This window comes from Heteronotia binoei, chromosome 1 (genome assembly GCF_032191835.1).
Source record: "Heteronotia binoei isolate CCM8104 ecotype False Entrance Well chromosome 1, APGP_CSIRO_Hbin_v1, whole genome shotgun sequence".
Taxonomy (NCBI): Eukaryota; Metazoa; Chordata; class Lepidosauria; order Squamata; family Gekkonidae; genus Heteronotia; species Heteronotia binoei.
In genome coordinates this window covers 86152561-86224649 of record NC_083223.1, presented here as the reverse complement: position 1 = coordinate 86224649, position 72089 = coordinate 86152561, and the positions used below count along the sequence as shown (strand labels likewise).

At 42.1% G+C, this 72089-nt stretch overlaps 1 long non-coding RNA gene across 1 annotated transcript; it reads right to left on the bottom strand.

Moving 5' to 3' along the window:
- Positions 1-15750: 15750 nt before the first annotated feature.
- Positions 15751-71499, bottom strand: LOC132586449 (uncharacterized). The gene is made up of 4 exons (XR_009556361.1): positions 71260-71499; positions 27271-27328; positions 24708-24946; positions 15751-17011 (listed from the first exon to the last, which is right to left on the bottom strand). It is a non-coding gene; the product is annotated as an uncharacterized LOC132586449 (long non-coding RNA).
- Positions 71500-72089: the final 590 nt, after the last annotated feature.

The following is a 72089-nucleotide window of genomic DNA, read 5'->3' as shown; positions in this document are numbered from 1 at the left end:
TGGACTGGATGGGCCATTGGCCTGATCTAACATGGCTTCTCTTATGTTCTTATGTTCTTATGGTCATGGTGCCCTGACCCAGATAGCCCAGGCTAGCCCAGTCTCATTTTAGAAGTTAAGTGGAGTCAACCCTGGTCAGTATTTGGAAGGGTGACCAACAGTGTTCCCTCTAAGCTGAGTTAGTGTGAGCTAGCTCACAATTCTTTTAGCCTCTGGCTCAGGAAGGGTAGCCCCAGAGCAAACTAATTTATGCAGTAGCTCACAACTTTAATGCCAGCAGTTCATGAAATACAATTTTTGCTCACAAGACTCCACAGCTTAGAGGGAATATTGAAGACCACCAAGGACTACCAGGATTGCTATGCAGAGGAGGCAATGGCAAACTGTCTCTTGCCTTCAAAACCCCATGGGGGTCACCATAAAGCAGCTGTGACTTGTTGGCAAAAGAAAAAAAAATCATGGTGCACCCTGGCAAAAATCCACTGCCAAAAATAGGAATGACAGCACCACAAAGGACGACCAGAATTCCAAAGCATGGTGCTTTCTATTTCTAGGAAGGTTATAGTCTCTTTGTCTTTCAAGGGTATCTATTTGGTCACTGAAAAATTGGATGCTGGAGGCAATCAAGCAGCCCTACTAAATGCTGGAACATACTTTATATTCTACACTTTTGCACTAGACAGGTCATTGGTCTGATGTAGCAGGGTTCTTTCTGTGGTCTCATGTAAGACAACTGGATTCCATAGTGAAATTCTTCTCAAAGAATCCTTTCATCATATATCCTTAGTTTTTGATTACTTCAGGACAGAGAATAGATGACCCTATTTTTGCTTTGGGAGTATCAAAGTCTTTAACATTGAAAAGTAAAGAAAGGTCACATCAACTTGTGAAACTGGTTATAAAATGGTTTTAGAGATTAGCCTGTAGGTATCCTTTCCCTTACAAGAATTTAAGAGGCTAATTGTTAATTATAAAATATTATTTTGTGCACATTAAAAATAGTGTATGATTTATAGTATTGTACTATTGGTATAGAACCAAAAAGTAATAAATCTGCAAGAACATTTCAATATACCAGATTCAAAGTTAAAGGCATATTTTGTGGTAGATGGAAATATTTAACTATTCACTGCAGTTAGGAGAATAAAAGTTGGTATCCACTGAAAGGGAAACAGAAAGACAGAAATGATTTTACATTTCTTTTAAAAAGTAATGTCTAATTATTAATCAAAAGACAGCTTTATCCACAAACAAAGTTTTAGCCAAGTATTAAGTGAATTCTGTCCAATGGTTTCCATCTGCCATGAGATTTTAAAATTTTATTTTATTTTATTTGTATCCCGCTCTCCCCGCTGAAGCAGGCTCAGATTCACCAGATAAAGTGAATGTTCCATGAGACTCAACCCATTAATTTTGTTACATTTTCCCACCAGGGTACTGAAATGTTCAAAAGTGCTAATTTAGCCACACTTTTAATTCTTGGTCTTGTGAAGGAGTATTCTATGGTTGAATGAGAAGGATACATGTGAGGATAGAGGAGGACAGAGGGCAGTGCTACAGTTTCCTTCAACTTGGTACTGGATCTAAACCTTCAGGTTGCTGCTAGATCTGGAGCACTTGAAGTGTGTGCAGTGAAGTACTGTTTGCTCAGATGTAAATTTAATTTTATTTATGTATTTATCTATCTCACAGTCCATGTTTCTCACTGAGACTCAAAGTGGATTTATTTATTTATCATATGGCAGAGTTACACACAGGAAGTATATAGTAATATAAAATATGTAATCAACACGGTGTAAAACAATGCAGTGAAATAGCAAGAGGGATCTAATAAGGAATGCAATAGAACTAGGACTACAAAAATTAGAAACAGCATAACAATATCAGACAAGATATATCAAGCCATGCAGAAAATAGAACTAGAAAAACAGAAAACAATGCAGTAAAAGCAGGATAATACATACATATATAGCAGGGGTGGCCAATGGTAGCTCTCCAGATGTTTTTTGCCTACAAATCCCATCAGCCCCAGCCATTGGCCATGCTGGCTGGGGGTGGTGGGAGTTGTAGGCAAAAAGCATCTGGAGAGTTGCCGTTGGCCACCCCTGATTTATAGCACACACAGTGGCATACACTGCAGTACTGTTCAGCATTACAACTTTACGAGTTAATTCGATGAAGAGTCATTCCATTAAAAATGTATTTATTCCAATTAATTTTGGCTGGGCTGACTCTGAATAAGATTGCACCTAAGCATAGTTACACCCTTTTAAATTCCTTGGAGTCAGTACTTTGAACTGCACTGTTTGTATAATTTCTACTAACGTTCCAAGGCGGAATGATTCTTTCCCTCATTTCTTTTTGTATGCAGCAAAGTACACTATTTTCTGTTTAAGTTCATCAATATAGTTTTTTGAGTCCAACATTTTTAAATCACCATGAAAAACCTTTTAAGATGGTGCTTGGGAATTTAAGCTTTCTTTTGGAAAATAGTAGATATATAGGGTTTGTTTTTTTTTTTTTTAAAGTATTAACACTGAGAGTACATATTAATGTTATGTTTGAGGTTAGATCTGCTTTCCAGTTTCTAATGGACTTTTTCTCAGTTGGAATCCTTCCCTGTTACTGGTCCCAAACCACAGCGTAACAAACTATTAAAACAAAAGATGAAATTCAGAACTATTGAAACTGACAATATGGTTGCTACTGATGTTAATGACACATGTCTGGCACTTAAAGTACTCATAAATTAATTACATCCTCTCATGTTTCTGTCTTATATTATCCAAACAAATTATTTTGGCATATTGTGTTTGGAATAAATCCGCTCTGTAGTGCACATATTTAAAATGTATATTCTAAGACCACTGAACTAATCACTGCAAGCAGGTTATTGCAGTTAGAGTAAGCTGTGAACTGGGAGGTTCTTGATTCAGCATGGGCACAAACTGGGAAAATGGTGATTAGTATCTGTTCATGGTTCATTTGGTCACCTGATTTGTTGGTTCATTTCAGTTCATTTTTTTTCAGTTTCCCCAACTAATTAATGGTGTGTTGGTTTGTTTGGTTCAGGAAGGGTAGAATGGCTTCCAAGTGGGCTATAGACACCAAACTTGTGGCAAACACTCCAGTGGACTTTCCTTTACCTGCTCTCCAAGTTTGATGATAATTGGAGTTTTTGGGTGGGAATTACAGCCCCCCCCCCAAAAAAAAGCAGTTGCCCCTAGGTGGTTTGCTAATTTGGGAGGTGGTAGAGCAGCTCCCAAGTGGGCTAGAGACACCAAACTGGCATCAAGTTCTTCAGTGGGCTCTCCTCTATCTGCCAAACTGTCTTGAAAAATGAACCAAAAATGACCCAAATGAACCACCTAGGAAAACAGCTAGTTTGTTTTCCAGTTTGGGCACAACATGATCAAATGGACCAGTTTAGAACAAAACACAAATCGGCCCGTTTTGAGCATGAATCACAATTCATGGTTCATTTTGTGCCTGTGCCTGTTCCTGATTCAAAAGTGACTTCTGCTACATGGAGACAACATGGCCTAGGACAAGACACTGTTTCTCAGCTCCCGATATGCATCATGGGGAAAATAAAGGTACAGTCCTACCTCATAGGATACAAGATAATGTATTGAAAGCATTTTGAATAAAGCACTATATAAGTGCAGTGTTGTTATCCTTGAAAATAAAAGATTGCTTCTAGATCTATACAGTGCTGATTTAGTATTAACTAAATGCATTGTTCTGGGTACAACATATTTTGCTTTTTGGAAATAAAATGCATTAAAAAAAAAAAGTTTTACTGATGTTGATTGGTTCATGAGTTACCAATAGCTTACTAGCTTGCTGCAGAGTAGCTCATTCATCCTCAGAATGACCCAGGAAAATGTCACCAAAAATCTTTTTTAGGTTTTTGGGAGGTTCTAAAGCCTTTATATCATAGCTTGATTTTTGGTGCTCTTCCTAGTTCATATTCTGTTTCTAGGCATCAATAAAATTGGTGCATGCTGGGCAGGTCTGTAACTCAGGCTATTTCTTTTCATTACTCAGAAGCAGATCTCATTGAAGAAATGGTTGCCAACATCCAGCACAGATAGAACAGTGGACAAGAGTGATCGTTTACACCCCTACATACGTATGAAGTGTATTATATGGTCTTGGGGTAGGTGTGACTGCTCTGGGTTGGGAAATTTCTGGAGTGGATAGAAATGAGAAGGAACTCAGAAAGGTATAATGCCAGAGTCTGTCCTCCAAAACTGCCATTTCCTCAGGGAAACTGATCTCAGTAGCCTGGAGATCAGCTGTAATCCTGGGAGATCTTAAGGTCCAACCTAGAGGTTGGCAACCTTACGTTGGGACAGTTGTAGTCTCTCTGCTTGACCCATCTGTGAAAGAAGTCCAAGTTCCTTGCACTAAATAGTGAATTGGACAGAAATATGGAACCTCTAGTATACTCATAAGTGGTCTGAAATCATATTCTTGTTTTTCTCCACCTCACAGTCTTCTTTTGGAGGACAGTGAGATGTGATTCCAGTAACTGTCTCGGTCAGAAAAGTACAAACTGGAGGGTTTTTTAAATAGAAAAAGCCCAGCAGGAACTCATTTGCATATTAGGCCATACCCTCTGGCATCACCATTGTTTCGCACAGGGCTTTTTCCACAAAAAAGCCAAGCAGTAACTAATTTTTATATTAGGCCACACCCCCTGATGCCAAGCCAGCCGGAACGGCATTCCTGTGTGTTTCTGCTAAAAAAAAAAGCCCTGATAATTACTATGGGCTCTATCCTATAAAACTATAAATAGAAAGCAGATCTTCCTATTTATCCAGTGTTCTGGATCAAATGAAAGTGTAGGCTCTTATGTTCTACATAATGTAATATGTGTCACACTATGTTGATTTTTAATAAATATGTGACATTGCTTTAGCTTTTAGTTCTTAACAGTCCTGCTAGAAGAAATGAATTGGCAGAAAGACAATTAAGCAACTGGTATGAAAGATAAGTACAGCACATCCTCTGGAAAGACAACTCCCACACATTGGAGTCCCCCCCCCATTCAGTGATACAATCAGACTCCCTTGTTCCACTCCCCTCTTGTTTTATACCAGCATATCCGCTTGCAGTTTGAATTCTATGTGTAATTTTGCAGAGCTCCAGCATATGCTACTGCTACTGCTGCTGCTCCTTCTCTTTTTCTTCTTTTTGAAAAGGTTCTTAAGTGTGACAATTGTGCTTTAAAAATAACAAAGACTGTGGCTTCATTCAAGCACTGCCACAGAATACCTGGCATGGATAGGATAGGTGGCACAGCACTGATTTTTAACAGCAGAACATTCAAGTACTACAGGTAAAATGTAATTTAAGGACATAACTTTAAAATACATTCTACAACATGAGGAAGCATTTGAGGTTGCTCAATGTGTCCTGAAATAGCAGGCCCAAACAGCATCACTTCCCGCTTTGTTTATCCTAGCCTACACAGCAATTCCAAGCTTAGAAGAGTTATGCCCCCACACCATGCAGCAGTTAAGGATTATGTTAATGGTGCAGAGATGAACCAGTTCTTTCTCCCCTGCCCCCCACAACCTTTATACAAACCAATGTGGCAGTGGCTTGGGAATATTTCCCCTACATCATTAGGTACTTGTCAGTTATTGCAAACAAGCCATATTTTTCCTGTAATTCTGTCAAGGACTGCCTTGTTTGGTCCTAAACAATCCTTGGAAACCAGGTCTAATAAATAACAAGGACACCTAAATCCCTGACAAAGCTATCAAACAGGTGAAAAAGGCCCTGTTACAAAGGTATTCCAAAAATGTCTTGTTCACTCTCAAACAGAAACTTGATCATCCTGTATTGTTTCTCAAGTCTGAGACAGTAGGGGCAGCAGCTCTAGCAAAAGCCACTTCTTGTCAATTTACCATTGGTCCAACTCTGTCCTAGTCAGCTCCCCTTCCTCTGACAGATAGGGACCAAACTTATTGTAACTACGTACAGTGCAGTAGGAAACCATATACAATGTTTAATACTGTGTGAACTGGGGACAACACTCACTTTTTATTATGAGTAGGAATGGGCACAAACCAGGTCACAAACTAAAGTGGTTTGTGAACTGAATTTCATGGCAGGTCAACCAGCACAAACTTTCCAGCAGTTTGTGGCAGACTGTGAATAGATATGTTTCCAGACAGACTGTCTCCACTCAATCAAAATGTCTCCCAACTTCAAAGCAAGTTTTTTTTTTTAAATTATCCAATTCTGAAAACACCAATGGAGGCCCTCTAAAGCTTAACAGGCATCACTGGCTGCCAATAGCAGAGTTCCCTTTCTGGTCTATGGAATCAGAATGCTCAGCTCAGCTCAGCACCCTCTCCTCTGTTGAATGTTGGCTGTTGGACAGAGAGGCAGGGAACTTGTTAAAAACAGAGCCTGTTTTTTTTTTTTCTTATTGTGAACACTTCTCCTCTGGTGGGTTTCAGTCTTAGGTAGACTCAGTGCCCTGAGTCACCCCATCTCTGTGCTTATGCTGAGCAGAGGGTCTTAGCTACTGGGTGCCTTGACTGAGGGCCCATATTTTATACCCCCACCTCTCTTGATTGTGAACACTTTTTCCCTTGTGGGGTTTGGATGTTAGATGGAATCAGGGCTCTGATCCACCCTCATGCTGAGCAGAGGGGCTTGGCTACTGGGTGCCTTGGCAGACAGCCCACATGCATACTTTCTCACCCCTTCTGATTGTGAACACCTCTGTGTGCTATGAGGGTTGTGCCCTTGATGCTTGGGTGAGATGATGGCCCTACACCTAACCCTTTCTCACTGAAATTCTCCCACTGAGAAAACCCCTAGATACCCCCCAAAGAAGATCTCCCTCACTTCATGAAAAAAATCTACATCATAACACAACACCTACCCCATGAAAGAACACTTGCTTCATGGAACAACACCCACCTCAGCAAACATGTATCTCAACAAACATTTGCCTGAACAAGCAAGCCCCTGTTTAACTACTCCTTTTCACAACATCTCTCTTATCTGTACAGAAATTTGTTCCACTTATGGTGAATAACCAAAACCCAGAAGACACCAAGGGTGGGGGGAGTGAATGTGTTCACTTGGATGGATGGGTGGAAAGACAGCAGGGGAGACACTTGCCCAGAGCCGCCTTCTAGAGCCTGTTGTATTTTTCTCCACAACTGGTCTTATTCTTAGTTGGGCAATAAGTGATTAACAACAATTATCCACTGCCAAGTGCAATGTATCATAGAGCTTTTATTCAATACAAAAAACTGAAACTTGGAGACTTGGGAGGGGGGGCTGCAAATATAGGGGGATGCTTGCCTTGCTTCCAATGTCTCTGGCTGGGGCTGGGGCTGGCCAGGTGAAGTTTCCATGTGGGTTTGGTGTCATTGGCTTGTTCCTGAGCCTTTCCATAGACTCCTGTAACTGCAGCTGTCTTTGCCAGAGAGAGCAGTGGGAATACCTTTTTGGGGGATCCATAACTGGGATTCCTGAAATGTAATCTACCCCCAGTTTGTAAAGACCATAGGCAGCAGGGTGAAATTCCTTGTGTGTTTGGTGTGTTTAGCTTGCAGGGGGTCCATTCTATACACTTTTGAACCTATACCTGACATTTTCTCCCAAAACACTTCACTGGGAGCATCTACTTGGGGGGGGGGGAGATAGTTCTGAACCCCTAAGTCCAATCTGTACATAACTTGAAGGGCATGTAGAGGAGCATCAGGCTGAGGTTCCCTGCACTGTTCTCTACACTTCTGAACCTGCACTTGTCATTTCCTCAGAAAGCAGTTTCCTAGGGGCACCTTCTTTGAGGGGCTGTGTAACTCAGATCCCATAAAGCCAATCCTCACCAAACTTGGAAGAAAGGTAGAGGAGAGTCAGTTGGAGATCTGCTGCAAGTTTGGTGCTCTAGCATGCCAGGGAAATTTTTATCACATCCGGGGGTCATTTCGTAGAAAAATAGGGTGTGGAGCTCATCCAGGGGATTGTTATGCAGCTGCACATACTATTCAATGGACAAGGAGGCGGAACTCTCAGGAGGAGGAGGTGGAGCTCTCAGAAAGGTTCAGGAGCTGTGCTCCTGTGAGCTCCCGCTGAATCCGAGGCCTGATCACATCACAAACCTCATGAACTGAACCGATTAATTTGGCGCCTTAAAGTTCATGATGCATAATGGCTCATGAACCAGACATGCCACAAACCATGAATCAAACAAACTTCATTTCCCCAGTTTGTGCCCATCCCTAATTATGAGATGTAGATGTTTTTGTTCTTTGAAATATTTCTACTTTGAAAATACTGTTTCAGAAACCTCAACATCTATTTTAATAAAGGTGATAGTGGGACTTGTACAGGCCAGTGTTGCCATTTAGTTCTTGAGCCTTCCTGACTTTTTTTTTTTAAAAAAAGATTTTGATCAGGACCCTATTGTGGCTGTCTTCAATGCCTGCATTGATCTGGTTTCCAAAGGAATGATGCCATATTGTCACAGGAATTAGCCATATGTGCTCCAGGATTTTTCATGTTACCGTACCAGAACTGGTGCTGATGTGGCTTCCATGCTGCTGTAGTGCCTATTTCTAAGGAGTCTGGGAAACAGAATCCCTTGGAATTTTGATAATTTTGGTTGTCTGTGTTGCAGTGAACTGTGTCTTCAGGGACTAGTTTTATATATCTTTTGCTAGAATTACTGAGAACAAAACTAGACACAACCTTGTGAATGGTTTTCAGGTGATCATGGCTTGGGGAAAAATATTTAAACTTTTCACCACAAAATTTTCTTGATCTCAATTCTTCCTCTTCCCCCTCATCTCTTTATCCATTCTGTGTCTTATGGTTCTTCATGGATGAAATCAGAGCTCTGAGAGCAGCAACTGAGATTATGAAATATGTCTTCTCCTGCAAGAGATCTAACTTCACCCTCAGTATAGGAAATCCTTGAAATCAATTATATGTTATATGTAACTATTTATTATTCCACATTTTATTCACCCATGCTTGTACATCCAGTATCTGTCCTGTTGCTTGTTCTTTTCTCTGGCAATTTGTAGTAGAAGCGAATCCTGTTGCTAGGTCTCTAGAGCTTTCTGTTTTTTTTCAGGATGTTTCATTCCAGCAGATTGCATGGGAGTACAAAGGTAATACAATTGGAGGTGAAATTACTCTGTTTTTTATTAGACATTCTGGGTAGTGTATCTGGAACTATTTTGGGTTACAGAAACATTTTTGTTGTGCAGCTGCTCTTTGTTTCCTGTACACTTAGATGTTTTGAGACTTCACTGATCCATTGAAAACCTGTTAGTAGATGATAGTAGAACATATCTGAACTTCTGCTGATAAATGAATTAAGTCTTTTGTCCCATTTGGTAGTCTTTTTTCTGTATCCTTAAAAATATGGCAGAACCAAAGGCCAAGGAGAACAGGTCTCCTGTATCTTAAATAGTTATGCAGAAGAGGGCTTTTGGTCTTAGCTGCCAGGCAGATTGTTGAAAGAGTGATGCAATGCTGCCTTTTGAATAACAAATTTAGTACAGAATGTCTATCCTTCTTTGCTTCCGGCTATTCTAAATGCAATGTATACACCATTATTTAAATTTCTTAAGCTGTTTTTTGTGCATTTTTATGTACCTAAGATACAAATATGTCTGCAATGATTTTTTAAAGAAGAACCATACCAGTTTTGCAGCTAAACAGTGGAAATGCCCAGCAAAAGCAGGAGAAAAGAGAATCCAATTTGCAACACACAGGTTATGACTAGAGAACACTTGGATGCAGTGCCAGCCCTAGGGCACATGATGCTTCAGGCAGGCTCCCTGCCCGGTGTCCTCCCGCTACTGCTGCCTGCTGCCTCTCAGCCTCCCTCCACAGCACTGCACTCCGTTGCCCACCCCCTTCTCCCCTCCCCTGAAGCGCAACAAGGCTGGGCCCTACCATCTTTGAGGCAGCTGGCATCTGCACATTTATTAAAGCTTTGGGGCGGGCACAGTGCAGCAGAAGGGAAGGGGGCTGGTAGTGGATGACAGCAGCAGCAGTGGCAAGCTTCAGGAGCAGAGCATGGCAGAAGGAAAGGGAGGGGGCTGCTGGTGGCTGGCAGCAGCAGCAGTGGTGGTGGGGGGAGAGAGGCAAACTAGACTGTTGCCTTGGGCACCGAGAGGGGGGTAGCCCAATTCGGTATCGCCCCTCCCAGCACCCTAGGCAACCACCTAGTTTGCCTAGTGGACGAGCCAGCCCTGCTTGGATGACAATGAGTTTTATGAAGTTTTCATATTGGTTAAATTACAATAACAACAACAACAGTTAGCATTTATATAATGCTTAAGAGATTTGTGGTCCATTAATGGCTGTCTGCCATGATGACTAAAAGGAATACATATAGTCAGAGGCAACAAACCCATGTTAGCGGTAAGTGTCACAAAAGGTTTGGCCTGAATGGCCTATTTGTTGTCCTTCAAGGAGACATGGTTGGCCACAGTGTGAAACAAGTTGCCAGACTAGATGGACCACTGGTGTGATCAAACAGGGTTCTTCTTTTGTCTTTATTAATTATTATTATTGTTGTTGTTGTTGCTGTTAGCATTTACATAATTCTTAAGAGATTTGTGGTTGTTATTATTATTATTAACAACAACAACAATAATAATTGTATTTATATATTGCCCTCCCCGCCGAAGCAGGCTCACAAGAATAAAATCACAGTAAAACATTCATGATACATTTAAAATAATACAACATTCAGCATTCTATAAATAACAATTAAAACAGTTTGGAGCTAGTGTTGTTAATATCTGATGGTATTCAGTACTCTAGGTATCCTTTAATCGAAGGCAAGCAAGAATAGTGCTGTCTCACAAGCCTTGTGGAACTGGACGAGGTCCCGCAAGGCTCTAATCTCTTCTGGTAGTTGGTTCCACCAGTGAGGGGACTGTTATCGAAAAGGCTCTCTCCCTAGTGGATTTCAATGCTTTCAGGGTTCTGAATGTAAGTCAATATCTTTCTTTGTATACTCCAGATTAGCGGCAATGGTAAGAAAACATGAGGATTGTTGAAGACCATGTAGTGAATTGTCAGGATATGTGAGATTTGAACAGACCTTTCCGACTACAGTCAATTTACTTGGACATTGCATTATGTGTTTATAACAGTGTCCTCTGCTTCTGTGTTCTATCATGTATTCTGAAAGGATAATGTTAGTCATATGGACACCAGTCAGCTTCAAATGACCAGCTAGGGTAACATTTAGCATTTGTCAAGCAGAAAACAATTTGAACTCTGGAAATCACCTTTGCAGATCCAGCAGCAAGGGGAGGAGCAGAGGTGAGCACTCTGAACTAAGTCCTTTATAAGTACATATTCTAGCTTAATATACATATCTGAAATAACATATAAAACACAGCATTTTCAGAAAAGTGGAATAAAATTGGGATCTCCACACTCAGGAAATGAACATGCAGGACGATTTTCCTGAGAATGGATCCAGCCCCATGCTGATATCACCAAGTTATGACAAGAAGGAACATATGAAACATAAACTGCATGCAACCCCTAAAGCACATACATAAAGGCCTGGGTGGGTGGGCCAAGTGACCAGGCCAAAGAGGGAGGGCAGCAGTGGCTCAGCACCCTAAGTAAATGTGGTGCCCCTGCCCTCTGCCTTCCCCCAACGAGACCCCATAGGTTGGAAAGGGGGCTGGGTGGGCACCCAGCTCCCTGTGCTAGGCCCCCAGCCTGCCCCCTCCACTCCCCCTGCAACAAAGCAGCAATGGCTGCCCCCACTCTCCACCCTCCCTGCAACACTGCAAATGGGACTTGGGTAAGTCCAGATCCTGGCTTCTCTTAGGGATGCTGTAAGCTTCACAGTGAACATGTTCAACAGATAAACATAGGATGTTCTACAACATCAATTACCCATCAGCCAAACCGCTGATCCCTTTGCCAATCTACTGTCCATCCCAAATGACCATCAGACTGCTTTGCAGTAATTTTGGTAGCAGTAGGGCTGGCTCACCCACTAGGCAAATTAGGCGGTTGCCTAGGGCACCAGGAAGGGTGTGCCACATTGGGCTCCCCCCCAGTGCCCAAGACAATCACCAGTTTGTCTATTCCTCCCCCCACTGCTGCTGCCGCCAGCCCCCTCCCTTCCGTTTTGCTTCCCTCCAAGCTCGCCGCGACAAGAATGTGCCCTACTGACTTCAAGGCAGCCACATGTTTTTTGAAGCCAGAGCTGGAGGAGGCTTTGCTCCCCCTCATTTCTGGTTCTGGAAAGGAGGGGGGAGAAGGCTCTTCCTGCGCTGGCTTCAAAAAATGCACGGCTACTTTGAAGCCAGCCTCGTCATGGTGAGCTTTGGGGGTGGGGGTGTGCACAACAGAGCATGGCAGGCGGTTTTGGGGGGAGGGGACGCTGGGCAGGGAGCCTGACTAGGCAGCAGACTAGCATTTTCTTGTTGTAGTATTTTGATTTCCTTGTCTTGTGGTGGCCTTTGCATCCTTGCAGGAGGTGACATGATTCTTTACAGGATCATCTGGTTATGCAATTGAATAACATGAGGGAAGAAATTATGCCTCCCATAAGGCTTAATAGAAATATGGATATCTGAGAGGGCATATATAATGCAGATTTGAACAACCATCGAATAGTAAGGGTGTTGTTGTTTTTTAAACGCAGTGTTTATAATCAATTACTGACTGATTTGCTCTCTGGTTTGGTTTTTTTTGAAGAAGACGACATTGGATTTATATTCCACTCTCCACTCAGAGCAGCTCACAATCTCCTTTATCTTCCTCCCCCACAACAGACACTCTGTGAGGTGGGTGGGGCTGGGAGGACTCTCACAGCAGCTGCCCTTTCAAGGACAACCTCTGCCAGAGCTATGGCTGACCCAAGGCCATTCCAGCAGCTTCAAGTGGATGAGTGGGGAATCAAACCTGGTTCTCCCAGATAAGAGTCTGCACACTTAACCACTACACCAAATTGACTCTTGGCTGCCAAGCAACAAGCAACAAAACAAGGGGCAGGGAGTCTATTACAGTATGGTACAGTGTCAGTGTTTGAAACACTGTCAGTTGCACAGCACTATACTGTTTGAGTGTCTGAAAGTATTATTTGACTAGAACTGTTCGTGAACAGCCAAACTGATGAACTGATGCTATTTGCAACTAAAAGCATCCTTCCTTCACAGTGCTCTTCCTAACAACATTTAATTTCATTGTAAAATGTCCAAAATATCCCCAAGTGCATATGCATACAAAGATCATGGTCAATTTTAAAAACATGCAACAAACTGTGTGGAGTACAGTGTGATCTTTCCCTTGCTACCTTCCCTCACATCTGCATTCAATTGTTCTGTCAAAATTTTAGATCAGGGGTGTCAAAGATGCTGTCCGGGGGCTTAATCAGGCCCCTGGAAGGCTCCTATCAGGCCCCTGAGCAATTGGCTGTCACCTGCTTCCTTCTGTCTCTCTTGCTTCCTTCTGCATAACAGCTTGTTTTGCCAGGCTTGCTCAGTCACTCAGGAGCTATAGAGCAAAGCCTCTATTTTCTCCATTGCCTGAGGCTCCTCCCTTGAGGAGGGAGAAGGGGAGGAATAGCTTGCTTTGCCAGGCTTTCTCAATTGCACAGCAGAGCTACAGAGCCAAGCCTCTCTTCCTTCTATTGGCTGAGGCTCCTCCCCCTCCTGATCCCCTGGAGAAGGAAGGAAAGAACCAGAGCTTCCTTTGCCCAGTTCCCAGGATCCCATGGGAGAGATACAAAGAAAGCACCTTCAAGACCACAAGTGATAATGTTTTAAGCATGTTTTATTTTAAAGTTTTTTTTTAAAAAAATATTTGATTGTGGTTGTTTGTGTACTTTATAAAGTTTATATCTCTGCTACCTAGCATTACATTTTACGAAACACATAGCCCAGCCCGACAGGGCCTTATTTATGTCAGATTCGACCCTCCTGTTTTAGATGTTTCGTTTTCCAATTGTAATTTTGAATGTTAAAGTATCTCTCTGATGGACTGTATATATCTCCTGATGTGCCCACTGTGTAAACTATTTCACAATTCATGATTAAATCCTAGTAGGGATAGGGGAAGAAATAAAAGCATCTGAAGCTGACTGGTAAGTGCTTTTCTGTAAATCCAGTGTTTTCAAACTGAGGAATGTACCCTAAAACACTTATATATAGTTAGAAAAGTGGACTGTAAATAATGTCCATCAAACAAACAAACAAATAAATAATTCTAATCTATCTCATGCCCCTTTTTGTGAGTGAGATTAAAAATGGTGATTTGCAAAGAAACAGAAAATATGTCTGACAATAGATTTCTCCAAAAATGTTTTAAAATGCCTTCTCAGAGAAATGAGGCTTAATTTTGATCCTAACATCAAACTTCCTTTCAATGTAGATCCTGTCCTGGAAAATGCAACAGTCTCATAATTTAGCTCTTATCACAAGGCCACTCAGGTTAGATATTAGAATTTCTTGATCAAAAATTAAAGCATGACTTCCATCTTTTACAACAAGGTTCTATGCAGTTCCTTGTTCACATTCTAGAGTTTAGAAATGGGTTAACTGCACAGGACTGCATTGTTAATTTCAGAAATAACACATTAAGAAGAACCCTGCTGGATTAGACCAATAGTACATTTAGTCCAGCATCCTGTTCCACATGGTGGCCAACCAGTTCCTCTGGATGGCCAACAACAGGGCTTAGGGGCTGAGGCCTTCCCCTGTTGCCTCCTGGCTCTGGGATTCAGAGGCTTAGTGTGTCTGGATGTGGAGGTTTGCCCTCAGTCACCATGGCTAGTAGCCAGGGCCAGTGCATCCATTAGGCACAGCCCGGGTGTGTGTGTGCTGAATTGAGACCCCCCTTCCGGGGGTGGGTGGGAGGAATGAGCAAGCAAGTGAGGAAGGGAGAACTGTTGCCCTTCCCACTTGCAAATAAAGGCACTCATAATCAGCTGATCTTGGGCCCTTCTGTTGCCCTCCCACATGTTTTAAATCATGCAGGAGGGTGGAAGCAGCAGAGGCAGGGGTATGCATCTGGACATGCATCCAGATCACAACACCCGCAGTCGATCCTGTTGTGCCGTGCCACTGGAGCTCCAGCTGGTAAGGCTGCTGCGGCAAAGCTGGCCAGGCACCTGGTGTGGAAGACCAGGGTGGGGGGCATGCTTTGCTAGTGGGGACGGGGTGGGGGCCACCTTGCCTGGGGCAGCAAGCATGGTAGGGCACCCTAGCACCAGTGCTGCTAGTAGCCATTGATAGATTTATCCTCCATGAATTTAACTAACCCTTCTTTAAAGCTGTTTATTCCTGTGGCCATCACTACATCATCTAGCAGTGGATTCCACATTTTAATCACTTCCTGTGTAAAACAAAAAGTATTTCCTTTTGTCCATCCGGAACCTACTGTCCATCAGCATCACTGGATGCCCTTGAATTCTAGTATTTTGGAAGAGAGAGAAAAAGTTATTTGTCAGCTGCCTCCACACCCTGCATAATTTTGTAAACCTCTATCTGTCTCCCCTTATCTATTTTCTAAACTGAAAAATTCCAGACTCTTCAGCTTTTCCTCATGGGGAAGATGTTTCAACCCTCTAATCATCTAGGTCTAGGTATTTCAAAACAACTGGAGGAAATGGATGAATTTTTACAGAGCTCTGTGGCTTTACCATTTAGTCTACAGTTGAGGGGGGTTCATATGATGGAATTTTTACACTTAGAAAAACTAGTATGCTAACATATATTAAGTTTTTATATGATGGGTTTTTGTTGTTGTTTAATAAAAAAGATAATTCAGACATGAAACATGTACTGTGAATTTCAGAATGTTAGAAGGCAGTGGGGTTTTTAAAAAATGAAATATTTTTCTCATATCAAATTAAAACATACCAAACAAAGCCTCCCTCCTACAAGGAGCAATGTTTTATGTAAGTTATGGCAAGCTCTTAGCATTATTTATCCTTCTTAATTTTCATTGTTCTTATTCAGTTTTTAAATTCATTCATTAAAAAAGAGTCAAAATGCATGGTGGTCTATCTGACATAGGGAAGAACAGAGGTATTCTTGATATCCCAGCAATAGTTTCAACTCCATTCTATTGTTAATCAGACAAACCTATGGAATGTGATGATAGTTATATATTGTCTATTTTTTTTAAAAAAAACATTTTCAATCAAAAAGTCATCCAAATATATTTTAGATGAAAACTATCCCACTTTAAGGATAATATCTATTTTCACATCCCTGCTCTTTTGACCCACAACATATTTATTTCATCTGTCTTGCACAATTTGTACCCTACTTTCTCATTTTTGTGCCATTTTCTGTTATCTCACACTAAATTCTTTTTTGTAAAATATATGCATTTTAACATGATTGGGATATCAGTACATCAGCTGCATTCATATAGAGTGATGTGCAATCTATGTACTGTATATAGTATGTTTGTGCGCACAACATGTGAAGATAATGCAAAGGTTTCTGCCAAACCAACAACATGTGGAGAACAAAAGACATTGACAAAAACATTAATGTAAACAGGGAACATTGACCCATCCTTAATTCACTCTAATGGACTACTCAGGTTTAGGCTGTTTTTTCAATGGAATCTGACTTTAAAACTTCAGACCATTTTGGTACAGATTTTGTGAGAAAATGCTTGCACAGCAGAGACTAACATCCTTCATTTCACTGTTCTCTTGCCCACCATTAACTTAAAACCAATGTTTGTCCTGCACAGACTCCTCATAAAAGATTGTTTAGAAATCTCTCCATTCTCTTTGGCTGCACTTGGCCACAGCTGAATCATGTTCTGCTTTTTCGCTCACAAAAAGTGGCACTTGTCTTTTAATATTTTCCCTCCTCCCTCAACAAGGGATACTTTTTTAACAGTTGGGTGTCAGCCATTCTTCTCGATGTTCCAATTTTCTGCTTTCTTTTCTATGTGAGGCTGTGATGATAAAGTGGTGGCATTAAGAAAGTCTTCGGTAATTTTCCTGCTGAGCCTGTTCCATTCAAAATAGTTATTTTGCAAGAGAAAAAGACTGTGACATCTGACAGGCTAAATAGTATATTGAGACTTTCCGAAACAAAAGCCTACTTAGTGGGAATTAAACCTTTATTTTGAAGGTCCTGTCCTAATACCTCTGCCTATTTGAATACATAGAAACTGATTTTACCAAGGCAAATCATTGTCCAACTAGATTTCCCACCTGCCCCATTCCTACTATAATTTATCTGTAGCAGGCTTGTTTTCATTCTTGCAAATGCTGTTTACTTAAGGTTTGTGGCTTGTGTGTGTCTAGGAAGAGGAGAGAAGCTAACACAGAGAGGGGGGAGGGAAATGAATAACGAAGAGTCAGAAGACAGACACATTATTTCAGCCTCTTCCTGACAATAGTCTCCGTCCTAGAAACATGTGAGTTGGGAGGGCAAAAGAAAAATAACAGGATAGCGAAGATCTATAATTGTACTCTAGGTGCCAGGAAAGAAAAAGAACCATGTTAACCATCCTCTGAGATTTGAGTAATTGCTTGCCTGTTGCTTAACATGGTGATCTGCTCTGTGTTCTGTACTTGCAGTGGGAAAAAAAAGAGAAGGCAGGTGGACAGTGAGCTATTGTAGCAAAGAAGTTCAAATTATTAGATGGGTGATAAACAACAAGAGCTATTTTTATCCCCTACTTCTTTCCTAGCAACATAAGGAACGGGTTTCATTTGCTCAGTGAATTTCAGTCAAGTTTCCAATATGGAAAAAAATGGTAGAAGTGGATGATTATATAGCCTGCATAATATAGTGGGTCCAATGCACTGAAGTGAAGTGGTAGTGATAATCAGCTCTTTATTAGATACAGGATGGTAGAAGACTGCACTAAAGAAAGTTTGAGGAACTGGGCCAATGGGGCCAACTATATACAACCCTGGGTTTCCGCCCAAGCACGTCCAAACCAGCAGGGGGGTTCATGATTGGAGCAGGGTGGTGGGGATTTGGATCCTGCTGCCCATTGTTCCCAAGTCCCCAAGCTTAGTCCTGGCTCCAATGAGCCTGGCAGCAACACTCATAATAGTCTACACTTTGGTGCACGTACATAACAGCCTGAAAACCAAGATCTCAATATTTCTTTGATGCACTTTTATCCCATTTGTCCTCCAAGGAGCTCAGGGCTTATCTACCTTGTTATCTCCCTTTCCCTTTTATCTTTGTAACAACAACCCTGTGAGGTATGTTAGGCTGACAGATTGTCTTAAATTTGTGTTGCTGCATCACTTCCAGGGAAAACCCAGACTTGACATAGAGTAGCTCTAAGAATTGCCAGCAGGCCCGGTGCTAGGTGTGCCTGGGCCTCTTGACAGAACAGCTCACCTCCGCCCCCCAGTGTTATTTTCACACGTGCATAGCGTGCACGCCCCAATGATGTAATTATGATGTCACTGCCATGCGTGCCCAGCCGGACTTTGCCCAGCCAGCAGCTGGCGGGGGGCTGGCAGCAGACATGGGGAAATAAACAGTGGCTGGCTGGCAGCTAGCCAGCTGTGGGGAGGCAAGTGGCGATGGGAGGCTGCGGGGAGGCAAGCAGTGGTGGAAGGCAAGCAGCGGGGACTGAGAGGGGATGGCGGCAGGGAGGTGAATGCTGGCAGGAGGGCGGCAGCAGGGAGACAGCGGCGGCGGGCAGCATGGCATGGCATGGCGGCGAGTGGGTGGCAGGAGGGGACTGGAAGGGGATGGCAGTGGGAAGGCAAACAGTAGTGGGAGGGCAGCAGGGAGGGGACGGCTGTGGGTAGCATGGCATGTCACGGCAGTGGGCGGGCAGCATGGCATGGCAGCAGGCAGGGGACAACGGCAGGCACGGGGAGGGGGCACCTCATGGCGCCCCTAGGCCAAGAGGCACCCTAGGCATCCGCCTACTTGGCCTACTCCCATGTGCTGGCCCTGATTGGCAGAAACTCTATGGCATGGGAGTGTGAACTGGGTCACACTCCCAGATTTCTCTAAGCACCATACCAGCCCGTGTTGGGTATAGCATAGTAATGACAACAGCTATGCTTATTCATGGAAAGTAATACTGAGTTCACTTCATTATGTTGCAGTTTGAAAAGTCTAGAAGTGTAATAATATGTGAATGAGCTATAAAATACTGCTTATTGGCTTATCCAGTAGTGGTTCTACAATTTAACAATCCTAGAGTATTACCTTAGCATGTTGCTTTCAAAATTGCCCTGGCTACCAAGAATTTCAAGTGCTGTTGAGCTGTCTGTTTATAAAATGTTTTTATTATATTTTATTGTTTTATCATATGTTGCGCTCCGCCCTGAGCCCTATGGGAAATGGGCAGAATAGAAATATACTAAAATAAATAAGATGTAGAATTTTCTAGCAACTGATAGTTTTTCATTAGGCAGGAAGGGAGCTGGTTTATGGACCATATAGCAGAACCTCTGGTTTGGGTCAAGAGGGTGGACATAATCTGATGTAAAGTTACATGTGCCTGAAAAAGATTTCACAAATCTGATTGACTTTCTCCTACTTTTTAGTTCATTAAATATAGGATTAGAGTCAGAGCTCTTCACTGGTCTCTCTATGTGTGCACAGACACTTCCAAGGATGTATCTTCCCATTAAAATGGTATCCTGGGGGAACTGGAAACATGCTTCTGAATGGGCCACTGCTATTTATTATTATGTTATTGTAATTATATTATTGCTATATTGTCACCATTTATTTATTTACTATTTATTTATTATTATTTTGTGCTGCCATCTGCGATTAGAGAAAAGGTGACCACACAAAGGCAGCAGCTTCTGATCAACAGGGTATCTAGTCCTTTCTGTAATGCCAACATCTGTAAAGCATGGTATGGCCCTAATAGGGTTGCCAGGCATCATGGTTCCAGGAGCCCTAATTGCCTGTTACCACTCAGAGCAGTGGCAGAAGAAACAAACAAATAAAAACCTGGTGTCGGCAGCTGCATTGTTGTCACTTCAGGAGGAAACGCAGATGTGACAGGCTCAAGGCATAACCTGAAATTTTATGATTTTACCACAGTTTCTGCCAATTCTTAGAACTACTGTATATCAAGTCTGGGTTTTTCTTGGGAATGATGCAACAACACAGTTGCTGTTGTGTCCCCCATGTTCCTGCCCCAATCCTCTTGATAGTTGCCAGGCTTGAACTGGCAATTCTAATCCCCAATAAGATAGTTGCTATGAAAAATAACAGCTGATCAGCAACTGATGCACAGCTAGAGATTTTTCTTGTCCTGTCAGGTTCCTTGTGGTCCCAAGGTGGCTAAAGCCCACAATCTGAGAAGCATGCATTGGTCCATTCTTAATCATATGTAAATTATTTCCTAGTTTTCAGGATCGGTACTTTCCCCTTCATGCCAACAACTGCCTATTAAACATATGCTTCAAACAGTCTTTGTTTTGCTTTTAATGTCAGAGGGTCAGTGTGTTCTTGGTGTGAAGGTGAGTATGGGCAGAAAAACTCCTTTAAGAGTAGCTGACCTGACTACTGCATGTTAATGAAGGAGGTGTGAATTTGTAGTGTGGGAAAGAGTATATCCAATTACAATTTTATAGACACAAAGGGACATGAATTACAAGATTATGTGGTTAGTGTGCCAGTGGACCCCAATTAGTGTGGTGAAATGAGCCAAAAAATTAACTTAGGCAGAGAATGTAGCATATTCGTACAGAAGACCAGATTGCAGCTGTACAGTGTGAGAACATGGCAGAAGATTCAACATTGCTTTGACTTCCTTTATAATGCCTTATTTCTTGTTACATCTGTGTAAGGACCAGTCACATAGAAAATGGGTTTTATTTTAAATACAGATGCAAGAGTCTTCACAAATGAGAATTAAATAGATATGGCAGAGTGCACTGATGGAGGAAAAGTTTGATGATCGTTTTGTAATATAGCCTTAAATTTTGCAAGTTTTTACCATAATGGAAAAGAGGACAAAGTCACCTTTGTCTGCAGAATGAGCTGTTGGCAGGAGACCACTGAAAAAAGATTTGGCCTTCTGTATTACAGTTGGAACTTCCTGACAATTGCAGAATAATGGGGAGTAAATATCAAGTTTAAGTACTCTGTAAAATGTTGTTCATTGATTTTCCCCCCCTCTGAGCATAAACCTTGAAGACTCAATAACAGTTCAAAGGGCTGAACATCTAAGAATTAAGTACACTCATAATTACTCCTGGCAGGGGTGTGAAAAAAGTCATGCTGCTTCTCATGAAGTAGAAATTAACCTCCTGCCTTCATTTTATTTTTCCAACTTTATGAAAGGAATTGGTTTGGGAGAGGAAAATCTACAATGGACACTATAAAAAGAGAGTTGCATTTCAGAGTGTGGTTCAAAACAGCCTGGATAAAAATGCAATAGACCACTGGTCTTCAACAGGTGGGGTCAGGACCCACAAGTAAACCATGCCTGACCTATGGTGGGTTGCATCAGTAGTACCACAATTATTTTTTTTCTTTGTTGGTTTTGTTTTTAATAAACACAAAGACAGAAGGAAGGAGAGTGGGGGGGAAAGTCCAGGATGGAAGAAGATTAAAAAAAAATAATAAAGGCTGGGGAGAAGGTGTAAGTTTTTGGTTGAACATATGCTTTGGATGCAGCAGATGCTAGATTCATTTCCTCTCATATCCACTTATATCTCATATAGGGTTAGAGATCTTTGCTTGCCCAAAGAAGCACTGTCAATCAAAATATATGATATTGAGGCCTCAGTGGCCTGAATCTGTATAACGCAATTATGTATCTATTTATCTGTGCATCTGTCTGTCCAAGGCTGAAGTTAAGTTGGCTTCTGATTCAATAAAGGTTGAAGAATGCTATTGTAGATGATCAGAATGGTAAAAATGAACTCAAACTGTATGGTTTTGAGGAAATTAATCACACTAATCACAGATTTTATACAGCACTTTGGAGTGTTCAAATAGCTTGTCAGTACAATGACAATGTAGCAAGCGCTCCATGAGCATCAATTACCTTTGCATTTCACAATGTGGTGTGCACTGAGAGTGAGATCTAGCAGTTTGCCCATGGCAACAGCACTCTCTTATAGTTGCAACAAGACTGGAACTGTGGAGTTCATGGTTCTAGTATTAGAGATCAACAGTGATCACAGAATGTTAGTTAAAAAGATGATGAAGCATGGCTTAATTAGTGAGGAAACTGGATGAGGGTAAAATGACAGGAACGCTGTCATCACCAGAAGAAACTACCAATCATGTTATGGATTATAAAGACATTTAGAATAACGAGCAATTATTTTTATAGTTTCGGATGTCATTTATGACAATGCCATGATCTTGATCATGTATGATAATGCTGTCATCTGTGTTTTAAAATATTCTCACACTCTTATTGCTCTCATTTTTGTTATCTATTTATGTATAATTAGTATACCACCCTAGAATACTGTAGTATTTGGAAACCATGGCCAAGGGGCATTTATGTCACCTAAGAGTATCACTCAAGATGTGAAACACTTCAATTTCTTATTTTTTTCTCATTGAAGAGATTATAGGTGTTCTAATTGAGAGATATTATGTGTAGCAAGGACAGATTATGACATTACAGGCATCTTGATTTTACAGATTGCCCTGAGTTGATGTTGTAGCAGTGAAAATGCAAATTCTGTATTTACCACTTCTTCGTTTATCAGTTCTTGTTAACTGAATAGGACAGAGATGTCTTGTTCTGCCTCATTTGCCATTATATCTCATTATTATGAAGACTAGTAGCTTAGTGTTTTGCAGTGGGTAAAACAGTAAAAGTAGTGGAGGGGAAGAAAGACGATGAAGAGAGAAGGAATGGAATGATCAGATGTGGGCTGGAAGGGATGTGTTGACCCTTTGAGAGGGAGATATAATCTGTCCTGTACCAATATGTGATCATAATACGCAGGGGCGTGGACTTTTCAATTTCCGGGGGGGGGGGCTGGGGCCCAGCCAGAGGCATTTAATCCAGTGACATCATAGGGAGGAGCCACTGATATCACAGGGAGGGGCCTCCATTATCATTACCTATGAATTTATAGAGAAGCTCCCTCCCCATGGACTGGGCCCCCCAACAATGCCCATGGACTGGGCCAAACCCAGGAAAAGGTGCCCAACCCAGGTTCCTGCCGTGGAAGCTGACTGGATGATTTTGGACCAGGCATAGATTTCCAGTGTAACCTGCCTCTCAGGGTTGTTGTTCAGATCACATGGGGGGGAAGAGGAGAATGATGCAAACTGCTTTGACTCCCCCACTGTAGAAACTGCAGGGAGGGGGAAGGCAATGGAAAGCTGAAGTCAGAGGGGCAGATAAAGGAAAGGAGATAGGGTTGCCAACTCCAGGTTAGGGGTGGGACCTGGAGAGGGTGGGGTTTGAAAAGGGATAGGACCTCAGACAGGTACAATGCCATTTCCTTCTGGGGAGGCACTGGAGGTTACTCAGAGTTACAACTGTTCTCTATATGACAGACATTAGCTCCCCTTGAGGTGAGGGGGTCGATGCCTTCACTTAGGAGGATGGGAAGACAGCAAGGGTGGCAGGCACTTGCTCAGAGCCTCCTTCTACAGCCTGTTGTATTTTTCTTCACAACGGGCCTTACTCCTAGTACAGATAATAAAGCAGTCAACAAATGTGAGAACTGAGTTGGAGCCCAGTAGCACCTTTAACACCAACAAAGTGGTGTCTATAGCCCCTTCACAGTGCCTTCTTACCTTTTGATATTGTTTCAGACGCTAGAGTTACTGGGGTTACACACAGACACAAATATTTCTCTGACATGAGGCATGATTTTTTTTTTGCTAGGGGGTTGGATAGGGTATAAATTGAGATGAGGATGAAGAGGAAGAAGAGGAGGAGGAAGAAGAAGAAGACTATAGATTTATAACCCACCCTTCTCTCTGAATCAGAGTCTCAGAGTGGCTAACAATCTCCTTTATCATCTTCTTCCATAACAGTCACCCTGTGAGGTGGGTGGGGATGAGAGAGCTCTCCTTGAAGCTGCCCTTTCAAGGACAACTCCTGTACTTATGCACCTTGACTCTAAATTCTGTTTCACCTGTATCTGATAAAGTGCGCTTGTACACAAACGCTTATACCTAGAATAAAACTTTGTTGGTCTTAAAGGAGCCACTGGACTCAAACTTTATTGCTTCAGAACAACACAGCTACCCACCTGAATCTAAATGAAACAGTGTGCATGCACAAGAAAGCTTATACCTAGAATTAAACTTGGTTGATCTTAAAGGTGCCACTGGACTCCAACTTTGTTCTGCTGCTTCTGGCTACCCCACCTGAATCTGTAAGCTAGTTGGTTGCTTCTTTGAACCTGCACCATACCATTTTAGGTAACAGCAAAATGAAAAGCATGAACATGTACAGAGTGTGCATTCCTTGGCAATGTTGTCTCTGGACTGCACACAGGACAAAAGGAAATTTTAAAAGACTTCTGATCTTCATATCTCCTCTTCCCAATCTCACTTTCCCCCAATTGTAAGTATGTTGAGCCCAACCTTACAGCCTGACTGTTACCACATTGAAAGTGGATGCAGCCAGGGAGGGTCAAGGGCTTTACTTTCTTTTCCAACAGATACCAAACATATTTAAGTATTGATGTGTTCTGCATATCAAAACCTTAGCAAATAATCTAGAGAGTCCAAAGATACAGCAATTTTTTTTTGCAGAAAACTTACCTTTTGCAATATCAATTGTCCTCTTCCAGTCCTCTAGAAAGGCCAGATGAAAGGATAAAATAAGCACCTTTTCGTAGATCTGAGAAATCTGTCCCTACTGATAGGTGGACTCCACTTCTGTTGCCTTACCCATAAACATTATCAAAGTTCTTTCCCCACCAACTTGACGCAGGTTTACTCAGGTCAAAACAGCTTTTCCTAGAGACAAAGCAGTCTTCTTATTCACACATATGTGTTTCCTGGGAGGGGAGAGAAGAGGGATGTTTACTGTAGCTCAGTTAGCATTTGTAAGAAAGTGAAAAAGATACACTTCTCAGTCTCTGACTTCCTTCTTGGCAGCCGAGAGGAAAAAAAACCAGAAGGGATAGCTTTACCGCTTCACATGCCTTTGAAGAAGATCATTTCAAAGGAGTATTGCTGAAGGTTGGGGGGCTTAGCTCCCATCGAAAAAATTTGGGGGGGAGCCCCAGTGCCCCACCCCCCGTAGTTTATGCCTATGATAATATGATTGTTTATATACATTTCTGGACCTTTCTTCCTGTATTTTTGAGTCACCTATATAGATTCATTACTATTTATATATGTATTTATGCATTTATATATGCCTTGTGTTATTATTTATAGAATTCCCATGATGTGCATTACGATTAACAATGTGCAATGAGATGGGCATTCTTTAGAAAGGCATTAGTCCTCTGTTTGCTATTCCCTCCCTCACACACATTTGGAAGAGTTCTTTTCACGTTTCAGTAACTTTTCCCACATAGATTATTCGTCCTGGGTTCAATACTGTTGGGAAGCAGCAGGTTGTTCTTCCATCATGATACATCTGTGCATCTCTTGGGTTTTCTCCATATTTCCTTTGATCTTTCCCAACGATACTTTGCTACAAAGTTCTGGGAAAGATTTTAGTAAAGCCTGAATGGTTTCCATGGGGAAGTTTCCAGGTGGGAAAATTTGGATTCTCCAGGTTCTGTTCACATTGAAAGCATTTTCCCTCCTTCAATCCCTATGGCATCAATTTCCTTCTCCATCACCTTTTTAAAAAAAGTTTTTTGTAATTGGTAATTAAATACTTTTATATAGTTATAACATTATAATTATCTGTATTGAGAGCCAGTTTGGGGTAGTGGTTTCTTATTTGGGAGAACTGGGTTTGAGTTCCCACTCCTCCATATGCACCTGCTGATGTGACCTTGGGCCAGCCACAGGTTCTCTCAGAGTTGTTCTCTCTAGAGCAGTTATGGGAAAGCTCTCTCAGCCCCACCTACCTCACAGGGTGACTGTTGTGGGAAGAGGAAAGGAAAGGAGATTGTAAACCGCTCGGAGACTCCTTTGGGTAGTAAGGGGCAGGGTATAAATCCAATCTCTTCTTCTTTTGTGACATTCTTTGAATTCCCAGCTCTTATTTTAAAAATACCTTTTCCGTATGCTCAGTTCACTCCTGATTTTCTTGGCAGTCATTCCACAAGCATTGTAATCTGTTAGGGCAGCATTCTGCCACATTTTACCAGTTCATGCTCATTGGTACTCTCTGTGCTGGATCTGCAGTTGCAACACCAACAGAGAAACTACACACAAGCCTGACCCAATGGGGAAAACAGCTGCATCCTCCTGCAAGTACTGTTAACTAAAAAGAAGAGAAGGAAATTCTAGGTAACATTTTTACCCACCAGTGAGTTTTGAAATGAGCTTCTGTTTCCCTTCCTTTTTGCTGGTATTTTAAATGTGGCCAGAGCCATATATACGTATATAGAAAGACTTGAGGAATTAACTTTCAAATTACCATAGTTTATGCTGAATATTGATTAGTAACATATCTCTAGTTTAAAAATAGTAAAAGTAGTAGAATAGACAGAGGGGATGTTTTTTTTAAAAAAAAATAAAGTAACTGTATTGTGTCTGTATGTTTTATTTTTGTTTTTAAAAAGCTATACCTGTTTCTGAGAGGCTATGAAATTCTAAGGGTCGATTTGTCTATTACTAATGATACCGGTTATTTTGCTTTGCAAAATACCAGACCATAAAGAAATTAATTTGTTTCAAATTACCCAAATATCCTACTGGATATAATAGACTAAATCAGAAACCAGTGAAGTAAACAGAACAACAACCATGTTAATATGATATAAATCTAATTCATGCCTAGCCTGGAAGATGTGCTGATAATTAGTCTGCTCCAAGAATCTAGTTAAATGCTATTAATTATATCTTTGCTTCTAACAAAAATGTGACAATATACTTCGATTGCAATTTAATTAAAAATGATTTCTATATTGCAAGATTTTTTTTTTAACTCAAGCATTTTGGATATGTTAAGGTAAACTGATGATAAGTTTTTACTTCATGAAACATTCACTAAAGCTACATTCACATTACTGGGCTGAACAACCGAAAGATCTCTGTGCAGTGCTATGAGGTTTCAGAATATTGCATCCTGTATAAGGTTTTGGGGCACATAGTTATCATCTAATATATCTAAATTTAAAGTATATTATTATCACAAATTTTGTGTGGTGCAATCACACAATAATTCAAAGTAAGAAATTCTAATAGTTGTTACCTGAGTTGGCTTATTTTCCTCTTCCCTTCCCATTCTTTCCCCTTGAGAATTATTGTGTCTGTTTCAGAGGAAAAAAGACAATATAGAAATGTAGTAAATAAAGGTATCTGTTTGGCATCACACATGTATTCAATCCTTCATGAAAGGAGCTCAGTTTGATATTATCCTCACCACTATCTTGTGAGGCAGGTGATGCTTAAAAATATTGATTAGCCACAAAACCTGCTGAGTTGTAAATCTAAAATGGGACTAAATTCTAATCCAGAGGTCTATAATAGGGGTGTGCATTCAGTTTGGCTGAACAGAATACAATCCTGGAAAACAGTTGATTCAGCTGTATTTTGGCCACACACAGCCAAATCAGATTCTCTGATCTGATTCAGCTGCCAAATTCAGCAGCTATTCAGGTCTATTATACCCTATGGGCCATTGAAGTCAATGACAAAATAGGGTATAATGAATTGCAGCTGGGGGGAGGGAATGTGAGGTAGAGGATCCAAATTTGCAGGGCAGCTGCAGAAGCCTCTCTCCTACAGAGCCTCCAAGTAATAAAAAGATTGGACCATGGGGTCCAATTCTAGGGGCACCCAAAACGGTTGCCCCATCTCACCTTTATGCCCAATAGGCCATTGAAGTCAATGGCAAAACAGGGTATAATGAATTGCAGCTGGGGAGGAGGGCTGAACCCTCTGGTTCAATCCTTTTGGAAGCTGTGGATTCTGTGGCGGAGAGGGACCAGAAGCAGCCCTGCAAATTTGGTGCCTCTAATTTAACCCCCCCCCACCCTGAGAGTAACGTTTCCTACTGTCAGTCAGTCAGTCAGTCAGTCAGTCAGTCAGGTGGTCAGTCCGTTTATTGTAATTAGCCATTGGCTGTTACAAGTCTACAAAAATCCCAAGGAAAAGCAAAGTAAACTAGATGTTAATTACAGTGGGAAATGTAACTTATTTCTCATCATGGGGAAAAAGGCCCACTTTGGGTGCCCCTAGAATTGCACCCCATGGTTCAACCTATTTGAACTTGGGGGTGCTGTAGGGGAGAGGCTCCTGCAGCTACTGTACAAATTTAGAGTCTCTACCTCAAACCCCCTTCCCCCCCAGCCACAATTCATTATACCCTGTTTTGCCATTAACTTCAATGTCCTATAGGGTATAATGGTGAGATGGGTCACCTCTTTGGGCACCCCTAGAATTGGATCCCCTGGTCAAATCTTTTTGAAACTTGGGTTTTTTTTGGGGGGAGCCTCTACCTCAAACCCTCGTCCCCCACTGCAATTCATTATACCCTATTGACTTCAATGGCCCATAGGGTATAATGGGGCCTTATATTTGGGAATAGCTGAATATCCCCCCAGTTTTTAAGCCCTGAATACCCCCAAAACTGAATTTCCCTGAAATGTATTTGCACACCCCTAGTCTATAACTTGGCACTCATGGGAACTTGCCAGCACTTTCCTTGGTATCTACCATGGGTTTTTTTTTTTAAGAAAGTGAGTGTGGCCAGATGGGGCATTTGTACAGTAGGGTGTCTGGCTGTTGAAAATATGATTTGGCTGTGCAGATTTTTAAAAATGGTACTTTGGTAATAGCTGCCACCACAGCACAAGGATCTTCACTGTATGATTGAAGGTAAACTGAGCTTATACAAGAATATATTTTATAACAATACGTTTTTAAAAGGCATCCTGTTAAACAGAGTTTCTGCCTGAAATGTTGAAGATTTGCTATGAGAGTTGCACATAACTTTACTCCCTGAGACCTCCATAGCCATGGAGCTCCCCTTGAAGTGGCACTGGCAACCACTCCCAATTTTCCAATGCCCCCCCACCCCGAATATCCATCCCAAAGTATATTTAGTCAACTGTGTGAGTGGATCCATGTGAAACCAGAAATTGTATTTATAGACCATGGATGCCTACTAGTAAACAAATTATGGGGTTCTGATCATGCCAAGGAGTTTGTGTGGGCATGGTTTGTATATGCAAAGGGTTCCTATAGTGTCCTATGGTCTTTACCTAATGGATTGCAGACTTCAGTAGACCATGTCACTTGGAGCCTTTCCTCTCCTTCTATGAAGTACACAGAGTTGTCTGAATAGGAAGTGAGTGCAGTATACCTATGTCTGATGTATTTTTCCCCAGAATGTACCCAGAACCTCCTTGTAAACAAGCAGATTTAGAGTCTGCTCCTCAAATGCTGCTGTCCTACCTGGAATCTGTGATTCCACTCTAGATTCTGATTAGGACAGAAAGTGACAGCTTTTAGGGGAAACAAGAGCTCTGTGTGGAAGTTGCTGAAGTCTACTCAGAAATAAATCCCACTGAGTTCAATAAGAATTACTCCCAGGCAAAGGTGCTTAGGATTGTGGTCGCTAGCTTAAAAATGGTGAAGTCATATCTTGAAAGTGTCTAGGTACCTCAGAGAGTTCTGACAATAAAATTAAGTGTGGACTCAGCCAAGCATAGAAAAAAGATCTGAAAATTCCTACACAGAAAGAGAAAAGAAAGAAAGAAAAGAAAAGGGAAAACCTATGCATTGAATTGTCTGAGGCCTACTTTTCTAAGTGATAGACTACTAACTGGACAAAAAAAAACCTTCAGAAAAAAGCTGCTTGTGGGGAAAATACGATTTCTTTTTTCTTCAGGAAAACAGCTAGCCAGAAGGTTAATAAAAAAGAAAATTAGTTATGTGCTTCAAGGAAGAATTATTGTAGCTGTTTATTTTTGTGGTCAGGATTTGAGTGGTGCAGTAAAATAAAGCATTCAAGGAAATTCAGTATTTCTGAAAGTAGCGATTACCCACCCACATTACAACCAATATACTAAAAATCCAGGTTTCTAGTTATACCAAAATTGGATAAATGCTACTGAAAAGTTTTAAGTATATTATACCTACATTGTAATGACTCTAAGTGCACAACTTTTTGTACTGCTTTTTTTCCAACAAAACCCCCCAAATGATTAATTTTGCAATTACTATATTCACTCCAATATAAAACTAGCCCCCCCTTCCCCGGAATGCAATCAAAACCCTGACCTGTATAGGCCAGGCTAGCTCAATCTCATCAAATTTCAGAAGCTGAGTCAGCCCAGGCTAGTCCTTGGATGGGAGACCAGCAAGGAAGTTGAAGGATACTGTGCAGAAGCAGGCAATGCTAAGCCAACTCTTAATGTCTCTTGCCTTGAAAACCCTATGGGGTCACATAAATCAGCTGCAAAGTGATGCGGGGAAAGCCATAAAGGGGAGAGCAGTATTTACTTTTCGGGCTCACCTTCCATTCAGCTAAATATCTAACAACTAATTTTTTAAGAAGGCCAAATAGAAATATTAATTTAAAATGTGGAAAGTGTTTAGAATTTGTTTAGAGGGAGACAGAATGTGGAAAATAGAGAGGTTTATCTTTAAAAAAGTATTTGTGTGTGTGTAGGCACTTGCATGCCTAGAGGTCATAGTGACTTCTGGCAACCCCAGAGAGGTGACTTGTATTGCCTGCATCTGTGACTCAGCCCTGGTATTCCTTGGAGGTCTTCCTTCCAAATACTTGCCAGGGTCAGCTCTGCTTAGCTTTTGAGATCTGACCAGATTGGGCTTGCTTGGCTATTCAGGCCAGGGCAAAATAAGAGGTTTTTTTGCTTGGATCCTACACCTTCTTTCCACTGATAGAAGAAGCCTTGTGTCAGTGGTTGACATTCCTCTGGTGCAAGATGAAGGAGATTTCAAATGTTTCTTGCTGCTCACTACATGTTTTTTGTCCAGATGGGAACCCCAACCCCTGCTGTCACCTTTTCAGTACTCATAGGGAGCTGTTGGGGCAAGGGGGAAGCTGGGAGAGATCTCCCTCTGACACTGTCTTTCACAGAATGCTGTACTGGTCTGGATGGTCATTAGCAAGGCTTTTTTTTTTAAGCAGGAACTCCTTTGCATATTAGGCCACACCCTGCTGATGTAGCCAATCCTCCTGGAGCTTACAGGGCTCTGTGTACAGGACCTACACAGGGGTGTGTGGCCTAATATGCAAAGGAGTTCCTGCTACAAAACAAAAGCCCTGGTAATTGGTGTGATCCAGTAGACAGCTATTATGTACTATCTACAAAATGGTTTCTTGAAGTCTGAGTAGTTGATATAAAGTTACCTTTAAATTCACAGTCACAGATGACATACTAGAACTAGATTCTCTTTACTTTATATTTCTTAATGGCTTTATTGTGCATAGATTGTGACATGAACAATCTGTGCTTTGAAATAGCCAGACAACTGATGTCTTTTTGGCTTAAGCAAGACACTGTAGATGCTGAATGTAAAAGGCATACAATTTGCCTCCAGCTAAAAACGAACCGATTTCTACTTCTTTTGGGTAGATCAGAAATTGCTACGAATGTAGCAATCTTACTTGTCATTGTATGGCACATTATATGACAAACCACACTTGCCAGGCTACATCATTTTCATAAAGAAAATCCCCTCAGATTCATAAGGAGTTCTGAAATGACTGGAAATATCCATCACTCAAAACTGTATTTAGCTAAAATGCTGAGTAGTTCATCTGCTGTCTGATGATAGATGATTTTTAATTATATGTCATGCCATCACCTTATGCCCATTTGCAATTGTTCTGCTTTTATTTAAAGCTGCAGTATCTTTTATATTAAAGCAATGTACCTAAAAGCTGAGAAGGGAAAAAAAAACAACCTGAACAATTTATAATAAGTATGTGCTTGAAATGTTTACAGATATGGAAAACTTATTAGAAATGTCCCATTTGGGCTTCAGACAGCAATATAGCTAATCCTCAATGTGGCCCCATCTGCAGATATTTAAATCTGGACTTTGGGGCCACAAATATGCTAGGAAGGTTTGACCTAGGAATTGGGATAGCTCCTGTTCTGGATTGAGTCCCCCTAAAGAAGCAGGGTTATAGCTAAGTGGAGTTCTTGGACTTGGGCTTCCTGTTGAATAAACAGGTGGCAGTTGTTGCTGGGGTACCTTTCACCAACTTCAGCTGCTAGGCCAACTGCCTCTCTTCTTGGGTGGTACATGCCCAGGTAGCATCTAGATTAGAGTACCGCAATGCACTCTAATTTTTTTAAACAATTGGAGGAGTTAAAACGCTCTAAAATAATAGAAAAAGCACCTGTATCTTTAAGGAAAGGAAGCCCTCTGCGGTGGCCATTGTGGGGGTTGCTGGGGAACCACAGTATTTGTCACCCTTCAAGCTTTAGTTTGTCAGTCAAAGTCAGGGGGAGGCAACAGGGCTATTTACAGGCCTGTTTTGACCTAGGGAGGAATTAGTGAGGCCATTCCTGGCAGCAACCAGTGGTAGACCCTGCTGCTTTCTACTATTCTTTCTGCTTTCAATTGTTCAGTAGCAGCCATCACATGAAAGCCAGTGTGGTGTACTAGTTAGAGTTTCAGGCTAGGCTCTGGGAGACCCAGGTTTGAGTCCCAGCTCTGCCATGGAAGTTCACTAGGTGACCTTGGACTAGTCACATACTCTCAACCTAACCTACCTTTCAGTGGTAAGGATACAATGGATAACAGAACAGTATAAGCTGCTTTGAGTTTTGGGTGTACAGAGAAAAGACATGATGGCTGGTGAATGGGAAAGAGACAAGAAACCAGGTAAAGGGAAGAAAATATGAGGAGGCAAAGTAGAAATAATTGGGAAGAGGGTACAAGGGAAAATGAGATCCCTCCCCACAACTTTTTGCAGGTCCCCACTTATACATGATTAAAAGCCAAACTACACAAGACTTTTCTAAAAGAGTTGGGCTAGGATTCCCCAAGTGCAGTGGGGCAAATAACACCTTCCAAGGCTGTTTTAGCTTATAAAAATAGTGCTGCGGAAGGTCAGAGCCCCTCTTTCTACCCATGCTGTAGTCCTGAGCTGAATTAGAGCTTTAACAGGACCCAAGTGTTTTAAAAAAATCTTGTGCATTGGCCCTAAAGCCTATTGATTTCAAGTAGTAACATGCACAAATAGTTCTTTTTAACCAAGGACTGTCCACTCTGTATGCATCCATTATTGACCATTTAAACATTTTCAAACAATGAAAGGAATAGATTTCATGTGTGTATGGCATTCCAGGTGTGTACTGAAGTGCCACACAGGCACTGGTGGTGATAGATTGGCAGAACCGGCTGCAGTGTATCCGTCACATTAGCAAAGCTGTAACATTATTGGTGCTCTACTTCTGAGCAAGTGCTGTGCCTATTCACCTTGGGTGTAGGATGTTGCTATGGTATAATGTACACACACATATCTCTTTTCAGTGGAATTCTCCATGAGAGCAGCATGACATTTATTAGTTATCTGTCTAGTGTATTTATATAGCACTTTCCAAATAATTGCCTGAGGAAACTTCTCTTAGAAGCACCAACTAGAGTTATATTGATTAAAATGATAAAACAAGAAAGTGTTTGCACAATATGAAACTAAAATTCTGTGGAATAAGTACACTAGTGCTAATCTATCTGAAGTTATGTTTGTGTCCCTTAGAAGTTATTGAGCAATGCATTAGAAGCCATGACAAGTACAAATGGTTTGAAAATGAGTGCTTTTAGAATAGTAGATGCCTATCAATATGGACCCGCTTTTTAAAGTGTGAGTTTCAAAGAAGAAGTGTGATGCTTTGTTTTCCTGAAATTCCTATTGCCTTAGTAAAAAAAAAATAACACCAAGAGTGGTTTACATGTAACCAGTTCCACTGCTTGCAGTACAATGAATCAAAGCACGTCTGCTCGCAGAGAGATCTTAACGATAATGTGTACAAATTACATTTGCAAACACTTTATTTTAAGAACCACCATCTAGCTTTGCTATACTAGTGTGAATGGCTTTTAGCTTAAATATTAATCATCACCTCTAAAATAAGACAATGTGTACAACATGGAAACATAATACACCTTAAACAGAAGGTAGGTTATACTTAAAACAATGGTAATACTAAAGCGAGAATAAAAATACTTCATTGTCTTAAAAATATCCATTTAAATACTCTTCTCTTCTCAAAGAGTAACTATATGGGAGCTTTGATTCATATCTGTTTGGTGACACTTAGTAACTCCCTGATTTTAATCTCTTTTAAAAAGTTGTTTGTCTCTGCCTTATTCAGCAGGTTTGTTGGTTGTTTTTAAAAAATATATTTACAGGAACAATTTTACTGTAGGTCAGATGGAATACATTTTACTCTAGGTCAGTCCAAAATACAAATAGCTTTTTAAGATTACTCTGTCAACTGTTATTTATTTTATGTGTGCATGTTCTCTAGGTTTGTTTTCCTCATTATTGTTTATAGCGTCTTCTCAGATGCTTTAAAACAAAATGTTGCTGCTTCAGATTTGATATTTTTCAATTTACGGTTGCAGACGGCTTCTCTCCCCTTGTCTTCCCTTGCTCCTTGGTGTATGAGTGAAAAGGTTTCACTGAACAGCTTGAAAGAGAACCTGGGAAAAACATCCATTCATTCATTTAACAACAGCTTGGGCCTGTGACTTATTATGCCAACGCTGAAAAATTGTAAGGGGGGGGGGAGTAAGAAAGGGGTACCAACTGCTATAAAAATTCAGCCTCCACTGGATATGACACTGGGGTGGATTTCTAGTAACATTTTGCCAGTGCTATATAAGGCAGCACAAATATTTTGGATTTGAGTGTATATTTAGTTGAAACTTTCATTGCAGGATAATGCTGTTACTTGGATGGGAAAGTTTTGGGGTTAAAATAATATTTTTTAAAGAAAACCAGTTAAAATAAAGTTTTTTTAAAATCTGGATTTCTAGTAGGTATTACAAAATCCTGGGCAACTTCATGATCATATTTAATCAGATTTCTGAAAAGGTGTTTAATTTCCCTTTGTGAGCTTACTGAAAACAAGAAAGCAAAATAAGTTATGGTCTGATGAATTTTCTAGAAAGGTGTTACTGTTCAGATTTAAAGCTGTATTTTTACTCTCCTGTGCAAATATGATACTCTGGCCTCAAAGTGGAAATGAAGCCTTCCCTGGGCATTGCTGAAATTATGGAGAATGGTAATTAAATGGCCACTATCATCCCATTAAGGGGTGTGCTGGACCCCAAACATTGAGACCACAACTGCTGATTCTCCCAGTTCCAAGGTAATTCAGGGTTTGAAGCTGCACACATTCTGAACATTTCATTATATCTAAGCCATACATACCCTTGAGACTGACCTGGAAGTTACAACTGGTACAGAATGAGAGCACAGGTTCTCACTGGAACTACATTAAAACAGTGTACATTCAACTGATGCTTTGCCAGTTGCATTGAGTCCAGGTTGAACACTGGATCAGTTCCAAGGTTCTGGTATTAACCTTTAAGGCCTGAAATGATCTGGAATGAACCTACCTTTGGGACCACCACTCCTGGTACAACTTCCAAAGAGCATTTGCACAGTAGGGTGTCTTTCTTGGGGTAAGCAATCTGTTTTAGATGCCATCTGAAATGGTTACTGAAATTGTTTTACTGTTTTTAGCTGTTTAAATTTGATTATGATTGTAAATTTTAAAGTTGTACACTGCCCTGAGCCCCAATTATGTGGGAGAGTGGTCTAAAAATAAAATAAATAAATACAGGGCCAGCATACTCCACATACACCCAGTGGATTATGTACAAATATTTGATTAATGCAGGAGCCTTCTCAGGCTGAACTTCAATTGCTACAGCCATGTAAATGTTATACCCAGAGAGCCATTATCCTATGTACAATCTGCTGGCTTCTTCCCTATTTTCTCCTCTTTATCATTCTTTTCTTCATCCTTCACTTCTGGCTCTGGAAACAAGAAAAAATATGTCTACATATTCTCCTTGCCATATTATTACTGTTGGCAACAATAGGGTTGAAGGGGAACAGGAATAGGTCTAAATACTGCTGGTTGATGAGCTGGTTTGCACCAGTAGGAAATGACTGGCCCGGGGATTCCAGTGCTCCTGGGGAGGGGAAGGTATGACGGTGGGAACAGGCAGACCTATAGGGGAAGGAGGCCGAGACATGGTAGTGCTCGACTGCCTTCCTGCCTGTGTCCCATCCTGATGGTGACAGGTAGTGGGGCCAGGCGAACTTACTCACCTCCGGCACTGGTGTTATGCAATGCCAGGTCCCTTAATAATAAGACCGCTGTCCTCCGGGATTTCCTATTGGAACAGGAGGCGGACCTGGCATGCGTGACTGAGACCTGGGTGCGCGATGGGGAGACCATAGCTCTCTCTCAAATGCCCCCACCCCCAGGATACTTGGTCTTTCGCCAGTCCCGGACTAGCGGGCGGGGAGGAGGAGTGGCACTATTCATACGAGAGGCATACTCCTTTAGGGTTCTCCTGGCCCTGGAGATCAGGGGTATTGAATGTGTCGGCCTGATGTGGGACGTTGGGAAGGGGTTGGCGATCTGGCTGGTGTACCGCCCGCCTAACGCACTGGCCGGCGCCTTATCATCCCTGATGGAGGCTGCGGCGGGCTGGGCATTGGAGTGCCCAAGGCTATTGGTCTTGGGTGACTTCAATGTTCACGCCAACAATGCGGCCTCCAGTCAGGCGATGGACCTGGTGTCATCCATGGCGACACTGGGACTCTCCCAAATTGTCACAACGCCCACTCATCAGGCGGGGCACATGTTAGACCTGGTCTTCGCGGCAGGAGTTTTAGTGAACGATATTACTGCTAGAGCAGTGCCATGGTCAGATCACTATGCCCTTAAGGCTCGGGTGGATGTGCCACCCCAAACCTGTTTAGGCAGAGAGCGCATTTTAGCTCGCCCGCGAAGCCTGATAGACTCGGAATGGTTCTTGATGGCCCTGCGGGATCCCGGGCCCCCTGGCGATTCCTTGGATGATCTGGTGGAGTCCTGGAATGATAGACTCTCCAGAGCCATTGAAGAGATCGCACCTAGGCATCCTCTGCGCCCCCGTTTGAAGTCGACACCCTGGTATAACCAGGGGTTGCGACAACTAAAACAGGGACTCAGACGACTAGAGAGGCAATGACGGCGTACTCAAGACGAAGCAACTCGAACATCTTATAGAGAGATTATGAAGTCCTATGAGGTGCTAATCAAAACCGCAAAAAAACCATACTTTGCGGCTGAGATTGCATCCGCAACATCGCGCCCGGCACAACTATTTAATATAATTCGGAGTTTAACAACGCTGCCTCAAGGCAGACCAAATTTTAAAGAATTGGAGATTGGCTGTGAGGCTTTTGTGAATTTTTTTGCGAACAAGATCGCGTCGCTCTGCCTCGACCTCTTTGCCACATTAGAGACAGTTAGTGAAACCGAGGCTCTGTGCCTGTCTTCGGACTGTGTTTTGGATGGTTTCAGCCCTCTCAGCCTAGAGGAAGTTGACAGGATCCTCTTATCTGCACGCCCAACAACCTGTAAATTGGATCCGTGCCCCTCCTGGCTTATTAAATCTTGCCAGAGGGAGCTTAGATATCCTGTACGGGATATCATAAATAGATCCCTGATGGAAGGGCATTTTCCAACACCGCTTAAAGAGGCGGTGGTCCGTCCCCTCTTGAAAAAAACATCATTAGACCCGGCTCAGTTGGCACATTATCGGCCGGTCTCAAATCTGCTCTTTTTGGGCAAACTTATCGAGAGGGCAGTGGCGATGCAGCTACAGACCTTCCTGGATGATGCTTCCATCCTTGATCCCCTTCAGTCCGGCTTCCGCCCGGGCCATGGGACGGAGACGGTGCTGGTTGCCCTGGTAGATGACCTGCAATGGCATCTGGATCGGGGCGGCTCGGCGGTGCTGATGTTGTTGGACCTATCGGCAGCGTTCGATATGGTCGACCATTGGCTACTGGCCTGCCGCCTCGCTGACGTGGGGATTCAGGGGTTGGCCTTGCAATGGCTTTCCTCTTTCCTTGAAGGTCAGGGACAGAGGGTCGCTATTGGGGATGAGCTGTCCCGGAGGCACACGCTTGATTGTGGAGTGCCTCATGGTGCGGTTCTTTCCCCGATGTTATTTAACATCTATATGTGTCCCCTCGCCCAGATTGCCCGAAGGTACGGGCTGGGTTGTCACCAGTATGCTGACGACACCCAGCTCTATCTGCTTATCGACGACCGGCCGATCTGCGCCCCAGAAAATCTGGACCGGGCGTTACAGGCTGTGGCTGGGTGGGTCAGGCTGAGTGGGCTGAGGCTAAATCCGGCGAAGACAGAGGTCCTTTGCTTGGGTCGTCAGGGTCCGGGAAGGGAAATCCCCCTACCGGTTTTTGACGGTGCGCCGCTGATTGCGACGCATAGGGTCAAGAGCTTGGGGGTACTACTGGAGCCTTCCTTAACGATGGAGGCCCAGATAGCAGCCACTGCCAAGTCCGCATTTTTCCATCTTAGGTGGGGAAGGCAGTTGGCCCCCTTCCTGGAGCATGACCATCTAGCAACGGTGATCCATGCAACGGTCACCTCGAGGCTGGACTACTGCAATGCCCTCTACATGGGGCTGCCCCTGTGCCGAACCCGAAAATTCCAGTTGGTGCAGAACTCCGCCGCCTGGTTGTTACTGGGGCTCCCAAGAAGGGAGCACATTCAGCCGGGACTCCGGGTTCTGCACTGGCTGCCAATACTTTACCGAGTTCGGTACAAGGTGCTGGTCATTACCTTTAAAGCCCTATATGGCCTAGGACCTGCCTACCTGAGGGACCGTCTCTTCCCACATGTTCCCCAGAGAGTACTGAGATCCGGAACTCAAAATCTCCTTGTTGTCCCTGGGCCAAAGGAAGCCCGTTTGAAATCTACAAGGGATAGGGCCTCCTCCGTAATGGCCCCTTCCTGGTGGAACCAGCTGCTGGAAGAGGTAAGGGCCCTGCGGGACCTTGCTCAATTCTGCAGGGCCTGTAAGACAGCCCTCTTCCGGCTGGCTTACAACTAACCGACACTGAAACTTGAAACTGAGTGTAGTTTGTAAGATCGCTGTATGTTTCTAATGTTTTAAGTATATAACTGTGTGAAATGTTTAGATTTTAACTATGTAAATTGTGAAATGCTTAAACTTTTATGCTTAATTTTATACTCTTATGTTAGATTTTATATGTTGTAAGCCGCCCTGAGCCACCTGGTGGGAAGGGCGGGATATAACTTAGAAATAAATAAATAAAAATAAAAAAATAATTTTTTAATTTAGTAGCTGGCAGTAGGTGATTGCCCAGAGATAAAGATTAGGGGTGTGCAAATATAATACTCTACCTCAAACCTCCTCCCCTCCAGATGTCTTTCATTATACCGTATTTTGTCATTGACTTCAGTGGCCCATAGGGTATAATGGGGAGATTGGGGCACCCTTTTTGGGTGCCACTATAATGGCACCTGGTCCAATCATTTTTGGGACTTGAGGGTTCTGTAGAAGGGAGGCCCCTGCAGCTTCCCTGAAATATTGGAGCCTCTATCTCAAAACCCCTCTCCTACAGCCACCTTTAAGTATACCCTATTTTCCCATTGATTTCAATGGCCCATAGGATATAATGGGGCCATATATTTGGGAATAGCCAGATATCTCCCAAATCAGATTCGGGTGCCAAATCTGCTATTAGGAGATATATGACCTGAATTTTTTAGCCCCGAATCCCCCTGAATCCGAATTTTTTTCTTTTGCACACCCCTAGTAAAGATCTCTCCTTACAGGGAAAATGTTTAAGTAGCACCAATTATTGTCCCATTCTGCAAACAACCCAGTCAGGAGGCCTTATAATCGTGGCTGCACAGCCCCTGGAACCAAGTCTTACAGCACTCTACTAACAGCATTCTGTACCCTGCTCTCAGGTGCTACTGCCAATGAAGAGGCCAGGCTCTGAGTCCAGGAAAGCTCCTGCCCTCCAGGCCCAGCCACCCATTCAGCTCCTGATGAAGTCCACAAAGTAGCACCAGGCTCAGCTCCCACTAGGGATGAGCAGGCCTCAGATTCAGTGGGAGCTCATAGGAGTACAGCTCCTGAACCTTTCTGAGAGTTCCTCCTCCTTCCAAGAGTTCCATCTCCTTTTCCATTGAATAGTATTGCAGCTGCATAACAATCCCTGGATGAGCTCCACCATCTATTTTTCTACAAAACAATCCCTGGGGATGGGCATGAACCAATAAACAAATTGTGGTTCATGTATGAATCTAGCCACTTCATGCTTCATTTTGAACCAATTTGTGGAATTGCATAATCCCTGATCCAAAAATGAAACACATTTTTTCCAGGTATTGTTTTTTTTTCATTTTTGCAGGTTTTTTGCAAAACTGCCTGGTGCCAATTCAATCAATTCCTAGAGAACCCTAGGTCTTCTGAAAACACTCATAGACCTAGAAACACCCATAGACATTGTCCATAGCTTGATAGGCAGCTCTAGGAGCCAACTGTGGAGCTCCCATTCTGCTCTATGGGAGCAGACACTCTGACTCAGCTGCTTTCACTTTGCAGCAGAAAGAGAGAAGAGTTAGTTGTCATGAGAGAGCTGAAGCTGAGATTTCCTGGGGGTACCTGCTTTGGGGGTCTATAACTCTGACATTCCAAATCCAGTCTTCACTGAACTTGGAAAGCAGGTGAAGGAGAGCCTGCTGAAGACTTCTAGTGAATTTGGCATCTCTAACTCATAAGGAGGCTGTTCTATACCTCCTGAATTAAATGAACTATAAAACAGTACGGTCAATCAAATGAACCATGAACAATTTTCCTGTTCATGCCCATCTCTAGCTCCCACTGTACCCTAAAAGGGACATCCTTTTGCCAAGAGACAAGCAACAATCTTTTTTTTAAGCCCTTTAATATGCTAAGCTGGAGGGAAAAAATGCCATTTTCAGTGCAAGGCAACTTCTTGCCCATACCAGGAACAGGCTTGTTTGCTGTAAAAGACTTTCCTCCCAATTTTTCCTCACTCATCCCAACCTCAAGCTTTTTGGAAGAAAAATATCTTCCATGATCATTGAAGTTTAGGAATACCATTAATAGTTTTTGCATTAAAAGATACTTTTCTGCCATAGCCATTCTGCTAGTTCATTTGCTGCCCAGTAGAGTTACACTGAAGCCAATGGGCCTAGAAAGGTGGTGGTGGGGTTTAAGTGTGAACTATTGGACTAGTAATAAAGAGCACAGGGAATAGGACTTTTCTGTCTGGTTTATGTATGTCACTGTCGAGTGTACTGCTAGCCCATAAAAACACTAAAGAAAGAGGAGAAAGTCAATGGCTGGAAGTCCACTACTTTTTGAGCAGATAGTTGAAATTATTTAATGGTCCTTAGTTCATTACAAAAAAGTGCTTTTAGTTCACTTCATTAGGGCAAAAGTTGCATCTGAACCAGAATCTATCTAATCTCTAAATTGAGGGAATGTTTATATGCATCAAATGTTCATATCTGTACTTGTAGCAAGTCCACATAGTAGAATAGGTAAAATAAAGTGGGATAAATAAAAGCCAGATCTTTCATGAAACAAACAATTAAAAGTTAAAATAAAGATTTTGGTGGTGTAGGCATGAAGTCAAGGGAGCAGTCCAGCTACTATATCTGCCCCAGTCTGAAATGAAGTATTCATTGGCCTTAAAATCCCTTTAGACTGCTTAGATCGAGTATGATTTGAAACTAGCCTTTCAAGTATATTTGAATCCCTACAGGTTTTACCTTTGCTATGATGTTTTATTTAAAAAAAGAGAGTTTGCTTTTTTATTTCTGTTGAATTTAATCCTCTTTAAAAAAAAAAGACTGAGAAAAGCAATGCTCTTGACAAATTTCCCATAGTTTATACTGGATCCTTGCACACCAGCAAAACAGTTAGCAGGGGGAAAAGTCCCTCAGACATCTAAGTTAGCAGTGATTGAATATCACTTTAAGGAATAATAAGTGCTCATTGTGATTCTCACAATGCAGTTTCTGACTAGTCCTATGGATCCCAGCTGATTTGTTGAAAATACCTCATCATCTGATCCTAAACAAGTTGACTGAAATGTTAACCTCACTCTCATAGTGAGAGTGATCATGAAAGTCTGGATCTGGACCAGTGCTTGAAGGGGACACTTCCTCAGAATCCTAAGGACCCCACCTTAAGTATGAGGATGAAGGAAAGATGGAATTAAAAAGTAATAAATAAACAATACTCCCAAGTAAGGTGTGCATGAGATGGTCACCTTAATGGCTAGTAATGGCATTTAAGATTGCAATATGTTGCTCATCGCATGGCAATTTTTCTGTACATATGTGAGCCCAAAGCGACTTGGCAGGCACATTTTGAGGAGTTCAAAACCACCTGTAATAGTAAGCACGCTGTGCATTTTCGAACACATTTATCTCTTTTATCCTGACAATCCCATCTCATATCTCTACTGTGTGGAGTCTTGCAATATCACTACCACCACATAAACAATCAAACTTTTAAGTATAGTACTCTGGGCAGAAATGCCCATTAAATATGTGTATACGATGGAAGTGGAGAAAATTACTTTGAAGTTTTCTTATTGAGCATTCTTTCATAGAAGATTCAGCACATTTCTACTCAGTTCTCAGCTCTGACAGATGCATTTATTTACTGTGAATGATGCTTTTAAAATTGCAAGCTAGATTGCTCAGTATTATAGGGAACAGCATTGTACAGTGCAGTCAAGCATAAAGAAAACAAATATAATGAAAATAAAAAGCTAGCCATGGTGTACTGCATCGCACAGTAAGCCTAAACAGACCAAATAGTTTTTTGGTTTGGGTTTAAAAAAAAAAAATGTTGGAGGACTATGGAAACAACAGCTAAGGAATGACAGACCAACAATCCAGTTCATTTAACTTTCTGTGAATAAAGACTGCAACTATACTACCCTGATATGTTATTCACCCATATTCATAGCGAAATTTCAACTGCAGCACTAGGGTTCTTTCTATACAGCTTCCAAAATTGACTCTCCACTGGCAGCTTAACAGGTGAGCAGCATGATATTTCATCTAAACACACTTTGTCACTTTTTGTGATTGCCTAGACAGAAAACATTCTAAAAGGTACAACAGCTGCTGTTGCATAACCTGCCAGCAGAACTGTGCAAGCCCTGAGGCAGGCCATTTGCCATGACTGAGATCTCACCTGGCTTTCACCCAATGAAAATAAATACAAGAAATCATGAATAACTACCTGACTATTTGCATCCATTCAGATTAAGTTTGTAAATACATTGGTGATTCATGTTGCTTTAAAGTTGAAGTGTGTATTTAAGTTAAGGATTTTGCTAGGAATACCATTAGCAATGACCATTGTGAGCCCATTCCAGAACTGCCAGAACATTATGAACTCCTGAGTTGATAAACAGCTGCACAGTATTTTTGTCTAAGCAGAATAGTGGGGGGCTATGTTGAAATACTATGTAAAGGTGCAAATAAAATGAGGAGCACATTATAAAACTAGAGGAATGAGCAAACAGTTCCTGTGTCCTCTCCATCACTATTTCCTCCTTCCCTTTCCCAGCAGTGTGGTGTAGTGCTAGACTGTTAGATGAAGATTTTTCTTTCATGCTTCCATCTCTTCTTCTCACATACTTTTTTTGTTGTTCAGTTGCACAGTCGAATCCAACTTTTTGCAACCCCATGGGCAAAGTCACGCCAGGCCCTCCTGTCTTCCACCATCCCCCGAAGTCCGCTCAAATTTGTGTTAGTTACATCAGTAACACTTTCCAGCCATCTCATCTTTTGCCGTCCCCTTCTTCTTTTGCCATCTGTCTTCCCCAGCATCAGAATCTTCTTCAGTGAGTGCCCTCTTCTCATTTGGTGGCCAGAGTATTTGAGTTTCAGCTTCAGCATCTGACTTCCAGGGAACTGTCTGGGTTGATTTCCCTCAGGACTGACTGATTTGATCTTCTTGCAGTCCAAGGGACTCTCAAGATTCCTCTTCAGCACCACAGCTCAAAAGCAGCTGTTCTTCTGCACTCGGCCTTCCTTATGGTCCAGCTCTCACAATGGGAATACATCACTTTGACTATACAGACTTTTGTTGGCAGGGTAATGTCTCTACTTTTTATTATACTGTCCAGCTTCGCCAAAGCTGTCCTCCCAAGGAGCAAACATCTTTTAATTTCATGGCTACAGTCACCATCTACAGTGATCTTGGATCCCAGAAATGTGAAGTCTGTTACTACTTCCATGTCTTCCCCTTCTATTTGCCATGGTGTGATGGGGCCAGATGCCATGATCTTAGTTTTTTTGATGTTGAGTTTCAAGCCTACTTTTGTGCTCTCCTTTTTCACCTTCAACAAGACGTTCTTTAGGTCCTCCTTACTTTCTGCCATTAGAGTGGTATCATCTGCATATCACACATTAGTGAACCTATTTTTAGACAACTCCCTCCCCAGTCTTCAGCTTTCTTTCCTTCCCTCCCTGAGAAGCTTTCCCAGAAAAGTTTGCCCAAGTTGCCAAAGCCTGCAGTGGCTCTGTGAGCCATTCCATATTTTTCTTGCTCTATTCCATGTTTTATGGCAAATATTTCAAAGCTCCACATTCAAGCAAACCATGCTGTTGATAGATGTACTTAGAAGACGAAACGGTAGCACTTCAAAATTAATTCATTTGGGAAGCCATTGGTAATAGATTCAAGTTTGGTTGCAGAGAAACAAAGTATGCCTGCAGTGTTATTAGGCTGTAAGAAGCAACATACATGAATGAAAGCTGACATTTGTGTGTGTGTACACGTGCATGAACTCCTATGAAAGGCTTGACAGTCAAAGATAATTGATAAATAGGTGGCATATTCACAGCTGGCAATTGTGAGGCAATCAACCCACAGTAGTTTATGCATCCTAAATTTAACTTTGGTTTAGATAGTTTGGCACACACAAAAGTCAGCAACTGTGGTCCTAAATGAAACCTGTCTAAATGAACATAACAATATTGGTTCTTTTATAGTTTCCTCAAATGGTTGTGCTTTTCAAGTCTGAAGTAAGAGCCTGGTCATGATTATATTGTTATAATTTTGAACAGGCAGAGCATGGGGAGTGAGGGAGCCAGCCTGGAGGAAATGGAAGATAGAAAGGGGGGTAACAGGTCAGCAGATGGACAAATGCCTTCAGGGGGATCAGGCAGATGGCAAAGTCCTATAAAGGAGGCATCTCCTCAAGTGGCCAAAAAGGAGAGAAAGAGAGAGTGTGAGAGAGCAAAGAGAACCGACCTGTAGAAGAAGAGGTGGAAAAGGTGACTTAACCCCCTCCCTTCCCAGATCTGAAACCACAGTAGCATCAGAGGTGCTGTTGAAATGGTGGTGGAAGGCAGGCCAACCCAAGGCAGGCATGGGGATCCTCCCACAGACTGGCAAACAGCCTAATTATGGTTTTATATGTTTTATTGGATTGATTGTATTTTATGATGTTGTAAGTGGCCCTGAGTCCGCTTGCGGAGAGGGCGGGATATAAATTGAAAGTAATAAATAAATCAATAAATAAATGATGTTCAAGTACATATTCTTAACGTTATAATCGTGGGGAGAAGATATGCTTGAGAAATGGCATGTGGAAAGAGTGGAAGCCAGTCTAGCTGGAGATCATAGCTGTTCCAGAATCGTTTAATGCTACATTTCACAAGTGAAGGATTGGGACAAGGCAAGGATGGGAGATGGGTTTTTATATTCCTTCTCCTGAAAGGTTTCATTGAATAGAACTTCTTTAGTCTTGGAAGGAAAAAAGACAGGGCACCAGTCTTTTCTCCTTCTTCTAAGGTTAATAGGAACATGGGGTGGCAGGAAAAGTAGATTCAGTTCATAAAATTGCACAGAGGTGGAAAATTGCCCTCCCATCATGTGGCCTTGATCTGAGTTCAGCTGAGTGCTCCTGATATGTAGTACTAAAAGATGCTGAAAGACCTGTCATCTCTATTATCTAGCATGACCTTGAGCATTAAAGGGTTAAAACTCATTTAAAAACAACATTAAGTTCAAGAATACACAGATGCAGCTGGAACACTTGAAAACCAGAATACAAAGAAAATAAACTCATTGAAAGACTTTGTATTTCAAAATAGCTTTTTGAGATCTCTGCTTTGCTTATGGCATTTATGTTACTGTGTTCATAGTGATCTGTTTTATTATAGATTTCATAAAATGAATTTATTCACCAAAGTCATAGGTTCTGAATATTTAGTTCCTTGTTATTTGGTCTGTGTCAGGAGTGCAGCCTTGGATTACATTTAATACACATTACATTTAATACTCCTGTGAGTTTATACCAGCAGGAAATTTGCACAATACCTGTTCTCAGATTCAATCACTATTGAACAAATGTTCTATAAATTTTATGGATGAGGTTTCTCAAATGGAGAAACCTCACTAGACTCCCAAAATGAAAGGCTTGCCCTGGGTCAGAGTATTAAATTGTCCTACATTCTTCAAATACATTACCCTTTCACAAAAAAAGACAGTTTACAAACTTTGGAAACAAATGATTAATATTGCAATCAGACCTGAACTGCAGTTTCTCCAGCTACATGCTCAATTTCTTCCCAAAAATTCTAGAGACACAAAAATCCAGGATGTGATGTCACCATGCTGCAGATTATTCTGCCCCCGCAAGTAAGAGTGGGAACTGCACCATGGGAATGTGACACATCATTTGAATTGCTAATCATTATGGGGAGAGAAAATAATGTGGGACTGATAGCTTTGGTGGTAGCCCAAATGCCTAATAACATTCTTAAAAATGCAGAAGCCTGGACTTTACAATGTTGAGTGACAACAAATACTACTCCCCTCCCCCCACCCCCAAGATGTTTTGGGGATTAGCAGCTGGATGTAGCAAAACACAGTGAGTGAAGAAAGGAGATGGAATGGAAAGGTTGGTGCAGAAAAGCTTAAAACTCAGCACTCTAATGTTCCTTAACAGCTTTTTAACTACATCGCACAAAACTACAAATGATAGTTGTAAAGTAGCAGTGATAAGAGAGTCACCTATGAATGCATTTCACAACCCAGTAAAAGGGAAAAAAGAATTAGTTTGCTTATTCTTTTCAGTCTCGCCTTGTCTGAGGTGCACGGTTCATGCCAAAAGAAATATGAACTCAGGAGGATAATTTTATCATTAAAAAAGAGGTGGTCAGATTATTCTTCTGATAAAGATTATCTTTGTAAGGCCAACATTATTAAACTGTAATTCACATAAAACTGTTCTGAGTTATCTTACTAAATATATTTCTGAGTATTAAGAAAGCCTTCTTAATAATTTACCCTAATGCTGAAGAAATTAATGGCGCTATTTAAAGGCTCTTCGCTAACAAATTGTAATTGGCATTGAACTGAACGTTTCATTGCATGCCAAAATTTTGCAGCCTTAACACACTTTTAACATCTGTATAATATGTCATAATCTGAGAGTATGTGCAAATTGCATATCTTTCTGAAGAGTTTCCCTCCCAAGTATTTTCAGAAGAAAAACACTCAGCAGGTTGGCCTCAGCAGTTTATCAGGCACATTTATCCTTTAAACAAATTGCTTCCATTGTGGGTTTTTTTCCATTTTATGCCCTTTTTTGTTTCCTTGCACTGAAATCTTCCTTCAGACATTTTGTAATTTTGAAACATCATTGATGCATCAACAAATCAAGAATTATTCAGTGCTAGGACCCTGACTTGGATAGTTCAGGTAAACCTAAGCTCATCTGATCTTGGAAGCTAAGCAGGGTCAACTGTGGTTAGTACTTGGATGGGAGATTTTCTTAGAATACCAGAAGTTGGGAGGTGGAGGCAGGCTTTATTCAGTAATCTCCTTGAATAGGTCCCCAGTAGGGATCAGTCACCAGAGGTCAACATGATGGCCTATCAACTCTTCAGCAGCTGCAGAGATCTTCCAATGATGTCTCACCATACACTGGATGGTTTGCTTAAAAAAACTGAAATATCAAAACTTGTGCAACCATCATTTTTGTTGCATTTGGGTTGCAAGCTTTGGGATTCCACCAGGTTTGAGGAAGCAGCTCCCCATTCTTCTATGTGGCCCCATTAAACACAAATGGGTTTTTGAAAGCTAGATATATCCATTCACTTTATTCACTTCATTTATTTTCTCTTTTTTGATGAGACTCACACATATAAATGATCTATATTGCATGAAGGTTTACTATATAGATCATGTGTAATAACTGTACAAGATGTATGAATTCAGTACAAATGAATCTGCACAACCAGCTACAAAAAGGGCAGATTATCATTATTTGAATTTGAACATTTGCTCATCATATCAGCAGTGTAATAAGCCTGTGTGAGTGACGAATGTCACACAGTTGTGATATGCAGCAAGAGACTTCCTTAGAAATCTTCAAGTGTTTTCACAAATGGAAAAAAAAAGGCCAGGTGATGGGAAGAGGATGATAAACCACTGGTATGAGGTGCTCTCTCCCAAACCTATATAAGTAAGAAAATACTTCAGATTTTCTACTTATCCAAGGTATGAACTAATCAAACTATGTTACCACAGAACTTCTGATCAGTAGGAGAAAAGGTTGAATAATAACAGAAGTTGTTTTTCTCCAGAGAGATAGTATTAATTGATGTTTAGGGGCTGTTGTCTTCATGCTTTTGTTTTATGATTTGCTTATGCTCTTTTACTTTGTGAGCTGCCACAAGGAGATCTCTGGAGGTGGCATATACATTTTCTAAATGAATAAATTGTTGCTGAATTGAGCCACTGTTGAATTGTTGTACATGATTCACTATCATGAGTTTCAGCTTTAAAGACCGAGTATACTTTAACACATCCCAGGATGTGGACTCATTTTCTTTTGGTATCTGAAATCATTATAAAATCACATATTGTACATTTGTACATTTTTAAAATGTTGATTAATTCCAAAGTTGTTTAAATCTTGACTGTTATTTTTTCTGCTAAATCAGATTGGAATCATTTAGCAGAAACCAAGGGATCGTTCCCATACCTATTCCATCTCTTTCTATTATCAAACTCCTCACTTTTCCCCTCTAGAATTAAAGTATATGATCATGATTATTGCATCATAAATGATCTTGAAATTGAGCTCATTTGAAACACGCAAACATAGTCAATCAAAGTAGAATATACACACTTATAACAAAATAAATTGTCATCAGTTAGCCCTTTTAGTTAATTCAGACAAGGATTCTACCTCTACTGCCATTACAAAAATCAAATGCAGGTTTTTTAAAAAGATGTTTTGGGTATGTGAAGATTCGATAGTGTAACAGAAACTGACCATTGTGTTTTCTGTGAGCAACATGTGGCTTGTGGAAGGTAGAATACCAATGGATCCATTTTGTATTATCATTTTTGACCATGCCTGTTCCACATGAATCCCTCAGGAAGGGGGGGTTATAATCTGATTCTACTGGTGGGGGAGGTCAAAAGAACTATATAACTAATATAATTCTGTATGCAAAAAAATATGACGTGGGGACTCGCATGTGCAAAAGAGACTCCACAAATCAAAATCCATACAGACTGGCATATAGCTGGGATAACCTGATTTGATTTCTCAGTCCTCCACATAGACCTGCTCAAAAGAGCTGCTCTTTGAAGAGCAGTTCTTGAAAGAGCTCTCTCAGCCCCACCTACCTCACATAGTGTCTGTTGTGGGGAGGCAAAAGACCTTGTAAGCTACTCTAAGATTCCAAGTGAAGGGTGGGGTATAAATCCAAGCTTTTCCTTCGCCTCTGTCTTATGAAAATCACCTCAGACACAAGACAGCTCACATGTTCATTCATTACCCACCAAGTGACAAGAGATCAAGTAATAAATAGGTATGCATCAATCAGTTCTTACTTCCATATAGATGTAGAATTCTCAGCATTAATACTGGGGAACAGTTTGCCTTGGCCCACTGGGATTAAATACATGCATGAAGCCCCATTGAGTGATTCCTGAGTACCTGCCAATTGAGAAACACAGCTGTTCAAATTATATTTTAGCTACATGTCACCTAAGCAGGCTTTTGGTGCTGGCTGCTGATCCATTCACCTTCCCTTATTCATCATGGGATTAGCCAGTCACCACTGGGGTAAACAGGCATTGTAGGAGTTCCCCAAAATTGGCATTCAGGGGAGTCTTTTTCATCTACTTCAAGACACTAGGATTAAATCAAGGTTGGAGTAAATAGGCCTGGCCATTGACTGTGTATGCCATAACTAATTTGGCAGGGATTGGCCAGGCTAATTGGGATAGGTCGGGATGATCAGGAAGCACCTCAGAAATCCAAAGTGGTGGAGGGCACATCTTGAAGAGAGTACCACTGGTTGCTATGTGGCAGGATATATCTGGGAAGGAGCACCCTTGATGTTGAGCAACATCTATTAGAACCTTGTAATGGCTGTGCAGCACATCAGGTGAGGAGGAGGATGCTGGTTTTGTTTGGAGTCAGGGGGGTCTGCTCAATAAAGGCAACCATGCCTAGCAGAGCCCACCCACTTAAATATGTTACATATTTCATATTATGATGTAGATTGCTTAATTAATTACATAAACTAGTTAAACCCAAGGTGTTGTCTCGTGCCTTCATTGATGGGTGTCTGGGGCAAATCTTTAACATCCTGGTCAAAAGCACATGCAGGGTAGATTGTTAGCTGAAATATGGTTCACTCCCCTCCCCATGTCTATTAAATTGTTTGGTCTTAGGTATTGACCATTTTCATTTGGAATGTGATGGTGGCATAGAGCTCTTCGTCTAACGCTACAGAAAAGCTTAGATGGTTCATGAAAATCAGGGAGAAAACTAAATGCAACAATTTTATAGCTTCTCTGTAGTGAAGAAAGGAGAGCTAGTAAAAAATTATTTTCCCTTCATGCTTATGATAGGAAGAATGATGTTAAGATGAATGACTGAATATTGTGAGGTTAATCGATGCTATTTGAACACTAAGTGGCAACCTGATTAAAGAAATTAGAGCTAATTAAAGGTAAAATGTTTTCCCCTAAATTTCATTTCATGCATCTGATAATGTGAGATATGCCACTCAGGGAGTGTATTTCATCCATAAAGCCTAGATTTTATGGCTTGTGTATAGCACTTGTAATCGTCTACCTAATATGTTTGGATATTATTAAGCATAACTCATCTCCAGCATTATTTTTACTTGGGCAAATGTCTGATGCTTTTCCAAACAGCCTACTTCGGGTGATATTATGGGGGTTAGCCTGATTTTATTACAGATGTTAAATTCAGGCTTATGATCACTCTTTGCAACTAGATGGAGCAAATTACATGGCCAAGTGAGATACACTGGGAAGAACAGAAGAGGTAACACTACTTCTAGCAAGTGGTAGTGAATTTTGTGGCCTATAAAATGTTAACTAACTGTGACTATATATATAGGTCACATTCAAATAATCTGTTTCCAGGACAGATTATCTGAATGTCAGGATATGACTCAGTGGTAGAGCATCTGCTTTCCATGCAGAAGACCCTAGTTCAACCCCCAGCATTTCTACTTAAAAGAATCAAGTAGTAGATGATCCAAAAGGCCTCCACTGGAGACCCTAGAAAATTACTTCCTGTCAGAGTAGACAATAGTGACTCAGATAGCTCACCACAGATATTCTGTGGAATAATGGACATTGGGAATGAGGCATGACCATACTACTCTCTACATGTGGACAAACATCTGGCAAATGCTTTTGCATCCAAAGCTTCAACTAATACACACACACACACAATAGTTTAAACGTTTCCAGCATTCAAAGTGTAAAATACTGGAATACCTAGGTATCAAGTTTCAGCTTTTTATCAGTTGTTGAAATGCCCTCTGTGTCAGACACTAATGCTTTACAGCCAGTAAACTTTACATATATTGTGTAAAGATGACATAAAAAAGGAAATTATAATTTTATGTTCCAGATGAGCTGCAGAGATAAGGATGAAGTCAAATTTATTGTTTCAGAAACAAAAAGAAATAATCTGCTGCTGGCAGTAATCAAACTGATGGTGAAGGGAGTTTAATCTTCTGTTAGAGCCATTAAGGTCAAAACTGTACACTTTTTATCATTATTTTTAACATTGTAGTTTCTTCTCTTTCTTTTTCAACCCCATATGATTTCTTAGGTATTGTGGCACTTGAATAAAAGAGAAAGAACAGAATGACAAAACTATTCTTTGTGAGACTGTATGAATAGCATTGAGGTAATTCAAGACCCTTTTATTTATATTTATTTATTTTTTTAAAAATCATTTGCAAGGGAAAGCTTTAACCAGAAGTATAAATATTATGACAAAAGGTAACTGTCCGGAACCATTAATATCAGAGGGAATCAAGGCATTGAAGTCGATGACATTTGGATTTGCACGTACAGTTGAAAGGATTGTTTGACTGTATGTTAAAGTAATAATAAAAGTTATTAAATGTTTATACTAATGTCCTACACCAACAGGTTCGAACATGTGGCCCATGAGCCAGATCCATCCTCCACAGGTATCCTACCCAATTCATGAGCCATTGGCTGTCATCTGCTTCCTTCTCCCTCTCTTTTGCTTCCTTCTTTGTCACAGCTTGCTTTGACAGGCTATCTCAATCACACAGGAGCTACACAACAAAGCCTCTCTTCACTCCATTGGCTGGAGGGAAGCAGAGCTACTGAGCCAAGCCTCTCTTTCCTCCATTGGCTGAGACTCCTCACCCTTCTTGTCCCCTTAGGAGGAAGAGAGTGGAATGGAGGGAAAGAGTGAGAGCTTACTTTGCCCAGCTCCCTCAATCGCATGGGAGACATACAAAGCATCTTTAAGACCAACAAAGTTTTATTCAAGGTTTGAGCTTTCTGCCTTGAGAGAGAGAGTTATGTTAGACTCATAAGAACATAAGAGAAGCCATGTTGGATCAGGCCAGTGGCCCATCCAGTCCAAGACTCTGTGTCACACAGTGGCCAAAAAAAAACCCAGGTACCATCAAGAGGTCCATCAGTGGGGCCTGGAAACTAGAAGCCCTCGCAGTGTTGCCCTCCCCCAAGCACCAAGAATACAGAGCCCCAGACAGAGAGTTCCAACAACATGCTGTAGCTAATAGCGACTGATGGACCTCTGCTCCATATGTTTATTCAATCCCCTCTTGAAGCTGTCTGTGCTTGTAGCACTGAATTCCATGTGTTAATCACCCTTTGGGTGAAGAAGTACTTCCTTTTTTTTGACATTTTAAAAGAGATTTTATTGAAACTTTCATAAGCAAGTACAATATAAAATTGAACGACGATAAGTAATGGTAAGCGAAACAGAAACAATGAGAGTTCAATCCTGAGATTAGGCTGTCACTAGGGATGTGCAAAAAAAAAAAATCGGATTTACACGGATTCGGAAGTATACGGGGGGGGGGGAATTCGGAATCCCCGTATACTCCTGAATACCGCATTCGGAATAGCCGCATATACAGTAGATGCGCGGCTATTCCCGAATATACGGCCCTATTATACCCTATGGGCCATTGAAATCAATGGCAAATAGGGTATATTTGAAACTGCCTGGAGAGGAGGGGGTTTGAGGGAGAGCCCCCAAATTTGCAGGGGACCTGCAGGGGACTCTCCCCTACAAACCCCCTAAGTCCCAAAAAGATTGGGCCAGGGGGTCCAATTCCAGGGGCACCCAAATAGGGTGCCCCTATTCCATCATTATACCCTATGGGCCATTGAAATCAATGGCAACATAGGGCATAATTAGAGGCTACTGGGGGGCAGGGGGTTTGAGGGAGAGCCCCCAAATTTGCAGGGGACCTGCAGGGGACTCTCCCCTACAACCCCCCCAAGTCCCAAAAAGATTGGGCCAGGGGGTCCCTGTCTTTGGGCTCCCCAAAAGGCCCATTGCCAACAATGATGGGGAAAGCCCAATTAGCCACTTCCTCACTGTAATTGTTGTGGGAAAAGTGGCTCTGGGGAGCAGGGGGTTTTGAGGAGAGCCCCCCAAACTGCTGTGCAGCTTCAGGGCACTGTCCCACACAAAACCCACAAGGCCAAAAAAAATTGGACCAGGGGTTCCAATTCCTGGGGCACTCAAAGCCAAACCTAACTTCACACCAGAGAATCTCTATAGGACCCAAATGCACTACATCCCTCTATCTACTCTATGAACCCTGCAGGCCTGGAACCAATATAAACCCAGTTGCCAATGTCACTGCCACACAAAACACAATCTGCTCAAGGTCTGCTCTGCAGACCTGGCTGCAGCAAACCCAGATGCCAGCTCTCCAGCCCTGCCCCAAACAACACGGGGAGAGCTGGCCAACCACAACAAGCCTGCTGGTTCTGGGTCTCTCACCCAGGTGCCAGCTTCCCTGCCACAGAACACACAATCTACAGATGCCAGCTCTCCAGCCCTGCCCCAAACAACATGGGGAGAGCTGGCCAACCACAACAAGCCTGCTGGTTTTGGGTCTCTCACCCAGGTGCCAGCTTCCCTGCCACAGAACACACAATCTACAGATGCCAGCTCTCCAGCCCTGCCCCAAACAACATGGGGAGAGCTGGCCAACCACAACAAGCCTGCTGGTTTTGGGTCTCTCACCCAGGTGCCAGCTTCCCTGCCACAGAACACACAATCTACAGATGCCAGCTCTCCAGCCCTGCCCCAAACAACATGGGGAGAGCTGGCCAACCACAACAAGCCTGCTGGTTCTGGGTCTCTCACCCAGGTGCCAGCTTCCCTGCCACAGAACACACAATCTACTCTATAAAAACAAGAAAGTGACCCAGCCCACACACACCCTCGCCAACCCCCACACCAACCAGAGGTAATTAAAGAAAAACCAAAACAAAACCAGCAGAATCACAAAAGGCCAAGTGTTAAAAAGTGGCCTTTTCACCAACAAGAAAGCTCAGGCCAAATAAGTCAACAACACCCTCACCCCCACCCCCAAATCAGGAAAAGGGACAACAGGAGAAAAGGCCAAGCAACTCAAGTGTTAAAAAATGGCCTTTTCACCAATAAGAAAGCTCAGGCCAAATCAGTCAACAACACCCCCCCCCCCAAAACCAGAACCAGGAAAAGGGGGACAAAAGTGGCCTTTTAAACAACGGAAATTAGTAACAGCAGCAGCACGACACAGCACAACACAGCAGCAACAAATCAAACACTGAATACTTTTAAAACAGTAAAAAAAATAACTTTAAACAATACAGGAACTTTGCCAACCCCTCCCCCCCAAAAAAACCCTTCACCCTAACCCCAAGAAATCCAAGCCATCCAAATCAGGAGAAGTAAAAGGACACTGCACTTTTAAAAGTCCTCTCACTAAATTAAGATATGGGCAAACTGGCAAAACCCCCCACCCCAGGCCCCCTCCCCAAGCAGAAACCCCTAACCCCAAATAAGCTACCCCACCACCACCCAAATCTGGATAAGTAAAGGGACTCTGAGTCTTAAAAAGTCCTTTTACCAACAATAAATAAAAACAAGAACCCCAAGACTGTCTTACCTTGTCTTCTCTAGTCCAGGGAAGTCTTGTAAGGCTGAGTGAGAGAGCAGCAGGCAGCAGCTGAAGCCAAGGGCCAGCCAGCAGCAGCACAATCTCTCACACCAACCAACACAGCAGCAATGGAGGAGTCCAGCCAGGAAGACTCCTTAAAAAGCCCTGCAAAGCATGCATTTGCAATGCATTTTGCAAATGGATGCTTTGGATTGGCTGCTGGGGCTCCTCTTCCCCCTCCCTGATCCCAGGGAGGCTATGGGAGAGGCGGGAAAAGGCAACTAAAGGCGGGAAAGTAGGCAAGCAGCTCCTTTGAGGCTACAGAAGCTACTTTCCCGCCTTTTGAATTGACAATTGAATAGCTATTCGGGAGTATACGGCGAGCCGTATTCAGCTGCCGTGTAATGGGTGCCTATGGGGATCGGCTGCAGCCTATTCCGTATACAGCCGAATCAGTGCTGATAAGGCTATAAATACGGTTCGGCCGAACCGAATGCACATCCCTAGCTGTCACATTACAAGGTTGAATATAGGCCTAAAAAGAACATTACAATAAACACAATACTACCAAAAATATTGCTAATAATAATAATACTGCAGTCCACTACCTAAGGTACTTTGCAAATCTAAACTAAATAACTAAATAGATAAATTAATGAGGACCAGTTACTATAAACTCAAATACAATACACACACAAACATATAGATACATACATAAGATTCAAGGATTCATTTATGAAAACAATCAATGCGAGGTTATTAATGAAAAATATTCATCTTGTGGTAACATTGAAGTGTGAAGGCAGGAACCAAAATTCCTTTTCAAAAATGGTTCCCATTTACGCAACTTAGAAGGAAAAGACTTAGACCCATAATGGGATTGAAAACTAACTAATTTATCTAAAATAAAATATTCCCAAAGTTTAGAAGCCCAAATTTGGATAGAGGGAGACTCAGGTGTTTTCCAAGTTAAAGCTATAGCATATTTGGCGGCAGTGATTTATAGGGAAATAAATTCCCTTTGTGACTTAGAAATTAGGAAATCCCCTTAAATATTTAAAAGGATAACCTTAGGGTCAGATGGTATTACAATGCCTGTTAACAATAAAACCTTTGACTGAATTAAAGACCAAAAAGGCCTAATCAATAGACACAGCCACCAGCAGTGAAGGTACGTGCCACGATTGCCACACCCCTTCCAACAGAGGGGGAAACTAGATGGGAAAAGATGAGACAAACGTACTGGTGTTAGGTACCACCTAGCTAACATTTTATATTCCTGTAACTTAATATTTATTGATCTCGATTTAAGAGAAGGGGATTGCCAAATGCTGAGCCAATCTGTGTCATCAAAACTACAAGATAATTCTGTTTGCCATGCATTTCTACAAGATGAATTACTATAATAGTCCCTATTAAGAAGCAAATTATAGAGATCAGACCTTTGATATGATTGTCTTCAGTACACAAAAGAAGTTCAAAAACTTTGCTCTCAACGCTGGCTTAAAGGAATAACGGGCTAAGAAGCTTTGCACTTGTAAGTATTCCATCCACGGCAAAGCAGCAGTGGAAATACGATCAAATGAGATCTTAGGCTTTAGATGTCCATGTGACAGAATGTCAAAAAATATGGTGAGATTAGATTTACGCCAGATACTAAATGAATTGATAATAGTACCTGGTATAAAAGGCGAGTAATTTGTAAACTCCACTAGTAATGAAGTAGGAGGGGCAATCCTAGCTGGATGGGCCACTGGCCATACCCTAAACAAAGCTTTTAAAAAAGGGTTACAGGAAGATGTAAAACATCTATGATGACTGTTCCAAAGAGCTTCCCTAAAACTATAGTGCAACAGACATAAGTTTTCTATCGTCTTCCATTCAGCAACATAAGAGGATCGGTAGAAGACATTAAGAAGACATAATTTGTCCCAACCGCCTGCTGTAAGGACGGAGGGACACATTTGCAACCTTTGGGGGAAGAGAGGAAAATTGACAGCCCAATGGGCTTATGCTTGTGGGCGGAGCTGGCTGAAGCAGCAGTGCGCCTTCCCCACTCATGCCAGTCTCTGTCTGACGATCGGTCTAGGCAGGAGAGCTTTTAGCTTACTCCTGCTTAGATCTTATCAGTTACAGTTGTTTAGTTTTAGGATTCCTTTTTAGGGTCCCCGGGTTGTATTTCAGTTGGGGAACCTTAGTTCTGTTAAGGGTATGGAGCAAGTAGTTAGGGGTAAGATTGCCAAGGAATTGGGGGAGGGCAGGATTTTGGGCCATTTTCTACCCCTCCAGTGCCAAACCTTTGGGTTTCCCCCTTGGGAATGGTGCCAAAGAAGGCGTCTGGTGAATTTTGTTTGATTCACCATCTCTCCTATCCCAGGGGTGCATCAGTAAATGATGGCATTCCTGAACATTTATGCTCTGTTAGGTACACTAGTTTTGATCAGGCCATTAGCATTGTGCGACGCTGCAGTAAAGGGGCGAAGATGGCTAAATCCGATATTAAGTCTGCCCTTCACCTTCTCGCTGTTCATCCGGCTGACTTTGAGCTCCTGGGTTTTTCCTTTGAGGGGCAATCTACATGGATAGAGCTCTACCTATGGGTTGCTCTGTCTCATGTGTGGCTTTTGAGCGCTTCAGCGCATTCCTTGAATGAGCTCTTCGTGAGAAAATGGGTTTACAGGAAGTGATTCATTATTTGGACAACTACCTCTTTGTGGGTGCTGAAGGGACTGGGCATTGTGCAAAGTTAATGTTTGGCTTTCTTGAGGTGGCGGTGGAGCTGGGTGTTCCACTGGCACAGGAAAAAACGAAGGGTCCAGATGATGAATGGCTGAGGAAGGATAACCCTTACTTTTTTGGGGACCGAGCTGGACACTCTGGCAGAATTGTCCAGAATACCTGTTGAGAAAATCACAGAGTTGAGGGAGAGGGTTGATTCTTTCCTTCTTAAGTGGAAGGTTAATTTAGTCAAGCTTCAACAGCTTGTAGGGCATCTCAACTTTGCTTGCGAAGTTGTAGCTCCTGGACGCACTTTCTTGTGCAGGCTTTGTGATGCGATGGCTGGTCTATGACTTTCACAGCATAGAACGTGGGTTACAAGCAGCATGAGGGCAGACTTATTGGTATGGCAGGAGTTTTTGGAGTCCTTCAATGGGATTTCATTTTGGAGGGAAGACATGAAGCTTGAAGCAGAGCTTCAGGTCATGTCTGACGCTGCCAGTTCCTTAGATTTTGGGGTCTATTTCCTCAGACATTGGTGCGCGGATGTGTGGCCGGATTCGTGGGACCAGGCGGGATTGAACAGAGATCTTACGTTTCTTGAGTTCTTTCCCATCCTGGTAGTTCTTTCCCATTCTTTCCCATTCCCTGTTTGGCTATAGGGGAATTATATGGCCAATCACACTATTCATTTTTGGTGTGATAACATGGCTGTGGTACCCCCAGCACCAGGAAGTCTTATGAACGTGCCGTGTGGCAGTTTGAGGACTTTAGGGTATCGCATCGTTCAGCCCCTCCCGGTGGAGCAGTTGCTCCACTCTGTGTTGTTTTAAAAGGTAAAGGGATTGGCCTTGCAATCCATTAGGAGACGCCTGCCTGCTCTGGCTTTTGTTAGTAAGGTTTTGGGGTATAAGGAGGAAACCGCAGACTTTTGTCTGCGAAAGATGCTAGAGTGCTGGGCTAGAGAGGCCAGGCCTAATCCTGACACTAAGAAGCCTATTTCCCCTTTGATTCTTAGGGGCTTGAAGGGGGTTTGGGACACAGTGTGTGCATCTTATTTTGAGTCCACACTGTTTCATGCCGCTTCCTTGGTTGCCTTCTTTGGGGCCCTTAGAGACAGTGAGCTAGTGGCACGCTCCAGAAATGATGTTTCTGGTAGTGCTTTGTTACTACAGGACATGAGGTTAGTTGAGAGTAAGGCGGTCATCACCGTTCAACGCTCCAAGTCTGACCAGCGTCACAAGGGAACCGTTTTGGAGCTGGGCACATGTTCTGAGCTGGAGTTGTGTCCAGTTTCTGCTCTGGCTGCCTATTTGGCAGTACGCGGTCCTAGGGAGGGATTTTTGTTTCGTCATGTCAATGGCAGTCTGTTGGACTCTCCCTGCCTGGAAACCAAGAATTTACTTAAATATTTTATTTGATGTATGGAAACTAGGGAGTTTCAGCACTCCATCTACTCACCAGGGAACCTAGAAAATGATCTTCCTTGCCACAGAATCCAGCATGGCTGTAAACAACTTTTTTCATAGACTCCTAGCCACTTCCCAGTGTGATTGCTGTGGTCTGTGAGATTCTATTTTGTTTCTTGTTCTTTTTTCTGCTTCTCCTGATCCTTTTTAAAATTGGCTTCTCAGAGAATGGATTTGATAAATGGTTTTTATGCTCCCTAACTCAAAGCTGTTTATGAGGCTCTTATCTCTGAGCTTGGCACTGAAAGACCTAAGACAAGGCTTAGCTGCTGATTCATACTGGCAGTCCGTTGACAAAACATCAATTTTGGGCTGTGACTACTTGGGCTTTAGCTAAGCTCGGGTTGTCTGGGGTGTGGTTTGGTACCCACTCCTTTAGAATTGGGGCAGCCTCTACAGCTGCTGCCCTAGGTTATCCTTCCTCGGCCATTCAGCATCTGGGCCGTTGGCACTCAGCAGCTTATAAAGCCTATGTTCACCCCCTGCTCAGTTCATAACTTCATGGGGGGGGGGGTTAGCTTGGAGTTTGTGGTTATTGTTGCTGATTTAACTGTTTTTCTTTTTAGATGCTTTTGTTCCTGGCCAGAGGAACTGTGTTCTCATCTGTGGACACAGTTATGTATTTTGGACTGCTCATCAGGCTCGGAGAACTTCAGTCGGCTCTCAGCTGGGACTCAGCCAGTGGGTTACCATTGAATGGCAGGGGCGCAGGGGCCTTCATTGGCCTGGCCTATTGCCATTGTTAATTCAAGGGAGTGCTTGCCCTCCTCCCCAGGTCTTAGTTATACACCTGGGAAGTAATGATATTGGGCTGATGAAGGGCACAGCTTTGGACTTGCAGGCAGAGGAGGATTTTAGGGCTATCAAGGAAAGATGGCCTGGGACCATTATAATTTGGTCGGCCATGATCCCCTGCCTTTTTGGTGGGGTGTTTGGGACCCTTTAGGCATCAACAGGGCCCATTGCAAGGCTAATAAAAGCATTCAGAGAGCCTTGGAAGACAGTTTGGGCTACTACTTGCCTCATCCGGACATTCATATTAGTTGTTCCCACCTCTATAGGGGTGATGGCATTCATCTTTCGGATGAGGGTAATGGTGTCTTCTTGGGAGACTTTTGGCAAGGGCTGTGGGTGGCCTTGGGCCTCCCAGTGGGTGCTAAGGTCTAAGAAGAGGCTTGGCCTTAGTGGTGGCAGGTTTCTATGGTTAATGAGCTTATGCGACTAGGGGAGGACTAGAAAGCATCCCCCTTTTGTGGGGTTAGGGGTCTGTCAGGATTGACCTTTGGATTTGCCAGCCCGGGGTGGGAGAATGCAGTCCTCTGGGGTTTACCTGGAAGGTTCTTTTCATTGAGTTAACCGGCTCATGATTGGACCTTCCCGGTTTGTTGCCTATTTGCTGAGCTGGCCTGGTGTGAGCTGTGGTGTACAGCTCTAGCCAGGGGCTAGGTTGCTTGCTTGTTAAATGGCAGGGGAGGTGTCTGTTGAGACCCCTGGCCCTGACCAGGCCACAGGTTCTGTTTAGCCATTGCCATTTATTAATAAATTAAATAAAGTGGTCCTTAGTTTAATCCAATTATTACATCTGACTCTTTATTTCAACCTGGGGGGGGGGGGGCAATTTCCAATATATAAATAAAGGGGACTGCATATTTAGTGCTATGTAGTAAGTAGTAACTATTATACTTAGTCCTGTAACATTTATTCCTTGAAAACATAAGTGGATTTTCCTGTCCTGAATCACTCAAGAATAAATCATCCCAATCAAGCTCCTGAGAACTTAAGAACATAAGAGAACCCATGTTGGACTTCCAGGATCTGTCATCTTGGCTTCAGAGGGGCTTGCAGATTGTCTCTCTGCGGCAACTCTGAGTCTGGCTGCTGGAGGGGTGTCACAGAAGTGATGCTCCCATAGAAAAAGCTCAGAGAGGCTTTTTCTTCAGCATGGGATTTTTATGGGGAGAGAGGGGTTCAGTGGCAGCTGCCCCTGTGTTCCCTATATATCCTGAAGCTCCGTGGCCATGAAAGCTGGCATATCAGCAGAAAAAGAAGAACGCCCGATCGCTTTCTTGCTTTCGTTTTCTCCAGTACGTCTTTGAAATAGCATTCTTTTACTCCTAAAGCAATGACTCTACTTAACAAGTAGGTGTTTTTCTAATTCTACTCCCTGATGGGTCACCCTGCATAACAATGAAAGACTAGCTCAAAAGAATTAGAAGAGGCCTCAGAATGTCATGAGCAGTCTTAACTATTTAAATTCAATTGAATACAATTACTAAAATCGACCTGGACTATAATTGGACATATACTAAAGAGATTATTAAGAAGTTGCAATATGATCTGGACACAAAGGAGATATACTGTAAAGAGATCTGTCTCTATCGCCTGACTGTATTTGAAAGAATGGTATTTAAAACTTCAGTTGGAGCTGTTGTGGAATGGGGATCAGCAGGAGCTTGAAGCGATTTTACAATTTGATCTAAGAAACTGAGTTTTGTTATCAGAAAATGGCACTACTTAGTGAAATGTCTCGGGGAAAAGATATCTGTTCAAATCTCATTTCTCTGAAAAAAGATCTTATCTCATTTATGCAGCTCCTTAAAGACCAAATGAGTTGCTTTATGCTGACAGCTAATGAAACTGCAAATCTACAGGGGTTGAGTGCTAAAGAGAGTGTACTGACTGCTGTGAAATTGGAAGGGAAAACTGATACTCTTCGAAATAAACAAAGGAAAACTAAAATGGTTTCCTGTGTTGCAGTTTTAAAACCAGACCGGAAATCAAGACCCAGTGGAATTTGGCTGAGAGGGAAAAATGGCGATGAATTCTTCACGCCATGGTTAAGGGGGCAGGCCATGTTGAGAAGAGAACAGCTGCACTCCAATCAACAAATCAAGATATGAAAAGCTTTTTGGAAAAAGGATTTTGGATTTTTTTCTTTTACTTTGGTGAATGGCTGGATATGGAACTCTGACTAAGAAGTGATATGTGATTTCAAAAGGCAAACTGTGATTAAATGGGCTGCCTCGGATGCAAGATGGGTGCAGAAATCAAAGGAACTTAAAAGTTTTTAATCCTTGGGAAGAAGGATTCTGGAATCTAGGTTCTTTTTTTCTTTGTGAATAAACAAACATGTAACCATTAATAATGAACAGATGTTCGATTTCAAAAGAATAAGGGAGATTTTGAAGAAGTAATGTTAATGAGTGCAGATAACATATTTCTCTATATAGTAGATGTATTTACAGTATGCCTACTTAGTGAGATTGCTTATACTGATGTAAGAGTTGGATTAAAGGTTGAAAAGGCAGATAACATAATTGCTGTGTAATTTGGTAGATTTGATAATTTGGCAGATTTGTTTTTAATATGTTATTAGGAGAAACGGTTTAGACTGAGATAGACAAATTATTCAGTTGTATTTTATATAATTTGCTAAGGATAAAGAAATTATTGTTATGTGTTTGTTTTAATAAGGATTTTGCTAAACCAACAATCTAATTTGTGCTTATTATAAGCACAAATTAATAGGCTTAAATTAAATTAGATAAAATTGGCGATGAGACAGTTTTGGGAAAAATAATTTGTTATACTTATTTGTGTTTAAGAAGTGTTTAGATTTATATTGCTCTACTAGTTTATTAAAAGATTTTTTTTTTATTCTGGTAATAGAAGAAAGGAAGGTAATATTTATGGAGATTTTTATACTTGTAGGTAGAATGATTTGAGCATTTTATCGGGAGGTAGAATTATAATTGATACATTTGTACTGGTTTCTGCTTCTGTTTTCCCCATTCTGTCAAGGCCCTCCCCCCCCCCCCCCGCTTTTATGTATTCTCTGCAATGCTTCTTTCTTCTGTAGTTTAAATCAATAAAAATTATAAAATACAAAAAAAGAGAGAAGCCATTTTGGATCAGGCCAATGGCCCATCCAGTCCAACACTCTGTGTCACACAGTGACCAAAAAAAGGAGGTTCACAAGTGGGGCTAGAAGCCCTTCCACTGCCATACAGAGCATCACTGCCCCAGAAAGTTCCAATAATATGCTGTGGCTAATAGCCACTGATGGACCTCTGCTCCATATTTTTATCCAAACCCCTCTTGAAGCTGGCTATGCTTGTAGCTACCACCACATCCTATGGCAGTGAATTCCACATGTTAATCACCCTTTGAGTGAAGAAGTGCTTCCTTTTATCCGTTCTAGTCTAACTGCTCAGCAATTTCTTTGAGTGCCCACGAATTCTTGTATTGTTAAAAAGGGAGAAAAGCAATTCTTTCTCTACCTTCTCTGTCCCTTGCATAATCTTGTAAACCTCTATCATGTCACCCCTCAGTCAACGTTTCTTCAAGCTAAAGAGCCCTGAGAGTTTTAATCTTTCTTCATAGGGAAAGTGTTCTAACCCTTTATTCATTCTAGTTGCCCTTTTCTACACTTTTTCCAATGCTATAATATCTTTTTTGAAATGCAGTGACCAGAATTGTACACAGTACTCCAACTGAGGCTTCACCATCGATTTATACAGGGGCATTATGATACTGGCTGATTTGTTTTCAATTTCCTTCCTAATAATTCCCAGCATAGTGTTGGTCTTTTTTTTATTGCTGTTGCACACTGTCTTAACATTTTCAGTGAGCTATCTACTGTGACCCCAAGATCTCTCTTATGATTAGTCTCTGCCAGTTCACACCACATCAACTTTTATTTATAGCTAGGATTTTTGGCCCCAATGTGCATTACTTTGCACTTGGCCATGTTGAACCTCTTTTGCCATGTTGACACCCATTCGCCCATCCTCGACATCCCTTTGGAGTGCCTCACAATCCTCTCTGTTTTTTACTACCCCGAACAATCTAGTGTCATCTGCTAACTTAGCCACTTCATTGCTTACTCCCAACTCCAAATCATTAATGAACAAGTTGAAAAGCATCGGACCTAGTACTGAGCCCTGTGGTACCCCACTGCTTACCACCCTCCACTCCGAAAATTGTCCATTTATACTCACACTCTGGGCGATTTCCCACACAGCTTACCAAGGAGCGAAGTCCCTCCTCACCGCGCAGCGTCTGCTCGAATTTCCCACCAACTGCTCCGCAAATTCATGAAGTGCCGGACCTTTTGCATTGCTAACGTAAACTAGGGTTTTAGCGATTTCCATTTGAGATGCAAAAGGTGCGGCACTTCCTGAATCCGCGGAGCAGTTGGTGGGAAATCCGAGCAGACGCTGCCCGGTGAGGAGGGACTTCGCTCCTTGGTAAGCTGTGTGGGAAATTGCCCTTTGTTTCCTATTAATTAGCCTGTTTTTGATGCACAAGAGGACTTGTCCTTTTACCCCATGACTTGAGCTTACTTAGGCAACTTTGATAAGGAACTTTATCAAAAGCTTTCTGAAAGTCAAGGTAAACAACATCTAGTGGGTCCCCTTTGTCCACATGTTTGTTCTCTCCCTCAAAGAACTCTAACAGCTCATTATGCCTGGACTCTCCTGGGTGCAATCTTGTCCCCCTCCTCTTTTTCAGTGTATTCATGTCCTAATGATCCACACTTTCTCCATAGGAAAGCCATGTGAACTATTTAGATAAGGAATAACAAGCCAGTAAAGCGGATTAGGCTGAGACGGTGTGTCCACTCCAGACCAAGTTCAGGCTCAGCACATTTCCTTTGTAGACTGGGAGTTTTGAACTTAGACTTCTCAGAAAGAAGGCAATACTAACCACAATATTGGTAACAACAGCTATAGGAGAGAAGCAAAGGACCTGACCTAGGTGGACAAGCTCACTTTGGACACTGCTAGCTTGAACACTGAGAATAAATAATCAAAACATTTGTTTGATTGGAGCTGAACACTGAGCCATCAGGAAACTTACAACCCCATGGTGTACCAAATGATGCTGGCAGTAGTGCCATGGGATTCTAGGCACCCTCTTCCATTCCTTCCCCCCACCCATCTTATTTGCCAAGGGCTGCCTCTCTGTTCTTGCACTGCCACATAAGAATTATAGTTATTTTTATGGAGAAGACTATAGTTTTGTAGACAAACACAAAGCCCTCAGTCTGTGTCATGGTGCCCTTACATATTCTTGACCAGCACACCAAGTAACCTATGCACAAAAGCTCACAATGCCCAGCCATTTCATGTTTTGCTCTGGATCTTAGGCTCAAAGCATTGGCCATGTGATTTCTGTAATGAATGTCAATAAATCAAAAGTAGGTTTGCAATTTACAGATGCACACCTGAACAACACCTGAACAGCATGAAGATTGCTACAGCACAGATATTGTCTCCAGATTTTGATGCAATAATTCAGAGCAAGATATGTCAGTTATCAGAGACTGTTAAACAAACAAAATATTGCAAGAGTGCTAATGCATGATTTATTTTAAGTTTTTGAAAAATCTTTAATTGTGTTTGCCTATGTCCTTTATAAAGTTTATATCTCTGCTACCTGGCATTACATTTTATGACAAACATGGTCCAGCCAAACAAGGACTCATTTATGTCTAATCCATCCCTCATAACAAATGAGTTTGACACCCCTGTACACTTTTTCAAGTCTTTCTGCCCATCTTCTTCTCATGAAGCTTTTGGCTGGAATTGGTGGAAGAGATGTCATTGGAGAGAAAGGGGAGAAGTTAAAGGGATGTATTTGTGAGCTTGTAATTTGTCACCTGACACAGTGTACCTGTTCAAAATGTCTTTTTACTTTAGGAACTGCTTTAGGGGAGCATACATGTTTTTGTAATATTAATACTAGGGTGTGCAATTTTTTTAAAACCAGTATTTTTTGTTTGGGTCTATTGGACCTGGGGGGAAAAAATGGAATTTCCAGAAAATTGCAGATCTCAGTACTGGTATGGTATTTGGATCTGGAATTTTCAGCACAGTTTAAACCAGGCTGCACAAGTGACCAGCCTCAGGATCTGCTGTACCATGGGGAGATTGTGCCCCACAGTACACAGATTCTGGCTCGGACAGCTTCTCCTGAAGTCTGGTTTACCCTAGGCTGCATGAAAAGCCAGCTCCAGGATCAGCTGTGCCATAGGGAGATCGCTCACCGTGGCACACAGATGGCTAGAATGGTTTTTTCTGCAGTCTAGTTTGAACTAAGCTGCATGACAGGCCAGCCCCAAGAACTACTGTGCCACAAGGAAATTGCACCCCATGACATGAAGACAGCTTTTCCTGCAGTCTGGTTTAAATTGGGCTGCAGGAGAAGCGAGCCCCAGGATCTGCTGTACTGTGGCAGAGAAGATCTTGGGGCTGGCTTCTCCTGCAGCCCAGCTTAAACCAGACTGCAGGGGAAACCAGCCCCAAGCTGAGCCAGTGGGAACAGTCTGCTTTCCCTGGCATAGTTGTTCCTTGAGCCATCTTCTGCAGTCCCTTTAAACTTTAAAAAGACTATATTAGAAGCCTGACAAACAGCTGGTTTACCCTAGTCTGCTGCTGCCTCTCTGTTATTTTGGATCTATCTGCTTGTCCCCAAATATATCCATTTTTTTTCCTTGAGAAAACCTGGATACCTTTGGGATGCCAAAATATACTTTTCAGTTTAAGTAGATCTGAACTCGCAAAACACGTGACATGAATGAGGCAAAGAGTAAGCAACAGTCAGGGGTTTTAACTTAGCTCTGGTCAGGAATGCAGGTTGCCTATACAGAAATGAACAACAAATAACATAATTAGTATCTAGAAATGCAAGAGAGTGTCAATGAAGGACTTGGTGTTGCTAGGAGGTGCTGCCTGCCTGTAGAGATACCCCACTTGAGCTAAGGGGACCTCAAGCTGTACAAAATGGAGTCTGATTAGAAACAGGCCAAGAAAATACTTCATTCAAAATGTAGACCCAGTAGAGAGCTTGTTCTAGCCTCACTTAAAGGCTCCATCTGCAAATGGCCCTCTCCCCCACTCAAACAGAGTGGATAATAACAATGGGGACTGCTGATAAGTATTGTTCACACCCTAATCCTCAGCTACTGATTAATCAGCCACCTCCCTGGCTCTTTGCTGCGACTCAGCTTCTCTGTCTAATGCTATGGTAATGTCTGATACCTAGACAAATTCTTTGTTCTCTATGCTTGCCTCTCCCCAGGGGTATCTTTGCTAAACCACTCAAGCTATTAACACATATTCTGACCTATTGTAACATATCAGGTGGATATCACTAAATCAGCCCCACTATTGTTACCTGAAGATCCATTCAGGTGACCAGAGTCAGTTCTGCTAACTGGCCTTAAGTGGGCACCCAGTCAGGTACCCAGAAAAGACTAAACAGTGCCCACCAACAAGTCAGCCCCTTTTTGGGAGGACCTCTTCCTTTCCAAAATATTATAACAGGAGGGAAAGCGCTCTCTCTCTCTGTCTGAGCACATGTAACTAGATGGCTGCCCCCCCCCCATTACTCTAAGTAAGGGGCCCTCAGACATGGTAGTGCATGTCTACATCTTCAAGTTGTAACTGGACCTCACCACATCTGGACCAGGTAATATTGCCTTCCTCAAGCCCCCCTAAATTCTCTATCGATAACCTCTACCCTTCCTAGCGTCTTGATTGCCTGTATTGTGTATTTGTGTGTATGAATGTATTCTTTTACATATTTTGAGTAAACATTATAAAATCAATTTGCCTGGAGTATTCTTGACTGAAAACCAACCTCCGTATCATTGAAGTAAAGATCCTTTGCTCCTCATTCGCTCTACCTAGTCTCCATATTTGCTAATTTCCCCATTCTAAAAGGACACTCAAAGCATTTTCCATAACATTGGGTTTCATTAGTTCAGTTCAGCATCCTGAAATGTTGAAAGAGGAAGGAAGGAGGCACCAAGGGACAGAAAAGTATATCAAAATTGTGTGAGATGTGAACTCCTACTCCAAGACAAAGTATATCTAGAAAGTAGATATGAGCTTTTGGCTAGCAACCCTGAAGCTGCTGGAAGCCTTACAGTAGTACCAATTGAATTGCAGTGTTGTGAGGTCAGAAGAAATCCCAGTTGATTTCTACCAGCTTTCCTGAGATCAATGTTCAGCTATACCATGCAGTCCTCTTTGTACAGTGCAATTATTTTGAAGAGTTTTCTGGTCAGCGTGGGCTGCAAGTAATGATTTAAGCCATCCATATGAAGTACAGTCCAGTGTCATGATGCCTATATATACTGCCAAAGCTGATTTAAAAGATTTCAGAACTGAAAGTCTTTTAACTTATTTGACAGGGTTCATTTCTGGGAAACCATTGCCAGGGATGCATGTGGCCCAGATAGACAGTGATGGTTAAAATAAAGAACATCACGGAGACTTCATTCTTTTCAGGCTGAGATAATGTTTAGAATCCATTTACCAGAACTAGAGGTACTTTTGAGGTATGGTTAGATGAGACAGCTGAACTGACAGGTATGTGTAGCATTATGATCATGATTAATGATGACTAACCTTTGTAAACTTTCAAGATAACTAGGATTTGAACCCATATAATGAAAAGTGTAAGGGTAGGGGAAATGGTTAAAAATGTAGCGGAATGCCAAGAATGGTGCAGCATTTCTTCCAAACCTTGACGAAAATTATTTCTCTGCACAGCAGCAAAGATGAACATCTCACTGAGATATATCATCTACATATATTTGCACTGTAATGCTGTTAAATTTCCCTCTCTAACTTTTACATCATTGTAGACTTTGATAGAAACCCTGGAATCTAACTTCTATACTAGTCATTTCTGGGGGGGGGGGGGATCTTGCAATTATTAGAATGTTTGGACTAAAGGCAGCTATGAATTTCAGTGAAGATATTCCACTGAAACCACAGTTGTTGATATTTCCCATCAGGCATGTAAGTACCAATTGAATTGCCCCTACCTGGTGGAATGAGCTTCCGTTAGAGATCTAGGCCCTTTGGGACTTATCAAAGTCAGTCTTTTAACTGATCCGCTGGGCATCTTCTTGTTACCAGCTAACCTCCCCAATATTTTTTACCATCACTGTGACTATGCTATACTGCCAGATGTTGGCCTATATGCTGCTGTGTGGCCATATCTTCCTAAGCCTGTTGCTGATATGTCATTCTACTCTCAGACTTTTAAGGTGTATGTTTTATGATGTTTTACATTTATTGTAATTGTATTAAATTCTGCTGTAAGCCAGCCTGAGCCCACTTGCAGGAAAGGGTGGGATATAAATCTAAAAATTAAATTAAATTACATGTAGAAAATCTTTGCTTCTACTTATATGTTTGCAGTAGCATGCTAACAAAAGCAGCTAGATATACTATTCAGTGTGATCCTAATGGGGAGTGGGGTTTGAAAGTGCTGAGGGAACCAACTGACCTTTGTGATTATGTATCTCCAAGATATGCTGACATAAGAGCCAGTTACAATGGCGCATGCCCCCAGTGCAACTCCATGGCTCTTGGGTGCTGCTTCCAAACCGAAGGATCTCCTGCCCCCACCTGGGGATTGGCAACCCTATTGTAGCCTGACCCCATGTCAGAGGCAGAAAGTTACACCAATGGAAAGCATGGCATAGTCCATAGGTGCCAACTGAACTGAAAAATCAAGTGCCCCTCTGCTGTGGCTGTTCACCATTAGTCATGGAGGAGCTCAGGATGCCTACTACTGGTACAACCATTCACCTCCATCCTCAGAGGCAACCAAACCTCTTCCCAGGTACCAAATCATGGCACCTCACCCAACAAAAACCTCACAAAGCCATTGTCCAACTCAGTATTTAAACTGCATGGCACAAGACTCTGTCTCAGAGCTTCCTGCTATGTAGATTTAGAGCAAGAACTTCGGTGATGGGGAAAGCCCAGACAGGGTGCTTACCACTACAGGGCAAGCACTTAGTGCTAACACCCAAGGAGGAGAGCAAAGACCATGCTCTGTGGCTGACCTCTCCCATTTAATGAGCCATGGCCTTCTAGCACCATGACCCCGACATACTATAGGAAAAGATCCCAGAAAAGTTTCCAAAGAGAACTGTATCTGGGGGTGTTTTCAGGCCCATACTGGTTTGTAAACTCAGTTCTTTGCCTGTTTCTCCCCCTCAAATTCAGAAGCAAAAGCTCACAGCCAAATGCTGCAAAAATATATGCATTGGCAACATTATGTAAGAAGTACTGTAAATACAAATTATGCAATTTTATTTCAACAGCATTCAGATACAAGCTGTGAAACAACTTGAAGTGCTTTTTGCAGGCCCGAAAGACTAAAACTTGGAAGTCCACACATGAAAATCCTACAACAATTAGAAATATAGTTCTTCTTTCCTTGCACATATGAATTGTAAAAAGTTCAGTCCAGAGTGAGGATGAGTATGAAAAAGGATGAAAAAGCATGACGGATAGCCGGCAATACCAAGCCATTTCCCACAAAGGTTTTGTCAGGCATATATTTCTGGTACTGTTAAATAACAACATTCTGCACAATAATTCTATGTGCATGAGCAAGGCAAAAACAATTTGCAACTCCTATACTCACAAATTCATGCATTCAGAAATCCTCTTTGAGTCTTCAACAAGGCTGGCATCTTCACATTGCTCAGAAAGAGTGTCTGAGACTCTCACAGTCTAAATTGACTTGATTGGCAACAGCTGTGTCATACCACCACCATTCATTAAAGGGATATATGTATAGCAAAGAAAAAAGGTACAAAATATTCATGCAGAGCTCATTGCTGGGGTCATTTGGGGGAAGTCTGGAAGCTGCTCCACTCTATGTGGTGGACAAGCTTGCAAGGAGACCCTTTGACTCATCCTTACAGGATCAGAGCCTTGAGCTGCTGCTGCAGCAGGTGCTGCAGCGGATGCATCACAAGTCCCTGAGCACTTCAACAGACCTCTGGGTGCAGCTAATCCCACCTCCCCACACACATGGTCTGCTCAGTCCGCTATCCCAACCTTCCTTTTGAAGTGGAACATTGTACCCAGCCAGTCCTTCCAAGGTCCACTTGCAACTCCACCCATTTGGATGCATGCCATGCCAGGGGATCCTCAGTCCTCTTCCCCATGGCCCCAGAGAGGCAAATGGAGTCCTCAGGCCTTACCATGATTTGCAGTTCAATAAAGTCTGTGTTGTGCCACAACTGCATCTCTGTTTCTTTGGTTCTGACTGCATGACAGGAGCTCCATGCTGTTCTATGCTGTTCCCTGCCCCACTTTCTCCCTACCCAATCTGTGATTCCCCTTGAGGGCTCATGGATGCCTTGGGTGGCTGTGGATAGTTGTGTAGGTGCCACTCGTCATGGTCATCTGCCAAACATAGCAGGGCATCTCCAAGCAGCAGCACCACCTATGTAACACCAGATTTTC